Source organism: Malania oleifera, chromosome 9, assembly GCF_029873635.1.
Source record: "Malania oleifera isolate guangnan ecotype guangnan chromosome 9, ASM2987363v1, whole genome shotgun sequence".
Classification (NCBI taxonomy): domain Eukaryota; kingdom Viridiplantae; phylum Streptophyta; class Magnoliopsida; order Santalales; family Ximeniaceae; genus Malania; species Malania oleifera.
In genome coordinates this window covers 5581343-5653431 of record NC_080425.1, presented here as the reverse complement: position 1 = coordinate 5653431, position 72089 = coordinate 5581343, and the positions used below count along the sequence as shown (strand labels likewise).

Below are 72089 nucleotides of genomic sequence, written 5' to 3'. Positions count from 1 at the left end.
TGATTCATCCAGATTGAGATTGAAATTCTACCGAACAGAGGCAGCCAACCCCCCCTAAAATTCTTCTGCGAGCCTTAGCTCGCTCCGTCTCCATCTCTCTCTCTCTCAATTTCTCGGTAGATTTGCAGCGGTTCGGGAAACGGAAGATGTTGTTGGATTCCTGGTTCCGCTGCCGATATTTTTACTGGAGCAGATTTGTTGTGGGAACAACTTAGGCACTGCTCTTGGGAAAAGGTAACTTTTCTCCATTTTCTCAAATTTGCTTTAAATCTACTGTTAAATCGACGATTGGGTACCACCACGTGGTCCTAGTCGCGATTGTTGTCATTTTGGCTTAGGTAAACTTCCAATTGGGGTTTTCTAGGTCCCACTCCAAAGCGAGAGTGAGATTTGAGAAATTTGGTAAATTGGTTATACTTGCGGGTTTTGGAAATTATAGCCCTAGGAAATATTTAAATAACATTTTATTTAGGGTTAATTTAATGGAATTAGAAATTTAATTTCAGGGTCCGGGTGAGCGTCGCAGGCATCTTTTCGGGGTCCCTGTTGGCGTAGTGCAAGAAATCAGGTAAGGGAAAATTATATATTAAATCAGAATTTTTATGAATTAAATGAAAAATAAATTGTGTTATATGTATGTGTAAATTTTTAGGTATGGGTTTAAAATGGCAACCATTTAAATTATGTTTTTCTGAATTTATGACTGTTTATTAGATACGTATATGTGAAATTGAACTGATGAAAGTGAAATATTTTTCAGAATAATTATGCAAGAAATTAAAAGTATTTTTCTAGTATATGAATGTTACATGTGGGTTGACTTATTTTCAGTCAATGCATGAAGCTTACTGCTAAATTGTGTGGCATGAGTAAATAGGAATACTATGTGGAAATATGTTATATGTATGAGATGCATGATATACAGGGAATGAACTGAGTACGAAAATGTTAAATGAAATATGCTGCTTGTGTGTGTTAATGCAACCTTGTAAACAACTGAAATATGCTGGGTAAACAGCTGAAATATGCTGAGTAAAACAGTTGAAAGATGTTGGGTAAAACAGCTGAAATATGCTGGGTAAAACAGCTGAAAGATGCTGGGTAAATGTATGATAGCTGAAAAATGTTTGGTAAAACAGCTGAAAGATGTTGGGTACAAAATGAAATGAAATGAAAAAGGAAATGAATGAAATAAAAATGAAATGTGAAATGTGAACAATGTAAAATGGGAAAGAGTCACTTAAAGTGAAATAAAATGAAAAGTAAAAGATGAAAACATGAACAATTGAGAGATGCAGAATAATGGCAAACAAAATGATGTATTATGATATTAGAAGTAGTTATGTACGAAGAATGTGCTACGATTTTGGGCAGGGCGTACTCTTCACTTCAGGGCTTGTTGAGAAAGGCGAGTGCACTAGTAGCTTCAGATGTGGCAGTAGCTGCATAACGTATTAGGGCAGAGGTAGCTTACTTATATGGGCGGGTAAATTTCCCTATCCTTAGGGCCTTCGCCGGTGAGCTATTGTTGAACAGTGTGAGTACGAGATCAATCTAACACTTAAGGGCTTACTGAGTAAGGTGAGTGCCCTAATATGCTTTAGTAGTGACCTTAGGGTTACCTAAATATCAGAGCAGAGGGGTGCTACTTATATGGGCGGGTAATCACCCCTATCCTTAGGTAATCTCGTGGGTTAAATCTCTGCATGTGTTTGAATAGGACCAGAAAATGATTTCAGAAATTATGTTAAAGATTTGCAAATATTAAATATTATGTTGATTATAAACTCATGTTGGCCACACACTATTTTAATATATTGTTTCTTCCCTTACTGAGATGTGTCTCACTTGAATACAAATGTATTTTTTTTCAAGACCTCCTCAAGATTGAGCTTAGAGAGCTTGAAATTTTATAGAACTTTTGGAGGAAAAATGGTATAATTTTGATAATATTTTGGGATGTACATATTTTATGTATTATGGTTAAGTCTCTTGAGTGATGGATGGTTGTGAAACATACTGATATTTGGGGATTATGTTTTGAAGATATGTATTTATGTGAATACAGGTGGATGTACGATGTATGTTAGAATGTATATGGATGTAGAAAACTCTAGTATTGTATTTGTTGAAAGATTTTAGTTATGTTTTCCGCTGCATAAATGATATTAGAATGTGGATTATTAGGTAAATGAATAGATTAGTAGCACTTTGGGCCCACTTAGGGGGTCGGGGTGTTACAGCCTAGATGAACCGTGTATAATGATCTGTGAGCCTCCTCTAGGCTCGCCTTTCCGATATCCTTATTTGCAGGCACGCACAATCTGGTACAGAACCTCAAAGCTCTGTCATCAGAAATACTGAACTCCTCTCCCTGTCCGTCCCACACTTTAGTTATTAGCTTTGCCAATTCTATGTCATCCCTTTTAGTAGCTTTAATCCTTTCTTGTAGGGTAGGCTGCACCACCAGGTTGACAAAAAATGTCTGGTGATCACTTTCTACTAATTCCACACCAAGCCTCTCCAAGTCCATCTAGATCAGACATTAAATTTCTGCTACTGATAATGCTGCTATCATGGACTTCTAGCTCAGCGCATCAGCCACCACATTTGTTTTACCTAGATGGTAGCTGATAGTACAATCATAATCCTTGATGAGCTCTAACCACCTTCTCTATCGCATATTCAACTTCTTCTATGTAAAGAAGTACCTTAAACTTTTATAGTCTGAAAATATTTCACATTTCTCGTCGTACAGATAATGCCTTCAAATTTTCAGTGCATGAACCACTGCAGTCAATTCTAGATCATGAGTAGGATAATTCTTTTCATATTGTTTCAATTGTCAAGATGCATATGTTACTACTTTGCCCTACTGCATCAATACACATCCGAGTCCCCTCAAAGATGCGTCACAGTAGATCACGTATCCATCACCTCTTGATGGAATGGCCAATACTGGTGCAATGACGAACCTCTACTTCAATTCCTAGAAACTCTGCTCACAATCATCGTTCCATTTAAACCAGGCATTCTTTCTGGTTAGTTGTATTAGAGGCCCTGATAATGTTGAGAATCCTTCTACAAACCGACGGTAATATCTCACCAATTCCAAGAAACTCTGAATTTTTTGTACGTTCCTCAGCTTAGCCCAATTCACCATTGCCTCTATTTTGTTGGGATCTACTGAAATTCCATATTTTGATATAACATGTCCCAAAAACACAACTTTCTCTAACCAGAATTCATATTTGCTAAACTTGACATACAATTTCTTTTCCCTGAGCATCTGAAGTATTAGCCTTAGGTGCATCTCTTACTCCTCTAAACTCCTTGAGTATACCAAAATGTCATCAATGAAAACCACAACGAATTGGTCTAAATACTAGTGGAAAATTCTATTCCTCAAATCCATGAATACTACAGGAGCATTTGTCAGACCAAATGACATAACTAAAAATTCATAATTCTTATACCTGGTTCTAAAAGTTGTCTTTGAAATATCTTTAGTTTTAACTTTCACCTAATGATAACCTGACCTGAGGTCGATCTTGGAATAGGCTTGTGTGCCCTGAAGCTGATCTAATAAGTCGTCTATACGAGGTAGAAGATACTTGTTCTTAATTGTTACTTTGTTTATTTCTCTGTAATCTATGTACATCCTTATAGACCCGTCTTTATTTTTCAAAAATAACATTGGAGCTCCCCAGGGCAATACACTAGGTTTGATAAACCCTTTATTCAATAAATCCTGCAATTGATCATTTAATTCTCCCAATTCTGCTGGAGCCATTCGGTAAGGAGCTTTAGAGATCGGTAATGTCCCTAGAAGTAAGTTAATAGCAAAATCTACCTGGTGATCGGGAGGCAATCCAGGTAGATCTTCTAGAAAAATGTTTGGAAACTCCTTAACCACTAGTGTACTAAAAAGTTTCAATTCATTTTCTGTCACCTCCTTTACATAGGCCATAAACCTCTGATATCCATTCAGAAGTAGTCTTCTCGCCTGGATGTCTAACACTAACTGAGGTGGGGATTGCACCCACGATCCCACTAATCTAAATTCTAGCTTTCCTGGTGGTCTGAATATCACCTCTTTCAAATGACAGTCGACACTAGCATGGTTAGTAGCCAGCCAGTCTATACCCAGTATTACATCGAATCCATGCAAATCTAGCACAATAAGGTCAACTGGTAATACTCTCCTTTGAATTTTTACAGGGTAACCCCTGAGCACCCTACGACACCTCACCACTGACCCTGTCGGTGTTTCTATTGACAATTCAACATCTAATAACTGTGTTTCAACACCAAACAATTTAACATATCCCATAGACACAAAAGAATGGGTGACACCTGTATCAAATAAAATCATAGCTTGATATGATAAAGTAGTAAAGGTACCAATCACGACGTCATCTGCGGCCTCCGCATCTTCCGGTGTAAAAGCATAAATCCTTGCAGGGGCTACATTCCTCTGCTGGCCTCCACGAGGCACTTGATAACCTCCTCGGTGTAGTTTAGGAGTAGGTGCGATACCAGGTGGTGTAGGACAATCTCGTACTAAATGTCCCACTACACCGCAGCGAAAGCAAACGCCTCTCCCTGCTCGACACTCTCTCAAATGTCTCTTTCCACATGTCTGACAAATAAGGTAGGTCTGCCCTCCCTGAACCTCATGGCCCCCAGTCTCCTGCCTCTATACTCTGCCATAATTTCCTCTCCTCCACTGGCCTTGACTAGATCCCTGTTGAAAGCCTGAAGGCGTAGATATCTTCTTCTGTCTCTGCTACTTTGCACCCATCTGTTCATCGACTTCAGCCACAACTGCTCTGTTTACCAATTTAGCAAAGTCTGTACTTTCAACACTGCTGCCTGCTTATAAATTCTTGCCTGAGACCCCTTTCAAACTGTCTTGCCTTCTTTGCCTCTTCACGTATGATGTACAGGGCAAAACGAGACAACTCTATAAACCTCACCGTGTACTGCTGGACTGTTTGCTGTCCCTGCTTCAAATTCAGGAATTCCTTCACTTTGGCCTCCTTGATAGTGGCCAGAAAGTATCTGTCAAAGAACAAATCTTCACCGCAGTCCACCATCTTTCGGCCTCTCTTGTAAGCTTATAGGTGGCAAATATTACTTTCTTTATTTCCTACATCCAGTTTTCGGCGACTGCAGGATCAGCTCTTCCTGAAAATGCTGGAGGATTCATCTTGGTGAATTTCTCTATCGTGCACTCGTGGCCTGCAGATGGGCCTCTTTGCTTCCTAGAGCTCCATGCGATCTCAGCTATGACTGACTGAGCTACACTACATAGTACCGCATCTGAATCAGCCCCGCTTGCACCTGAGGGCCCTGCACCCTCGCTACCGCTCGCATGAGCACTGCCACCACTAGGGTCCATCCTAAAAAGATAATAATCATGACTTAGGGACCCTACCCTTATAATTTACGTATCTAACCAAAACTCTTAATATCCCTCTATGTAATGTCATGCTTATCTTAATATATAATAAAACACAATAAGTAAAATAGTCAACCCGAACCCGTGGGTTTCGGGACACACTTGTTATACAAAGCGGAAATCTAAGCAGTAGTAAAAATAAATCACATATTCATAACCATAAAATATAAATACCAGAGCCAACTACAATCCACAATGATACTGTATTCATATACAACCTTAAAATATCAAAAACACATCTAGGAATCCACAACAAAAATCTCCTGACCCTAGTACAAAACTTACCCTCCTAATGGGGTAGCACAAAAGACTCAACGGCGGCCTCGATCCGCCTGTCTTTCTGGGTTTTCTGATAATTATTTAATGTTCAGGGGTGAGACACTTCTCAGTAAGGGAAAATAAACTAAATACAGCTGTGTAACAACATGAATATTTAATGCAAATATAGATATACAATACATTTTGTTTACCAAAAAACATTGATCATTTAATAACCGTATAAACATATACTTTCATATTTCTAATAAAACATACTGTTCATGAACTGTCTGGTATAACTAATGATAATACTCAAAATTTACCCAGGATATATGGCTAGCTAATGTCATGTATTTCCCCCCATGACGAGTTGTGCAGCTCGAAGGTGGGACCTGACAAAGGCTGGTCGACCACTGTTGAGTCAAAAATGTCTATAAGTACGATGGGCCCGCCACACCCTGGTTCGGACTGTTAGGTGGATGTCTACAACTCTACACTGAAAGTTACATCGACTATCCATCTCCCACCCCCTCGTGCGGCGGTTAGCACAAATCTGAACATAGTAATCTGATCTGTATAGCAACGCTACTGTGTTCCTGTAACTGAACTAAATTATCATCTGGGCTCTGATAATATATAATACATGATAATATACAGTTTAGCATAAATAAATTGATAGCATTTTTTGTAATAATGTAAATACATACGGCCTTGCGCCGTTTACTTTCATATCTGTGGCCTTGCAGCAAAATCATACATGTACACGGCCTCGCGCCGGCTATCAATCACGGCCTTGCACCGAACATTTCATAACTTCTGAAAATCATACTTTATTCATAAAATTGCCATAATATAATACTTATCATGTAAAATAATATTCATGCCACACAATGCTGAGTAAAATTATACATTTCATCTTAAAATCATATTTCCTATATAACAGTAGTATTTTCCAAAATATGCATTTTTACCATAATATACCAATATAATACATATTTTCCTAAAAATTAATTTGTTAATAAATAATAATAATTTGCATGAAAAATAATTGTTTTAGTTTATTCCCTTACCTGATACTGAAAAGAAACCCCCTAAATGCACTAGTCCTGCACTCGCAGGGTTCCCCGTTCAACACCTTGAATCCAACAATTCCCATAACTAAACTTCAATATTTTTTCGTGAATAAAATTTCCTATAACTACAGTAAGATCAAATTTGACATAAAAAGTCTTACCTCAAACCAGGGATGAATTTCAACTTACTTCCACCTACGATCCGCTCTGGTAGATTTGGAGAGAACTTCCCCAAGAGGAAATGGTGGCCTCAGATCGTCGATCTGGCGAACAGCAGAAGTCTTGCACTTCAGAAACACAACCTGACAATAGTTTACTATGACTTTCCTAAAATCTTCAGTCCAAAAAAGACACAGAAACCACCATTGAAGTCCTGCCTCTAACTACAGAACTAAATCTCAAATCCTTTTTCTATACTCTGGTATTGTTTCTGCTAGACTCTAGAGTCTATAGAACCTAGCAACCTAGGCTTTGATACCAAACTGTAACGATTTGCCTATTTTTCCATATTTTATATATATATAACAACATACATAATAACCTTGTTAACCTGCTTATAAACTGGACTAATCAAGATCAACCCGGACCTGTGGGTACCGAGGAAATACTTGTCATACATTTTTGATACCTAAGCAGCGGAAAACATAAATTACATACATATCATCCAACCAATCACAATACCAGAGTTTTACTAATTCTATCATATAAGTACAAACATCTCAAAAGGACCAAAAAGTCAACCTAGGATCATAACCCAAAAATAATCTGACCCTAGTTCACCTACTTACTCTTCAAATAGGGTAGTTCAGTCAATCTTTACTGCTACGGAACTCGGTCCGCCTACCTATCTAGATTTCTTGAAATGTTTGTAATGCTGGGGTGTGACACCTCTCAATAAGGGAGATAAACTAATATCAATATGTGACAACATAAGTATTTTTTGTGATATACATATAAACAGTACATAATTTATATCTGGTATAAATAGTTGTGTCATATTTGAATAAAACATGATTGAACATAACATAGTTTAACGTACTAAATTCCTGTACTAAAAATCATCTTATATAACCATATCATACTTGAATTATTACCTAGGATAGATAGATAGTTAGCTATTGTCATGTTTTGCCCCCCACATGATAGGGTTGTGTGGCCCAAAGGCAGGACCTAGCAATTGCTGGCCAACCATGCTAAGTCAAACATAGGTGTGTAAGTATGATGGGCCTCTTCCACCTGTGTCGGACTACCAAAGGAATTACGACACTCCCATAAAGCCACATTGTCTGCCATCTCTCACACTTTACATAAGATGTGTGGTAGCACTAACGTAAACGTAAACGTGAACATATAGCTACAGTACCGTACTTCGTGAAACTAAACTAAGCTATCTGGGTTGTGATAACATATAATACATTTCATGATATTGAATATCGCAGTTTCATATTTCAGAGTAAAAGATGACATAATAATATTTTCTTGAAACTTGACATAACATGCATAATTACGGCATTTACGCCGTCATATCATAATGTAAAAATCATGACACTGGCGCCGACATAACATGACGTATTTGTACATGAAATTCTTGCACTTGTTAACATAATATTCTTAAAACCATAGTTTTTGTACTGTTTTTATGTTTTTCCTGAAAACTGCTATAACATGCTTGTCTTGAAAAAATCTTAATATTTCAATATAATACAATTTTCATGGAAATATTATACTAATACCACACAAATGTAAGTAGCCTCATAAACTCATAATTTGTTTTGAAAGTACATTTTCTTATAAAATGTGTTAAAATCATTTCCCTGTTCAACAACAGTATTCCCAAACATAATTCTATAGCATATATATTTTCTTGAAAATAAATGTTGTATAATAATAAATAATTCCATGAAAAATGCTGACTTAATCTATCTCCTTACCTGGCTTACTGAGAAGCCTACAAAATTAACCAAACCTACTTCTGTGGTGTTCCCATCTCAATACCCTGAAATTATATTTTCCCTAGTAAAACTTCAGTATTATTCTATCTAAAACATTTTCCTCAGTCTAGAAACACTAAATACCTTATAAAACTTAAAATAATCAACTTTCCAAGATTTTGGGATGATTCCCAAGTTGGCCTAACCAACGAAATACTCCAGTAGATTTGAAAAGAATCTTCCCAGGAGTAGTGTGGCGGCTTCCGATTGTCGAACCGGCGAAGAATGAAGTTGAAAATCTAGAGAGAAGGAGAGAGAGGTGATGTTTAGAGAGAGAGAAAGGGAGAGGGTTTTGCATGAAAAATTCACTCTGAAATCCCGAAGTTGGTACATTTATAAAATACGGATTCATCGAAAAGACACGTCATCTCGTCAACGAGTCCATGAAGGGAGTTTGTCGATGAACACTTACCTCTCGTCGATGGATTTCAAGCCCTAAAATCAGCCCTCTCGGTAATGTCTTGTTGACGAGACATGCGTCCACGTCGATGAGCCCAAGAAGCCTGTTCGTCGACGAGCACTCTACACTCATCGACGAGACCCTGCTGAATCCCCTTTTTGAAAAATCCTTTTCTTTCTTTTCTTTTATATACTAAATTACTATAATTCTTTGGGACTCTACAAAAAATATCTCTTTCTCTCTCTCTCTCTAAACCACACCCCACCCCTTCTCTCTCTACGATTTCTCATCATACGTTGCCCGAATCGACGATAGGAAGTTACCACGAGGATCTAGGGGCATTTCTCTGCTCGTCTAGCAGAGTGAAATTTTGAATTGGGTCTTTCCAGGCATCACCCCAAAGTTGAGGTAAGGGTAGAAATGAGCTATTTTTCTAGCATTTAACTATTTAAATGGGGGGTATAGGCCTGGGGGTGTTTAATGATTATTATTATGGGGTGGAGCGGTTTGAACTGAGGAAATGTGTTTTTAGGATTTTGGAGCCCATGTTGCCATGGGTGGGCTATAAGAGCATTGTAGGAACTCTCTCAGTTAACAGGTAAGGGGATTAAGTTAAGTCAGGAATTTTATTAAAGTTGAACCGATCAGAAATCCTCGTATGTATGTATATTTATGTTTTCAGTTGTTATTTCAAAAACCAACCGTTCAAAATGAACTTTTCAAACCTAGGATATATGATATGATATTTTGAATAATATGGGTAGTGAACGGTTGTTTATCAATTAAATATATTATGAGGTACTTGTTGATTATTTATGGACTACGTTTAAATACTGAAATTGTATGGTAGGTGAATATTATTTTGGGAGTTATGGTATTACCGAGCTTGTGAATGTTTACGAAATACTGGAACTATTTGTGAAAAATATAGGGATTTGATATGACAGTTGTAGGCCGAGTTTGATATGACGGCTAGGGGTCAGGATTTGTTTAGCGGCTGTGAGCCGAGTTTTATATGACGGTTGGGGGCAGGAATTTGTTTAGTGGTTGTGAGCCGAGTTTTATATGACAGTCGGGGATCGGGATTTTGTTTAGCAGCTGTGAGTTGAGTTGTATATGACGACGGGGGGCCGAGATTTATAAGATGACAGGTTTTATACAAAAATAAGTTTGAACTATAGTTTTTATTACTTAAATTGCATGATATACTTTAGGAACCCAAAGGACCAGTTGTATTATGAGCACGGTACCATTGTTAGAGATTCAGTAGTTGACCATGTGCGCCCACACTGTTCTAAATAGAAATGTAGGGTGGTTTCAGCCGATTAGCCTACGGAGAGGTGGTACCTTCCTTGAAAGTCCGGGCTAGGAAGTGGTAAGGCAATCGGACCCACAATTGGGTTGCAGATGCCTACAGGTGTATTAGCAGACGTATGATTTGACTTAGTTTAGGTTGATCCCCTAGTGCTAAGTCCATCCTTTAGGCCGCACAACTCGTACCATGGGGGAAGTAAATGGTTTTTAGTCCCAAGGAGTGCCTTTTATGCATATCTGTAGATTTATGTAAATGATGTTACTTATTTACTGAACTATTTATACTATGGAAACGAGACTAGTATTTTCAACTGTGTAAAATGAGTACAATGTAAAATAGCTATTTTCTGTTAAATGGAGGATAAATGTTTCTGTAAACACTAAATGCATGTTGACCACACACTGATGTTAACTTAATTTACCTTACTGAGAAGTGTCTCACCCCAATATACAAAATTATCTTTTTAGGACCATCTCGAGGTCGAGTTTAGTGAACTCTAGGGTGAGGTGATAGCCAACTAGTTTTTGTGAGTGTCTGTAGAGATCCGAACCAGGAAAATAAGGAAATTAAATAAGAAAAGGAAAAGGGGGATTTCAATAGGCTTCGTCGACAAAGTCCATGTTCTCGTCGACGAAGGCCCTTATATGGTTTGTCACCGAAATTCAGAGCATTGTCAATGAAGAGATCCATAACGACTGAAAATATCAGGTTTAGGGTTCGTTGATGAATCCTTTCTTTCGTCGATGAATGAATTTTTGTAGTTCATTGACGAAGGCGCCATTTTGTCGACTAATTTGACTAGGTCAAGGGGGCTATAAATAAGATTTTGTTTGCTTCATCACTAAGAAGAGTAAATATCTCTCTCTCCTTCTCTAGAACCTGTGCCCACACTCTCTCTCTCTTCGATCTTTTGCCTATCATTGCCCATTACGACGATCGGAAGTTATCACGAGGATCAGGGAGTGAATATCTACAAGTTTATCGAAGTGGATTCTTGATCTCGGGAAAAAGTTAGGGTTCGATTTTCGAGTGTCTTGGGTCATTTTTTAGGAAATAGGTAAGGGGATTATATTATGTCAGCTATGTTTATGAGTTCTAATGGAATGAAATGTTAAAATGGTTTTTAGATAAACAATTACGACTTTTCTAGGGTTTCTGGGCCTAGGGTTCGGTTAACCGACTGTTTAAATTTAAGTATGATATTTTTAAAGTATAGTATTGGACTTTATGAATGTTTTCACTGGTTGGGAAGTTGTTATTTCAAACCATAAACTTATTTTAAAACCAACCAAAGACAGTAGGGTTGATTATCTCCATTTTTTCCGTATTTAACTATATATTTATATTTAGTAAAATAACAACTTGGAGATATTCATACTCCAGTTTTAGCAGCACTATTTACGTGCTCAAGCAGATGATTTATTTATGAGTTACCAGATGAAAATTGTGTGGCATGAGCATAGTTTTTAATTGGCGTTAAATGAGCATGTTTTGTATAATACTGAAATGTAACAGCTATATGCCGAGATGTGAGATATGATGGCTATATGCCAAGAGATGAGATACGATGGCTAAATGCCGAGTTTATGAAATGCCAGTTTTTACCGAGCCAGTTTATGATAGATATGATATGCTGGTTTTTACAATAACAATATCGAGTAGATATTTTCATAGAATTATGTACATCTTTATGAAATGAATTATGTTTACAATTTTATACGATGTAAATTGCCATATATGATAGTAGAGCCCTGTTATGATGATCTCATGGTAAGAGCATGATACCGTAGCTATATGTATGTTGGGGTGCAACCACGCGTCTCAGATAGAGTGTGGATGGGAAAGACGATTGGTGACCTGGGTAAAGTACTCCCCGATGCAGAGATTCCAGGACCCCATCCGATGGAGTAATTTCGAATGACTAGCCTTCGGGCGGCCTTTGGGTACAGATTGAGTAGGCACTATTGTACTACTTTATGTTTGACTTAGCATTAGTCGGTTAGCCATTTGCTAGGTCCAACTGTAAGAACCCGAACTGTGATAATGGGTTAATATATATATATATATAGAGGGAAATTTTGGTAAAGGAGCAGGTTTGTTGACGAAGCTGGATTTTGTCGACGAGGCCTTTGTTATTTTCGTCGACGAAATTTAAAGCCTCGTCGAGGAGAAAAAGCCAAGGGGTTCATGAAAATTTATATATCAAGGTTCGTCGACAAAATCGTTGCCTCGTCGACGAAACCTTTGAAGACCTCGTCGACGAGAACACCAACTCGTCGATGAAATCCCTCGGGTCAAAGGTCTATAAAAGGATCTTTTGGATTACTTCTTGGCTAAGTTATGGATTATCTTTCTCTCTCTCTCTCTTCGATTCCTTCGCCGTTTGTCACCGGATTCGCAAATCCAAAGTTACTGCGAGGATCAGTGAAGGATTCTCTACGTTTTTACTGGATCAGAATCTTATTTCGAAGGATTTCGAGCTTCGGGCCAAAATCTAGGTAAGGCTCGGTTTTCATTTCTAATTCGGTATATGTATAATAGTACGGATTGTAAGTATGTTTTGTACTGTAGTTTGTAGATTTCGGAGTCTCGGTTCGTAGTTTTGAGGACCGTGAAGTTCGTAGTTGAAATTCGGGTTAAGGTAAAGGAATTCTGTTTATATTAGTCCATTTTTTGAAATCAAGATCGGTAAGCCTGTAGGCTACGATCGTATGTATGTTTTGACTACTTAATTGGGGAAATCTATTAGGTAAAAACACGGGATTTTCGAGTTACAGTTTTTTGAAAAATTTGGGGATTTCGGGTATCATCTCTATTTTGTTTGGAAAACCGTTTGTTTTGTTTAAACTGTATTATTGAGGTGACCAAAATTCATATTTTCATAAACTGTATACTTGAAAATGTAAATGATATGATTTGCCGTAAACCAAATAAGTGTGGTATGTATGGATGTATGTATTTGTTCCAGGTATTTGTAAAACGGCTATGTGGCGGCTAATTACCGTACGCTGAACTGCATAGGGACGTGAGTTCCAAAATGATTCCAGGTTTTGTGAAATTGGCTATGTGGCAACTAATTACCATATGCCAATAGTGGTCGGCTCTATATCCGGGGTGTGAAATATCACCAGTATGATTCGGCTGGTCACCGAAGGTGTGATCTACACCGTATGTAGCAATGGATTCACAATGGGCCTAGATCGTCGCAGCGTAGTTTAACACGTGACAATGTAATCGGGGTGAGACTAGGTGACCTTGTGTAGTTGCGTATGTAGCAATGGATTCACTATTGGGCTTGAGTCCTAGATCTTCATAGTTGCATGTGTAGAAATGTAACTGCTGTGAGACTAGGTGACCTTGTGTAGTTGCGTATGATGCAATGGATTCACCATTGGGCCTTGTTCGTCACAGCGTAGTTGCGTATATAGCAATGTAATCGCTATGAGACGAGGTGACCTGGTGTAGTTGCGAACTAGTATGACAACATTGACCGTATGTATGTATGTATGTATGTATGTTGGGTATGTATGTTGGGTATTGTATGAACTGGAATGGTTTTCTGAAAATACTGGAACTGTATGTATATGTATGAAACTGTACAAATTGTTTCAAACTGTATCGTATGTATAGTGTTATGAAGTATGTAAAATGACACTAGTATGCCACACACTGATATAAACTATTTTCTTCCTTACTGAGAGGTGTCTCACCCCGAATGTATGTACAATATTTTCAGGGCCTTCAGGTAGCAGTAAGTAGCATCCTAGCATTCGGAAGCAAGGGGTGTCGTAGTTATTGCTAGTACCTTCTAGGTACGAGTTTTGGTATCCGGGTAGTCGGGATGTTTTTGTAGACGCCTGGAGTATGTTTGTATTTTGGGAATGTATATCCTAGCTGGTATAGTATAGACTCTGGTATAGTATCGTTTATGTATAAAAGACCGTTTTTCTACTGCATATGTTGGATAAGTATGGATGTTTGTATGTATGTATGTGGGCATCCGTTCACCCCACGGGGTCGGACTCTATTTGGTATTGTATCATGTATGTTTTAATTGATACGGAGACAGGTTAAGTTACTTAAATTCACCTCCGGGTCCGATTTCCGAGTTCGGGGCGTGACACCAACCTCCGGGTTGTACAACTCGTCATGGGGGGAAGCATGTTGCATGTGTATGTGATGGCGTGACGACGCTAGTCCTATAGACCAGGTTGTATCTTCTAGGTATATATGGACATATTTACCATAAAAAGGGCTCTATTGAACCAGTAGTATGTATTTTCAGATTTACAGAGCAATATAGATTTTAAAATGCCAATCAAATGTATTTAAATGTTAGCAGTATATGTATACACGAAATCTCATGTTAACCACACACTGACAATAATATAATCCGTCTTACTGAGAGGTGTCTCACCCTAGCATACAAATATTTTTCAGGTCCTGCGAGGGATCGAGCCTAGCTTCCTGTCGGACTGAGTTGGGATAGTAGACGGTCCTTGTTAGAGCTGATGAGATATTAGACAATGTTTGTCTCTTTTTGGGATTGTAATATATAGCAGATTATGTTTTAGTTATGTATGGATGTATATAGGAAACAGTTAGAGACTCTGGTAAGTATTAGATGACATGTATTTCCGCTGTGTATGTTTATGCAGATAAGTATGGAACACCTATTTTTCCTTTGTTTGGGCGGGTTGTATATGTATGGTATTAGAGATATGATTGTTTAGTGGCACTCCGGACCCACCTAGAGGGTCAGGGTGTTACAGTGTCAGTAAGAACTCCATTGTATTTAAGTTGTGTTTGAAGTCCCTGAGTATGTAATTTGGGTGTACGAACGGAGTTAGTTTCTTTCTTTTGGTTGGAATGTAATATGGATATCAGGAGACTTTTGTGTATGTTAATAGTTTAGAACTCTAGTAATAAATTTTGGAGAATGTTTTATTTATTTCCGCTGCAATTATATAATGATATGGTATCAAGTACGCAGATGTCACTAAAGTAGCACCTCGAGCCCACGTGGCGGGTCGGGGCGTTACAATGTGGATTTTTTAGTTAGGTCCAATTATTGTCCTAATCAAAATAAAATTTTTTAAATGTAAATTTATCTAACTTTATTGAATTTAATATTTTTTTTAAAAAATTATTTGTATCACTTCTAAAAGATAATAATATTTATTCTGTAATGATCCCAAAGAAAAATAAAATAAAATAAAAATATATATACATAAATATATATATATATATATATATATATATATATATGTTGAGAAGGAGACTTGTGAAAGACACATGTCCTCTCATTAATGTGTGTCTTATCCCTTCACTAATGTGTCATATTCCCTTACCAATGTGCCTTATCCCCTCACTAATGTGTCTTATCCCCTTACTAACGTGTCTTATCCCTTCACAAATGTGTCATATTTCCTTACCAATGTGTCTTATCCCCTCACTAATGTGTCTTATCCACTCACTAATATGCCTCATCCCCTTACCAATATGTCTTATCCCCTCACTAATATGTCTTATCTATTCATTTATGTGCTTTAGCACATTTTTATATAAAGGAAGGAGGGGTGTCATATGTAGAAAATTGTAAGAGGTAGAGAAGGAGAAAGAGAAGGAGAGAAAGTAAGGAAGAAAAAAAGGAAAAGAAGGAGAAAGAGAGAGAAAATAAAAGAGTCTAAAATTTTCAGGATCAGGATTTTTGGGTCTTAATAAATTATAACGTGATGGGTTAAATCAAGGTATGTTTCTAAATTGAATTTTGGTGGTATACTTTGATTTTTAGTATGGTATAAGTATTATCTTAGTTGTTCAATTTCTGAATTTTGGAGGTATCCTAGTATGGTATTTAGAATTTTCAAAATTTATATTTTGAACCTTACCGAAATATTGAATGTTTGAAAGATGAAGATTTATATGGAGTCGAGGTTATGACAAAAAAATTTTGAACTTTGGTGGGCTGCTAGTTAATATATCAATATTCTTAAGGATTTAATTTCGGAATTTTCTGAACTCATTTGATATGGTTTTTGATTTATTGAAACTATAGTCGGTATGCTGTTAGTATGTTACTAAAGCTACAACCAGATTTATGTTCCGAATTTATTTTATAACTTTTAATTTGAATCTGACTACGAAATTTAGTAGGCTCATATATAACATGTATAGAAACATACGAATTTAAATTGATGATTTTTTAAGCTTGATTAGATGATTTTTTGATTTTTCAAAGTAAGTGCTAAATTCTAGGACGCCCAATTTAATTAACAGAACTGAAAGTCAATTTTGAAAACAAAGTTTGGTGACCAAACAATGTTGTATGGATATAAAATTTGTCTCTAAATTCTAAGCATAAAAGGAAAATCATTTCAAGATAAGCCTCATATATATTTTTTTGAATAATGGTTTATTAAATACAATCGAATTTAGGATTAGACACTTAAGGGGGTTCAAAGCAAAATTATAATTCATTTTCTAAATTATGGATTTGTGGTTATCTTGTGATAGGTTAAGGATTTACTTGGAAAATTTTTAATTTTAGAGGAGATGAAGGTAAGTGAGTTTTATTATGTCAACTTTTTTTATAAAATATACTCGAGTTTATTTAAAAAATATATTTTAATTCTCTCGGTTAGTTTACATTATCATGATGTTCTATTGAAAATAAATATTTTCAGCACGAAAATCATATGACATGAACTTATTTTTATTGAAATGTATTACATGTTTTATGAAATAATAAGCAATGATGATATTCTTATGATACTATTTTTATTGCATAAACTATATATTAGCATGTTTTCAAAACCCTCATGGCTCAGAAATTATGGTGTTACAGATGCTCGCTACTGTAGCTTACAGTTTATAGTTAGAGAAATCAGGCTGCACCCACACTGTTCTATGGAGTGGTTTTCAAAACAATGAATTCTCGAGTGCACACCTGGTTCCGGATCAGGATTTAATAAAGAAAATTTTACTTATATTATAGTTTGACTTAGTTTGGTTGGCTGCCAGTTAAGTCAAGTCTTTTGATCCCGCTTGATCGCACAACCTTAGCATGAGGGTAAACATGACCCACAATTTTGAAGCTATAGTATTATATATTAACTGTTATAAAATTATGGTATAATAAAGCTCATCATAACTACACACTGATATAATCTTTCTTACTTATTGAGTGTCGTCTCACCCACTTATTCTCATACCTTACAGATAGCTTTAAGGAACGTTTTGAAAATCAGACATAGTAAGCACGTGGGCGAGTTTAGGGAGAGCAGCTTAGAATAAATACTAGTATGAATAAGCTGAAAACACTTTTATGCTTTGGAATTTTTAAGAATGTTAATTTTGATGTTGAAGATACTCCTTTAATACGATTATTCAATGTTTCTACTTCTTAGTGCAACTATTATAAAAAGTCACAACTTAGATCCTACAGGTTTGGGGCGTGACATATTTTATTATAATATATTTACCATATTTTTTTTAGTAAATGAAGTGTATGTTTTAAGTTCAAACTTTAATATATCTAAAATATATTTTATAAATTTAATTTTATTTAATTTTGGTTCAATTTTTTTTTAAGAATGTTTCTACTACTTTCAAAATGCAAGATTTTTTTTACCACAAAATAAAATTTATTTATTCACACTTTTATAAAATTAAAATAAATAATTTTAGAAAGAAGATTGTGAAGATTACTATTTTTATTATAATTATTATTGTTCATGCTCCCTTTTCGGTTACGAAAATAGTAAATTGGAGCGTTTGGAGCGCGGGGATCGATCATCGATGGGCCCGACAGAGGGCGGAGAATAGGGAGGGCAATTTCGGAAATAAAGGTGATGTTGGAGGTTAGTTTGAGAAGAGAGTCCTCATCTCATCTACGTTTGCGGAGCAGACGTAGCTTGGACTCGTCGAGAGTAATTTAGACCTACAGTCTACCAAAGCAACCGCCCCCCAAACAAAATAAAAATAAAAATACAAAGCTATAAAAAAAGGAGAGAGAGAAAACTGAACTGACCATTTTGGACTCCAGAGGGTGACAACGATTGAGAGAGAGAGAGAGCGAATCGAAGCTTTCATTCTCAGCTGGATTGAGTGGAGGTTTGCTGTTTTTCTCTGGATTTCTCGTCTCTAACGGTGAGCTTCTTTCCTCTATCTCTTATCTCTTTTTCTAGCTATATCTATTATGGTGTTTTTTGTTTCGAGAATTTGAGATTGAGCCTCTTAAGTTGAAGGTTTGATTAGTAGTTGATGTTTTTGTTACTTTAGCATTGGTAAGTGAATTTTGAAAATGGCCGTCGAAATGACAGATCTCGGGATTGGTCTGCTGTTGTGTTTCTTCGGATTGTTCCGTAGAAGGTTGATTTTTTGGTATTTTGAGCAGTTCATGGTTGAATTTTTGGTGTCTTCATAGTTGAATATTTTGGTGCTTTGAGCAGTTCTTGAAGTTCGAGTTTGAGCTCTAATTGTGGAAATTGTGTGTGGGTTTTTTTTTTTTTTTTGTGTGTTTTTGTTTTAAACTTTTAATCAAAGCTGTTGCCGTGGAAGATTTGAGGTTTGATTCTTGTTTGTGATATGTGGGTGGAATCTTTTATTTTTTTTTGGGGGGGGGGGGTGTGTTTGAGAATAAAGACAACGGAAAGAAAGATGAACAAAGCTATAACGTTCAAGCTTAATAGTAACATATGGAAAAAAAGATAAATTAAAATAAAAAATATATTTAATTATTTGCTGTATATTAGATTTTGTCTTTTGAAAATTGATAGAATGAGTTAATTATCTTTTAAGAAGAAAAGGAGTCAATTATTACTATTGAAAAAAAAGGGAGAAGAAATATGTAATAAAAGAAACACTGATAAAGAAGAAGACCATGCACAAGTCCACAAATCTTGATGCCTGAACAAGTCACCAAGCTACAGGTCCCTAGAAACTGAATTAGGCTTCAGCTGCATCATCCAAGAAAGACCCAACATTGAAAGAGCTGCATCACATAAATCCCTTGACCCCTTACAGTGTAGGAGATGAAAATAAGCAGTTTCAACCTCATCCTCTTGTAGAAACATCCACTTTCACCAAAACTTCCCCCTCTGTTAATTTAAGATCAATATTTTCTCCCAAGCTGCTTCCTAAACAAAAAAGCGAGACCTTGGTTCTGCCTTTTCAAATTGCCTTCAGTGGGGTGTTAACTTGCATCTCATTCTTGTTTTCTTTGGCAAACTTCCATCGTCATTCCTGTATTCTTTTGTAAAATCCTTACAGTGTGAGTCCACTTTAAAGTATCCATCTTTCAACAGCTTTTATTTGACCTCACAAAATTCAGTCATCTTAAGGATGAATCTGGTTTAAACAAAAAAAAAGCTTTGAACTTTAGACCACTCCGGCATTTGTTAGATTTTTGACTTTAGACCCATCTATGTGTTTTCTTGATGCTTGAACAAGGTTATACACATGCATGAAGCTGACATTAGGTTATTGCACATGCATGAAATGGACATTGACTTTGAGTTACGGTTGACCTAAAAATTCTTGGTCGTTAATTCCTGGGCCAATCACTATTTAACATTTAAATATTAACTCTCTTGAAGCGATTTGTGTCAAAGATCAGTCTCTGTTTTTTGACATTCACCGTCAGTCCATTGCATTAGTGTTAAAAATATGCCCACAACTGCACTACTTTTACCTTCTCATATTTTGTAATTTATGTTTGAATCTCAACATTCAGCAGTGTGTATTTTGAAAGTTTTCTGACTATCACAAATCAGGCTCTTATTTTTCTTAGTGAGTTATATGCTGTCAATTTCTTATTTACTCTACTTATTCAAATGAGTCAAAGGGATTCATGCATAATGGTTGTCGTTGTTGTTGGAGCTAATGCTAATATGTGATTGCTTAAACACTGGTCATAGCTTGCGGAAATAATAACTTATTTTTGGGACTAGAAATTACCTTTATCTCTTTACTTTTTGTAACCTTTTTTCTCAGACATTTGACATAGCACCTGTCATTGTACATTGGTTTTACTCAATGCTTATCTAGTTTATTTCATTTGTTTATTTATTTTGTATTGGGGACCTTTTAATAAGTTGTGTTTCTTTCCCATTCAAGAATCTTAATTTTATTCCTTAGTTTGTCACCCGCATATCATAGTCTCCAATTTAGATTGTTGAATTATCTTCCCCCCCCCCCGGGGGAATTCTTTTCTCATGCACAAATTGATCTTTAAATTTATTATCTTAATGGCAGGGTGTATGCATGTCTGCTGAAGTTCAGTGCTGATGTGAAACAGCTTCTTTTTAACATCTGAAGGGTTACTTGAGTACTGAAGAAGGGTTTAAATTCTATTGATAATTGTTTGACTAGACTAGACCTTCTGAGTGTGAACTGTGACGTGAAATCTAATATGCATATGCAGTTTTAAATGCACGCAACAGAAATTAATAATATATTGGAATTAAAGTGGTGATGCATCCTGTGCTCATATGTAGATATCTTTGCTGCTGTATTCTGTCAGGATATCTTTATATGTATGTTTTATCTTATAGTTCAGAACATTATGGAGATGAGATTACTGAATCAGGAAGCCGATTGCATGAGCGCTCTAGATCATTTCTAAGAAATGGGTTTGAAAGCAGAGTCTCCACCTTTGTTGAAAGATGGAATGATTCGGTTTCTTGTGAGGACCTGGAAGGAGTTGGATCATTTGACACCACCTGTTTGTTGAATTCAAACTTGCATTTGAATTCTGATCTTCACATAATTGGAATGGGAAACTTAGAGATACTTCCTCATGTTTTGATTACGTGTCCCATAGAGGGCTGTTCAATAAGTTTCACTATTTCTGGCAATATCAAACTGGGTCAAGACGCATCCATTTTTGCTGGCTCTGTAGTTTTTTCTGCCGCCAATCTGACTATGGAAAACAATTCTGCCATAAACACATCATCCTTGGGTGGAACCCCACCTTCTCAAACAAGCGGTACACCAGTTGGCTATGATGGAGCAGGTGGAGGACATGGTGGCCGGGGTGCTTCTTGTTTGAAAAATAATAGGACTAATTTTTGGGGTGGTGATGTTTATGCTTGGTCCACTTTGTCTGAGCCTTGGAGTTATGGAAGTAAGGGTGGTGGCACTTCTGCTGAAAATCAGTTTGGAGGGAATGGTGGGGGACGAGTTATGCTTTTAGTGAAGGACATGCTATATACTAATGGATCTGTAACTGCAGAGGGAGGGGATGGAGGTGTTAAAGGGGGAGGGGGATCTGGTGGAAGTATTATCATACATGCTCCAAAGCTGTAAGTATGCACTTCATATTCAGCCCTGTCTGATGCTTGTACTTTATTTTTTGGTGTGGGTAATGTAGTGTAATATAATGTACTCATGTGTATGCCAAATTGCCAATGGCAAATCAAACACTAATTCAAACGGCGTTGATGGATGAGCTCATTGGCAGTTTCTGTGCTCAAAACACACACCCAAAAACACAAACACAAACACAAACACACGCATTCATTTGCACATATTTACTGGACTCATATAATTTTCATGGTAGAGATCAAATGTCTAAACATATTCCTGAGTGTCGAGGCTACCAAACCATTGGCAGCAAGCTATTGTTGAATAAAATTGCATATAGCAAAATACTTATGTTGCCTGAACTCAAATACGAGTTTTGGGTGTGGTTATTTGTCAGAGATCAAATGGTTAAACATAGTTCTGAAAGATGAGGCTACCAAACCACAGGCAGCAAGTTATTGCTGAATAAAATTGCGGTTGGCCAAATACTTATGTTGCCTGGACTCAAGTATGATTCTTGGGTGTGGCTGTGTGTCAGATAAGGGCATTTGTTATTTTCGGGAGGATTTCCCTACCACAGTGCCTATTTTCTTATCAACATGAGCTAGTGCCCGAACTGGGAGATGTAGTTGGCTTGCTTTTTTCCTTCGATCATGATCTTGCATTTCCTCCCTTTAGTAAGCACCCTTGGGCTTTTTCCTAGAACGTTGGAATTGCTTGCGTATCTGTACATATACATGCATATGTGCATATTTTCATGCATATATGTGTGTGTGTGTGTGTGTGTTTTTTCTTGTGAGCAATATTTGGCCTTTAGGTTGGTAATTGGAGGAAAGCTTTAACTTGCCCTTCTTTACATTAATTAGCACATATTGACCAATGAGTGGGGTATTTTAATTTACTTGCATCAACCAATGACTAGGACCCAGACCTTACCTGGCATTGACTTTGTGGTTTCATAGCAGTTTAGATACTTTGTAGTTTGCACGTACATAGGGAAATATTATGATTCTAAATGCTTTGAGCATTTTCTTGCAAGCATCTCATTGTTTTTGTACGATTTATCTATCTTTGTAGGGGTAGCTATGTCAAATCTTCTATGTGTAGTATCTAATTGTTGTCCAGGTTTTTAGGTCATGGGTTGAGGTAGTAGCTGTTTAGAGAGATTTTTTTTTTTAATTTACATGTAGCATCTAATTGTTGAGGTAGTATCTGTTGAGAGAGCACTATTTTTTTTTAATTGTTGTCCAGGTTTTTATTTAATTTTTTTTATTTAATTTGGTTTCAAAGGAAATTAAATGAAATGTTACTTGTATGAATGACATTTATAGGGCATGAGAAGAGGAGACCGAATCCTTTTGTCTTGCTCTATTGCATGAATAACTGAAAAAGATGGTGTGGAGAATGTATTGTTCAAAATTTGTCAAATTGATAAAGGTCTCTGGTTCTGTGGCTGAGTATCATCACACTTGCATAGAAGATCCAGTTTTGGGTCCTAGAAACCATAAGACTTTGTATATGGAGGGTGACATGGGATTGGAAGACTTTATGAGTAGAGTATGATTGTAAAAAAAAGAAAAAAAGAAAAAAAGAAAAAAGGACAGCCTGTGCACAAAGCTCCTGCATATGTGGGGTCCAGGGAAGGGGTGGACCATGATGGATAGAGTATGTTTGTGCTACAAGGGAAAAAATGATTACCTATCAACCATATTGTTTTTGGCTGAAAGGCTAATTGTCATTGAGATTAGAATTGCGTACTGCCAGTGAGTAATTATTTGAAAAATTATTTTCTAGAATGCAGTTGGAGAACTGTTGCATTAGGGTTAATGTGCTATGTTTTCAACAGTAACCAATTTCTTGCTAGTTGTTACTTATTACTGGTCACAGGAACCATTTTCTTCCATTTTGCTTGCTAAGTCATTTTTATTGAGAAAGGATTTTCTCATGTCTTCTTCATGAGGATGGTGCATATTATATTTGATCTTCCTTCAGCCCCTAAGTTATACATGCTATTGATTGACGTCTATTATCGGAAAAAAATACTTGTTTTATGTCTTTTTCTTTTTTATGGTATAGTAGTTTCTTGTTGCCAAAAGGTGTAATATATTCCATATGCATTCTTGGCGTATGCTTTATCTTTTTTTTTTTGGAACTTGATAGAACTGTTAAAATGACTGTTGAAATAATTTCATGCAGTCATTGCACTACATGCAGGTCTTGTTTCGGTTATAGGTGTTTGCATCAATGTTTGGAAGGCACAATTGAGGCTGCTTCAAGATGAGGCGTGCCTAAAATGCCCTGAAGCATAGTTTAAGAAACCGAACTCCTAAAATCTATAAGGCAAAGCATGGTACAACATGGCTTATGCATTTGCACAAAAAATGGGCCTTTTGTGATTTTCTTGTTGAGGCTTATGCAGTTTTGGTCTGAATTTTTTGTCAAATTTGGTTCTTGTAAACTAGGGATAGAAAAATTTATTTACATGTATGAAAGGATTAGGGATTAGAAAAATTTTGAGTGAATCTCTGAAAGTCTTAAACTTAGAATTTTCTGAAATAATTGCTGGTTGCATCACAAACACAATTTTAATTTTGTAATAGCATGGTTTACTTGAATGAAGTTAAATTTGTATACTTAGATTGACCAACAAGTAATTTACAGTTTCATATTTAAAATTTCAAAATTGTATTTGTAATTTTTCTAATTTTCCAATTTTTTATTTATATGTTTTTATATAAAAAATAATATTCTCAAGAGGTGACACCTTAATGCTTGAGGCTTATGCCTTGCCTCACTAGGATTAAAACACCTTGCATTAAGCCTTTGCATTTGAAAACAATTTCTTGGAATAATAGCAAGTTAATATGTATGGGTCATCTTTCCTTATTTATTTATTTTACCTTTTGACTGTTTGCATCACTGAATTGTGCAGGAAGGGATATGGTACAATAAGCGCAGCAGGTGGGAGGGGATATGGCGGAGGTGGAGGTGGAAGAATATCACTGGATTGTTACAGCCTACAAGAAGATGTTGAAGTCACCGTGCATGGTTTGTACCGATCACACCTGTATCTGGCAGTTTCTTGTAGAAGCAACGATTCCTTAGGCAACTGCTAAATATTTCGTTCTTACGTAAGAGTCTCTACTTGCTTTGTGGATTTAAATAATTACATTCGAAACTGTTACTAATAATGGGACAATATACTTCACTTAATATGGGGGTAGTACATCCTTTGCTGTCCGCAATTAGTTTATTTCTCTTTTCTTCCAACTTAGTTGAACATAGTTAGTACCTTCTTGAATTAAAATAAACTGGGTGAGGTCCTGTGTACCTATTTCAATTGTTCTGTTCCTACGTTAAAAAAATAGCTAATATGGTTTGCTACTGCCATTTAATCTGCAACCAGAGTTGCTAATGGTGCAAGATGCATTAATGCTCAAAGGGCTGGGGCCTAGGTGCAATACACGTGTATTCAAAAGGAAGATGGGGCACACATTTATTAAAAAATGTGGATAAAATGTGCATATATTAAATTTTAGTTTGTAGACAAGTCAATTGGTACATGTGAGCCTATAAGCTCTGCTGGACAGAGTCAATTAAATCAGTGCATAGTATAAGTATTTTACCTTTTGAATATAGCTATATATATATATATATATTTTGGCTTTCAATATATATATATATATTTTGGCTTACAATAACAATAACAAAACCAAACCTTAAGTCCCACTAGGTGGGGTCGGCTATATGAATCCTTTTCCGCCAATTTATGCGTTCATGGACCATTTCTTTTGACAGATTCAGGGATATTAAATCCTTACTCACTATCTCCTTCCAAGTTATTTTAGGTCCACCCCTTTTACTACCCCCCCCAGTAATTAACTCACTCTTCCTCACTGGTGCACTATGTGGCCTACATTGCAAGTGTCCATACCATCTGAGTCGTCCCTCCCTTATCTTATTCTCTATAGGAGGTACACCTAACTTACTGCGAATATGTTCATTCCTTAATTTATCTTTCAATGTTATACCACTCATCCATCTAAGGATTCTCATCTCGGCAACTTTTACTTTTTGGATAATATGTTTCTTCATCACTCAACATTCTGATCCATAAAGCATAGCTGGTCTTACAGCTATCCTATAAAACTTCCCTTTCAATTTTAAGGGTATTCTACGATCATAGAGCACACTTGAAGCACTTCTTCATTTTACCCAACCTGCTTTTACTTTATGCATTACATCATCTTCAATTTCTCCTTCAGCTTGCATAATAGATCCAAGGTATCGAAATCTACAAGTGTTATTTATATCTTCATCATCAAGTTTAACTTTGTTTCCAATATTCCTCCTATCATTACTAAAATTACAGTTCATGTATTCTGTCTTATTTCTACTTATCCTAAAGCCTCTAGATTCGCTTTCAATATATCTATATATATATATATATATATATATTCTTGATTTGGTTTAATTTCATAGTTTTTTGAAGTATTTAAAAAATTTTATTTATGTTACAGGTTTGACTAAGTTTAGAATTTGTCTTGAGTTTGAGAATCCTGTATATTTGGCCAAAAGTTTTTTACCAAGGCTTTAAGAAACTCTTTCAAGGATATATATATATATTTTTGCAAGAATTTTGGGTTCTGTAGACTAGTTTAATTTATCTAATGCCTTATTTTGCTGGGATGTCTTCTAACTTGAAATTCAGGGAAAAAAATAGTTGAGATTTTCCAGTTTTATTCTTGAAAGTGTGTGTTGACTTCTATTTTTATTTTTGAAGTATTTTTATTAAATTCAAATTGTGGTATTTCTTATTTACATGTAAAATCTTAATTTTCATATAAATAAGCTGCTCATTGTGCTGGAAATGGGTTATGCTACTGATTTTGTTGGAACATGGACAATATGCACCAAGCATGCTTTTCTGCACCTGGTGCCTGGTTCAGAGGTCCAGGTTCACCCTTATGCACATCACCTAGCTTGAGGCTACCTTAGATGGGCATTCCTTGGTGCTTGAGTGCACCTGATAATTGGTTGCTTAGTTGCTATTAAGAGTATGACTGTAGCTCTTATTAATTTAATAATTTGGAATGCTTCTGTATTTTTGATAGCTTGTTAGCATATTTACAAACTTAATTGCTACGAGTACAATTTGAAATATTTGGGAACTTGATGAGAGAGGTTTTTTTTACTTGAAAAAAAACTACATTAATTAGAAATGAATATACAATGATGAGATGAGAAAGCTTGTTAACAGATAAAAAAAAATACAAAATAATATGGTTGCATATTTTACCTAACAAATATGAGTAAGAAATAAAATATTTAGTTTTTGAAAAAAAAAAAAAAAAAATAGAACATTATGTCATATTATTAAATTTTTATAAGTTTCTTTTACAGCATTATGGACCTTTTTTCTCTATGTAATATATTCGTTCTTTTACTATCCAAAAAAAAAAGAGTATAGTTTACAGTCAAAAGGTGCTATAATAATACATATTATATTAAAAAATATTGCTTATCTTTTATTCATTGTCCTCAGTAGCCAAAGTCCTGGATCTGCCACTGTCTGTACTTGAGATGCTGTGATTTTAAATTTGCAAGATAATCCAGAATAGTCATCTTATATCATACTTATATGCATAAACATGTACCATGTGGCATGCAATGCATCAAAGATAGTGGAGCTTGCTCATGGACTCTATGCATCAACATCAACATTCACAATTATGGTTTTCTTTGTATCCAACTCCGCCTTTGTTTTGTTGCATCTTTCTTTACCTTTATGGCACATATCCTTATTTTGAAATTTGAAGTTTTCTGAATGTACTGAAGATGAAATATTTTGGCAATTTTAACTTCTAACTTGCACGGTCTAATTTTGTCGGGGCCAGGTGGTTTGAGTATTGGCTGTCCTGGGAATGCTGGTGCAGCGGGTACTTACTTCGATGCGAAACTGCTGAGTTTGAGAGTTGGCAATGATAATGTCATGACAGAAACAGAGACTCCTTTGCTAGATATTCCTACTAGCCCACTGTGGTCTAATATTTTTGTGGAGAATAATGCAAAAGTTTTGGTTCCTCTGCTTTGGACCAGAGTTCAGGTTGTCAAATCTTTGTCTCCTTTATATAATTGTTTCTTATAATTTACTGGATTAAATATTCATATTTTCTTTTTTCCCCTTTGAAACATTTGTAGAAGTGTTTTCCTTGTGTGTGTTTGCTGAAAAATATTTGTTTCTCTTGAAATACTGAAATAAGCAGCATGACAATCATATCTCCTCTACATGTTTATTACTATTATTCATTGATCATGCCGAGTTTGTTTAGAGGGTTGCAATTAGTATAATATTGAAACTAGCTGTTGTTATTAGTTACCATTCTTGCGGAAGGTGGCAGCTGTTTTCGTGTCTTTTCTATTTTTAATTGACTAATCTTTTGTTAATTTATTTTGTTACTTAGCTAACATAAGTGGCACCCAATAAAATGCCAATATGGAAACCCTGGGGGGAGCACCTAAAATAATGTTTAGGTTCGCAATTATGCTGCCATGAATTCCTATGTCCACCCTGTACCTTGTGCTAGAGAAATAAAATGCAGCTCCATTTAGTTTCTCACCACCACCAAATCCTTTAACCCATTAGTGAAGGTGAACCTTTTGAATCTGTCTGCCATTTGTTCAATGTAACGGTGCCTCCAAATCTGTTCACCAACTAATGTAGTTCAGACTAACATGAAAAAAAAAAGTGAAAGAAATCCAATAATCCACTGAATTAAGTTTTTAGTTTCTGAAGCTTCTTATTTATTAGTAAGGAAGTGCTAAAATATTTCTTGTTACTGGATGGGATTAAATTGCAGAACAGAGAAAAGATTTTGAGGGATGCAGTCCCTGATGGTGTGTTCTCAATCACTAGGGAGAGAGAATAAAATGTAGCCTTGAAAAGGGGAAAAGAAAGTAGTTCTCTGTTTTGCTTTATTCGTTTTATTGGACTGTAGGAATTTTTTGTAAGGACTTTGATTCCTTTATAGTTTTTGTGGAGAGTTTTTTTTGGTTTCTGACAATATGTAAGCAGTTTCTTTTCTTGTACTTTGTGACTCCTCCCTTGGAATTTTTTTAGCGAATAAAAGCTTTAAAAGAAAAATCTTTCCCATGATGGTTGAAGCTCAATCACAGCTCATAGTGTGGTGAAGTTCTAGAAAGAGGATCATTACTATTAGTAATAAAAATTGACTGTCTTTAATGCCAGTGTCGAAGAGATCACAATGCATAGTAGACTCAAATATCTGTAAAACAAATTTAGTGGAATGTGCTAGATAAGTTTTGTGGAACTGTGGAGATCTTCTTTGCATGCTTATGGTGCAGTCAAGTTATGTGGAAGCAGGGAAATGTTGTAAATGGGAAATGATCCCAATTCTGATGCAAAAATGAAAGTAGAAATATCCCTTGGCAGATAAAAATTGACTCAAAAGGATAAGATGCATCTCTGGGAATCCTCTGTGACACATAGTTGGTGGATTTCTATGGTACAAGGTGCATCTTCTGAAATGAAGGCCTAAAAACAGTGAAAAAGACCCAAGGGATTTGTTGATTCATTGAATATATATTTTTATTCTTCTTATTTTTTTATAGGATGGTTCTCATGTCTAGTAAAAACAAATGCCATGGATATTGGACGAAATAGAGTATAACGTAGAAGAGCTTAATAACAAGTAATGAAGAATATTGATCCTTACACTGAATTTTTTTCCTATTTTTTTAATACACATATTTAGAGAGATTATTTTGGAGGTCGAAAATAGATATCATAAAATCCTATGTGACTGATGAGATTGAGAACGAGAAATGTTTTACCTTGTCAATGGTGTCAACTTTTTGGTTGTCTAGGACTCTAGGTAAGATTTTGGGTGGTATTAGCATGTCATTTAACAAGGAACTTGTTTTCTCTTGAGCCAAGGTTGTTAGAATCAGGATCCTACATAGGATTGTTGGGAGGGTCCGCAGGATCTGATCATGGATCGTAAGATTCTACTTGTAATGTAAAATAAATTAAAATTTTTATATATTTGAAAATTTATGACAACTCTCAATAAAATAATCCTTAAAATTTGGTAGTAAGTTCAGGAAATTAAAACAAATTTCAGGAAATTTGCTAGCAAGCTAGCTAGCACCTAGTAGGTTTTTCCTTCAACAATTTTGAACCTACAAAAAAAATCTAAATAGCCTGAACTGCAAAGTGCTCTGCAAAGGGCAAACTGTTGCTAGCTTATTTATTTAATAATTCTAATAAAAAAGAAAATTAAAAAAATGAAGAGAAGAAGGAAGAAGAAATTGCTAGTCGTAATTCAATGAACTGATATAAATTTCTCAGTTTCTGTGGTTTTATCATCAGACCATAAGAAGGAGAAGAAGGAGAAGAAGGGACAAAAGGAGGAAGAGGAAGAACTTTTTGTTAGTGGCAAAGAAAAGAAGAGGAAAAAGAATGCTATATGCTCTCTGCTTTGGGAGAAAAGATAGGTCTCTGGTTTAACAATAATAAGAGAAAAAAAGAGAGGAAGAAAGTAAAAAGAACTACAAAGATAACGCATAACTGCTACAGGCATGCAACTTTAAGCTCTCAGCCTGAGTGTGAAACTACCCATTTGTTGAAGCTCTCTGCTGATCTCAAGGCTCTCAGTTGACTCCTATTGTTGCTGGAACAAAGAACAGTCCAAGCCTACCAATAGACAACCTAGGATCTGTCTGTCAAGAGCTCTAAGCTCTCAGAGAACTTTCAAATTTGAAGGAAGAGAGCTTTCAAGAGATGTTCAGCTGCTCTCTTGACTTGATTGAGCAAATCCTAGAACATGTGCTCGTCATGTTGCCCTAATTTTGATGCATTTGAGCCAACTAGACCAAATTTTGTGTCTATGCAAAAGTAAAGTGTTTGGGCCAATAAAAATATATATTGGGCCTTTTTCTTTAAAATCCTAAATAGGAAAAATCCATATTCCATTGCAAAAGTAGGATCGATATGGTCACAAGTAGGATTGAGATCCTAAGATCCTAATGATCTATTTAAGATCCTACTGGGATCCCACTTTATTAAGATTCTACTTAAGATCTGGATCGATTAGGCAAGTATGGGTCGTAGGATTGTAGAATCGCATGATCCGGATTGGGATTTTGATAACCATGTTTTGAGTTAGGTGGGGATAGCCCAATATTATGGTTTTTGTCTATTTTAGCATCAATCTTGGTGATTGAGTGGAAATGAAACTGAAGAATTAGTGGATTTTCGGGATACGCATTGGATATAATTTGTTTAGTGCTTCCAAGTGGTTCCATCTGCAGGCAATTTAGATGTTTGGATCGTTTTGCTTTGGTTTACCTAAAAGCTTAAGCTGGTAGGTTGTGGGCCAACAATGTATATCAGGCCTTAACACTTCCCCATGTGTAGCTCATAAATAAATGATAAATAACACCCATCACATGGAATACAATATTTTTTTAAACACCACACTATAAATGTGGGCAACAAGATTAGAACCCAAGACCTCCTGGTAATTGGCTCCAATACCATGTTAGATTACTACTTTACCTAAAAGCTTAAGCTGTTAGGTTGTGGGCATGTATATCAGGCCTTCACAGTAGTATTGGATGCTATTTATTTTCCTTAAAATGTACAATTAAATTAACTGTAGCATGCTTCCTCCAGAGCTCTGGGTTACATTAAAATGGAGTATCAGACTTGGATACTTTCTGTCATTTACGGACCTGCAAGATGGGGGACTTAGCTTGAGGCCAACTTCCTGACACTATGGGGCATCGTGAATCTGAAAACAGGGAAATTCATTGAGACTGTATTCTAGATTGATGTTGTCATTGTGATTTAATGCAGTAGAGAGACAGCCAGCTGTTGATGTATCATATAAGGATCTGGAGAAGATTTTTTTTTTTTTCTTTTTATTTCTTGTTTGTTTCCTTTCTTGGACACCAAAATCTTGGAGCTTGAGAGACAGTTTCTTTAGAATAATTTTTCTGGGTTTTTTTGGTTGAAATAGGGATTTATTTAATCTTCAAATTGGCAGCATTGGAATTGATTGTACACGTGGGTATGAAAAAGGAAGAAAGAACCAGAAGCTATTATGTAGACATTTATTTAGGGAATTCAATGGTTCTCATATCACCATTGCATAATAACCCAATTAAAAATTTTGAAATGAGAATGAAATTTCAGAAGTTCTTTTGAGAACAAATTTAATAGTTCAAGGAATGGACATATAACCATGGTAGTGTCGCCAAATTTTCTACATCATTAGCTTTTTCAATGTGCTTTATGTTTTTTCAAATATATTTCGTGATGAGATATAGTTCTATGGAACAGTAGTGTATTATTTTCAATCTGGATAAATTTTATTTTCCATATCATTCTATTTGATCTTTTCTGCATGATCATTTTTCATTTTGACAACTAGAAATGTTATAATCATGGAAACCAAATTATTAGGGTATTCAATTATTTCAGTGTTGCCATTGAAGAATAATTTGTCATATTTTTTTTGAACTCTTTGCAAAGGTGAGAGGCCAAATCAGTCTACTTTGTGGGGGTAGCATTATATTTGGATTGTCAGATTATCCAATCTCAGAATTTGAGCTTGTCGCTGAAGAACTTTTGATGAGTGATTCCATCATAAAGGTACTTACTCTCTCTTGTGAACTTCTTGATCCTTTGAACTTCTGGGTGGATTGCAGGTAATCTACTAGATCTTGTTCAGTATTTATCTGGTTTAAACAGCGCTTAATTGTTAAAAGGATTTTATGTATCCAACTCCCTAGTAGTTTCATAAGATATTTTTTGATTTTCGTTGAATATTTATTATAAAATGAAGTGCATATATTACACTGCCTGACCATCATGGAGACTTAGATTTAACATGCAATAAAAATCAAATAATAAAGTTTTTAGGGCTTGTGGTGAACTTGTGCGCGAGGAAGTTTTTGAACATGGGTGCTAGTGTGTTGGACACACATCCTGTTTCCATACCCATGCATGTGCCCAACATGGCCACTATATTTTGTAGCCCATGTGATGTTGTCCATCAATCTTGTTTTAATTATTGTACTATTTTTAGCAACCGCCTTATTGCATGACTCTGATTATTTGAAAGCTGATACTTTGAATTGACTGTGATTATTTGAAAGCTGATACTTTGAATTTAAGTGCACATCAATGTCACATAATGGCATATGGGGCATGATTCTGGTTTCTGACATTGTTCAATTGATTGCTTTTGTACAAGAATTCATTTTTTACACTTGTACTTTTGTTTAGCACAAGCACAACAATTTATGGGAAGTACTTCTGGCTGTCCTCTTTGTCTGTGTGTTGTTTTTTTTGGTGGTGTGGTCAATGAGGTACATAGCATATCAATAATGAAGGAAAAGATATTTGAAAATTTTAAAATATCACAATTGTTCTTTGTTTGCCGTAATTGGCAATTTTGCTCCAAAATGATGGAAGCGGTCATACTTCTTGTACACCCAATCAAGTTGTTATAATTCTTATAATGGTGTTGCCGCTATAAAAAAAAAAAAAAAAATGTAAAGAGTCAAAAGTATTTATTAACAGAAGGAGGGGTGGCAACTGATGTACACAAAAAACTCTACAAAGTCTTACAGTCTCCCTCTGAGTATGAATGGCAATCTGCCTGCTGAACCAAGACCTTAAAAGTCAGTAACCAGATCTTATTTAGAAACAAAACAAAGGAGCTTTCTCTCCCCAGAAGTACTATTTCTTTCCCTTCAAACCGTTGGAAAAATTATGCTTCTGTACAACTATGAACACCTCTCCAGGCCCATAGCTCTTCTTCCACTGTTCCTGAAGGAGCCCACAAAGCTCCCAGGAGGGGAGCAGGCTAGATTCCAAAATTGACTTATCTTCTCACAATGTAAAAAGATGCTGCACAGTTTCAGTTGCCTTCTTGCAAGAGTAAATATATTCACTCTAGTCTTTCTACAAGAAAATAACTAGTGCCCTCCTCTGCCTCTCAAGCAAAGAAAACAACAGGCAAAATACATGAACCTCTCCTGAGGTTTGTCAAAAATATATGACTGCCTCTACATTTTGAAAATGACACTGGCATCCACTGACGTTTGAATATAATAAAATTGCCTCTATTAGTTGACTTCCCATGATGGCATGATATATTTGTCTTAATAACAAATTTGGAAGACTTTCATACTATTCTTGTTAGGCTTTCAATGAGAATGCTGGCTCCTGCTAGTGCAATGTTAACCTTTCAAAAAATGCAACTGCAGAAATGAAGATTTATACCTGTGGAAACATGTATTGAGAATTTGCGATATGCATTCATTCTTCCAAATCCTTTTAACAATTCTTAGTTCCAAAGAAAGGCAACATGATGACCAACTTCCGTTATATTGGAGATGCTCAACTAACGGAGGAGGTTATAAGTGTCATCATGCTTAAATGTCAAGGGAGGCTCATCCCTTTTCTTCAGTGCTTGGGGAAGTCCACGTCTTCTTAACAAACCTCTGGGAAGATCAGTGTATTTTACCCCTCCAGAAAGGTCTTAGTAGGGGCAAATCTTCTAAATCTTGTGTATTCCCCACAAACACATCCTAAGCTACATTTTCATTTCATTGATCTGCATACGAAGTTTGGAACTAATTAAAGCATCTTTCTCCCTTGTAATCAAGAGCAAATTCGTGGAAGACCCCCTCAAGGATACCTTTTTTCTTGTAAGAATCTCTTCTGCACATTCTATAGTATCCTTATGAGCTGCCAGTGGGTAGGTGGATAGACATAAAATAGATGGGAAGATTTGATGATTGCTCTTGATAAATGTCAACTTTCCTTCTTTGGAAAGATAAAGAGTAGAGATCACTCCCTCACATTCTTTGGGTCAAATGGCGATCTAACAAGGTATGACCCATGCTTACCTCCGTTCTAAAATATATAGGTATATATTGGATAACTAAAGAAATATATCAAGAGAAGAAAGAAGAAATACAGAACATGAGAAGAACCAGAAGTCCTCACAGAAAGAGAGAAAAACCTTCTCTCATAATTAATGGAACACTTCAAATTTGTCACCTGCTTCTGACCTTATTTGCCGGATTCTTACCACCATCCATACGAACTACTTGAGCTACAGGGTCAGACAACCACAATCTGATCTGAGTCACCATTTTTGAACCTCAATCTCCTTACCACTTAACCTCCAGCACCAGCGAAACAGGTGTAGGCAAAAATCAATACCACTTCATTTTGGTCAATAACTTGCTGATCTTTACCCTTAATATCATCCATGAAAATAGGAATACCTTTCAAACTATCAAGCAGAGATGCTGGCCCACGAGAAATCTCACCAACCAAATGAGAGGAATCTGAAAAATACCCATATTGTTTCTGGATCTCATACAGTAGCAATCGCAACCAAAAATACTATGATCATCAGTCTCATTTTCAGATTCATTGCCCACTTTTTTTATTTTATCATTATTTTTTTATGTTAGATGTTCTTCACAATTTTTCTCACCTGCCTCAATCTACCGATCCGCTGGAGTTTCCACAATAGATACACAAATGCCCCTCAGAGTTTCCTTGCATGGATTTAGATGTTATTCCATCATATTACCATCAAAATTACCTTGCTTCTCTATAAAAAAACACTCATTTGTCCACCCATCTGCAGCACCATTTGACTAGAATAAACCTTGTTAACCTCAACCTTCTCAGATCCCTTCCCATCACTAATAATTTTCCCCCCAATTCCTCTGAATATCTGTTATACTTCACTCTTAGACTTGAATCTGGTTATCTTGGACCTTATTTAAATTGCCCCAACTCACCAGTGAATGCTTACTGGACTGCTCCATGACATAAATCCTCTCTGACTAATGACTCAGATCCACTAGCCAGAAACTCCCGTCCAAGACTTATCATCTCAGATTTGTGATCACTATTGAGCCTCACCTGCCACCTGCAAATAAGAAGCAGCTGATCACCCTGACACCTTTGAAGAATAAATTCGCTTCTCCAGCTATGAATCAGTCCTATTCAGGAAAGATGAACTCCCCCATGTTTTAGAGAACTGCTGGGTCTAGCTGCTGCAATTACCATCCTTTTTTTTTTTTTTTTTTTTTTTTTGTTTTTTGCAAATGAATGATTCCACCCTTTCAAAACCCTGGACTTTGGGCTGTACCATCACATAACCTTGATGGAATATTGGGCTCAAGTGCATATTTCAAAGGATGGACCTGACTAATAGGAATGGTTAATTGGCTCAGAGAACTAGCCATTTTTATTTTTTCTGGAGAAGCCTTCCTCTAACCATCTAAGTTTTAACATCCTGTTTTCATATTTCTGATTATCATTTCTTCATTTTCACAAAAGACTCTTTAAGTCATTTGAACAATTTGTAAAGTGGCTTCATCCTCGTCAAAGTCATGCCACGACCATGTCAATGATGTGTCCATGGCTCCATGCTGTGTTGGGCACCTGTCAAAGCCCATAATACATATTTTTTTTCCAATACATATGGGTGCATGTCCATTTCCAATACGTGTCAAGACACACCAGCATGCCACTCAAGAGAGTGTCATGCTTCATGGACCAAAAGCCCATCCTCTCCATCATGAGAGTGACATGCCGCTGCAAACATAATTCTGCCATATTGTGTTGATGACTGAAGTAACCTATTGCACTCTGTATTTAAGTTAAGTGCCTTCAAATCTCACCACCCTCCACCGCTTACCTATCTGAAAATGGTACGATCTTGCCGCCTTATCATCAATTAAAGTGGCATCCAAGATTTTTTTCCTATTAACAGAAGTGCACCACTTTGTTGATCACTTTCTTTGATCTCAAGATCAATACCCTGGAAATAAGCCTATATTTATTCCCGGCCAACTAACTGGCCTGAAGTCTCCAATATGTTTTGTACCTTGTTCTTATAAGTTATAGAAGGATATGTCTAAATATTCATCTGCTAACTTTGTAAATCTTTATATACTTTTTTTTTTCCTGTTAATGATCTAGTATCACTTTTTTTTTTCTTCCATTGAGTGAAGGTTTGTGGTGCACTCAGAGTGGCAGTCAAAATGTTACTTATGTGGAACTCCAAAATACAAATTGATGGTGGGGAAAAGACATTCGTTACTACTTCAGTCCTTGAAGTTAGGAATCTTGTTGTTCTAAGGGTATGGTTAACATTTACACTGCATCCTTAATATTTGACGGAAACACAGGATTTGTTTTCCTTGGTGGGTTTGAATATGATGTCCTGATCAACTATTGTTTGTCTTTGGCAGGAAAACTCCGTCATCAGTTCAAATACAAACTTGGGCGTGTATGGTCAAGGACTTCTAAAGTTGACAGGTCATGGAGATGCAATAAAAGGCCAACGACTTTCCTTGGCACTATTTTATAACATAACTGTAAGGCAGTGATTAGTTTATCATTTAATTTTGTTTATTTTGTTACTTTATTATTATTATTATTATTATTTTTATTTTGTTTGATTCTTAAGATTTGAACCCTGGATCTCCCTTACCCCACCCCAATCCTCTATTATTGGAGTAGGCCTGTGAGGCTTAGTCATGTAAGGTTTATAAAATATAAACTGATTGCATCCTAGGATCAACTAGGAGAATAGTACACTGTATGGAGGTTTTCGTTGAAAATAACCTCACTTGGCCTCTTTTTCAATATTAGAGAAGGTTTGGTTGAATAGGCCTGTGTTGCATTTGCATTGGGAACAGTGACACCAAACAGAATAGAGAGGCCTTATTAGATTTTGTACTTACTGATGAGCAATGGAGACCTGGGAAAATATATTGCTGACTGTAGTATGTCTGTTACCATGATTGTTCTGAGTTTGAATGCACATGCATGTACAATTCATGTACTGTATATGAGAAGTATCAATAAGGTGTCATCACTAATCTCCAATTAAAATTTTTAAAGGCAGTGACTCTTAATTGCAGAATTATCAATTCAAAGCTTATTCAGTCATGCTATGCTAGAGCATTGTAATTTGTCATCATCATCAACATCCCTATCATCTTATTCTTCTTATGCTCATTTTTTGTTGCTTGGTCCATTTTGTACTTGGTTGACATAAACTATGTTGGATTTTGGAAAATTGTCATCATCATCAACATCCTTATCATCTTATTTTTCTTATGCTCATTTTTTGTTGCTTGGTCCATTTTGAACTTAGTTGACATAAATTATGTTGGTATTTGGAAAATTTTCGTGCTGTTCCTCTTCCTGGACTTTTTGGTGCATCATTAAAATTATTTTCCATGCTGTTCCTCCTGGATTTATTAGTTGTGCTTTTACTTTTTATAGCATAGTTCCGGATCAGCGAGATATGTAGTTGGAAATATTCCCATTTTTATATCAAGAATACAAGCTCCTCGCATTAATAGTTTGCCCAGTAGTTCTGATATCATTTTATTTTGTTCCATTTTCCTTGCTATTTTAATGATGCACAAATGGTTTCATGTATAAATATTTGCAGAAATCCTTGAACTTCCTTGTCTCTAGCTCTTGCATTCCATTTAAGCTTTGGGGTTACTTTCCCCCCTTTTGGTCTGCTTTCAGGTTTAAAGTGTAATAAAGTTTTTAAATACTTTCTGTTGTTTCTTGATATTGTATATATATTTTTTTAAAGTCCTGCTGAGAGTTCCCTGTATATTTATTTATTTATTTTGAGTACAACTGTTATTCTTTCATAACGCCTTGTTTCATGTTTCTATAATTTTAATTCTCCCCTTTGTTTTGAAATTTAAGGGGTTGTTTGGTATTGTTTCTGTTTTCACTTTTCTGTTTTCATTGCTGTGCAATGAAGAAACCCATTATGAGAACATGTTTGTTTACGTTGCTAGTTTTGTGTTTTTGCTAGTTTTCATTTTTAGTTGTTTGGTAACTTGCACACTGCTTTACTATCTAGAATTAAATTTTGTAGACTAAGTCATTCATTTTATATGCAATTTAAGACTATATTTAAACGAAAATGACAGTGAGTATTTAGAAATAATTAAAATAAAATATCCATAATATTTCTAAAAATTTGAAAAAATAATGAAAGTCATTAAGAAATATATATATATATATATATACACTATTTGATTGTTTTGTAGCAGTAAAAAGTGTGTTGAAATATAATAATTATATATATATATATATACTGTTTGATTGTTTTTGTAGCAGTAAAAAGTGAGTTGAAATATAATAATTAAGTAAAAAATAGTAATATATATATTTTTCTATTTTTTATTACAATGTTTTTAAAATTGTATTCTTTTGATTTTTATAATTTTCATTATATTTTTTAATTGCTATTTGATTCAAGGACAATAAAGAGCATTTTTTCAATTAGGTCTTCAATTTGCTTCAATTTTGGAAATATTAACCAAGTTGTTAGCTTCTGTTTTAAAGTTTTTCTTTCTGGATTTTAGTGTTTCATTTCTGGTGTCTGTTTTCATAACTTTTGACAGTGATACCAAATGGCCCCTAGGTTCTTGGTCATCATGATTTTATCTTGCAGCTTCCCCTTTGAGCTTTTTCCCATTTGCTGATTGAATAGGTCACTATTTTATTTTTGGTAATGCCCTTTTCATATATGCTGTGTTATATATCTATGTTATACTTATCTAGGACTTCTGTTTGCGCATAAATGTTTCACAAGTTCTCACATTTGTCAGGTTGGGCCCGGTTCCATACTTCAGGCTCCACTGGATGATGATGCTAGTAAAAGCATGTGAGCTTAAATTCTGGTTCATTGTTTTTCCTTAACTGCTTGCTCATTAATCATAGAAATTAGATGAAGATTTCTGATGTTTATTTTTTTGGTAGGGTAACGAAGTCGCACTGTGAAAGTCAGTCATGCCCAATGGACTTAATAACTCCTCCAGATGATTGTCATGTTAATAGTACACTTTCATTTTCTCTTCAAGTAAGAGATGGATTTAGATTTGAGTTCTGTAGTGTCTTTGAGATTACATGCCATTTTTTGTTGGCATTATCTCTGTTAATTGCCAAGCACCTTATTAGCTCTGTTGCATCTAGGAGAGGTTTCTGACTATTTCCACTTAAGATAGTACTAAATTTATGTTATTTTGATTTCCTTACAGTTATTAACTTAATGTTGAATCAAAATGGAAATTTTGAGGGTAATTTGAAGGAAACTTTGATTTCAGTAGAAATTTCTATTTTAATTTAGAGAAACTCCAGAAACTCGTACTAAATTATGGAAATTATGAATGAAACTTTGGAAATTATTAAAATAGATGATTGTGAATAATTTAGAAAGAACCTCCAAATTTGCTCATTTTTTCAGTTTTTATTTTAAATTCCCTGAAGTGCAGTTGATATACCAGAAATTTTGGTCCAAATTTTGCAAAAAAGAAGGGGAAAAAAACACATTTTCTGTTTGAGTCCTCCCAAAATCTGAAATTTCAACTGAAATTACAGAAAAAAATAAAAAAGACTATGGTTGAATGTTATTTCAATCATATCGCTAATAGTACAAGAAATTGAAGCAGTTACAGAACCTCAGTCCAAAATGCAGGGTTTTACTTATGCATAAGGTGTGCGCTCTTTTTTTGTTTTTTGTTTTAATAAAGAAAACAATATAAATAATGTGAATTGGTTTTCTTCCTTCCTTTCCCTTTTCCATAGCAGGATTTTGAAATGGGAAAAATTTAAAAGTCATTGGAGAGAATTTTCACTATCCTTTTAACTGCTTTACAAAGGAGTGTAAGTAGGTGAACCGTATTTTGTGATAGTTCATAGTTGCCTATTAACCTAATTAAGTTCATAATTTATCCTTTTGCAGATTTGTCGAGTGGAGGACATTCTTGTAAATGGCCTTATCAAAGGAAGTATTATTCACATCCACAGGGCTAGGACTGTCATTGTTGATACAGATGGCATGATAAGTGCATCAGAATTAGGTAATGGACGGGTTTCCATGCATGTATTTTCTGTTCCATGCATGTACTTTCTGCATTTCAAAGAACCTGCATACATAAATTGGCTCCTCATGTCCTTGAAGTTGACCTCCACATTCTTGCTTCCAAAGAAAACTTCAATTTCTATGGAAATATTACTCCATGTACCAGTGTCTGACTTAGTGGGACCATTTTCAGGTTGCAGAAAAGGTATTGGTAGGGGAAACTATTCTAATGGAGCTGGTGGTGGTGCTGGGCATGGGGGAAGAGGGGGCTCAGGAGTTTTCAACGGAAGGGTGAGTGAAGGTGGTAATAAATATGGAAATGCTGATCTTCCTTGTGAGTTGGGGAGTGGAACTGGGGGCCCTAATGAGTCGTTTGGCCATGTGGCTGGAGGGGGGATCATTGGTAAGCCATTTTGATATCACTCAGGATTCATGAAAAGATATCTTTGTTTGTTTTTCGTAATTGACTTAATATATTATTTTGTGTTCTAATATTTCTGTACAAAAATCAATCTATGGAAATTTCAATGTTCATATTCTTTATGCTATAATTGTTGCTGTTAGATTAGCATGGTAGTCTATTTCTAGTTTTTTGGTGCTGTGTGTAGAATGGAATGATAGAATCCTTTAGAATAAGTTTAATCCTATTGCTTTGATTTGGGCCAAAGTTGTTTTTCAGCTTCTTCTTGGGCCTTTTCTTCAAATGTTTTTTGTAGTACTTTGAACGATTTGCAGTGGGATTAACCTCTTCGTGAAAAAGGGTTTTGGAGAGTGATGGCATAGGTGGATTAGGGTCTGCCAGTCTAATGTGTGGTTTTCAGTTATTTTTAAAGGTGAACCTAAATCTTGGTTGACTGCTTCGAGAGGCATTAGACTAGGAGATCCTTTATCCCCCTTTTTGTTTGTACTTGTAGCTGATGTTTTAAGTAAGATGGTGGATAGGGTGGTTGATAGAGGGTTGGTTAAAGGATTAGGTGTGGGGAATGAGGGCTCTCATCTTCAATTCTTGATAACCATAATCTTTTGTTTAGAAAAACTTTGGGTATTCTTAATGTTTTTGAGAGAGTTTCTGGGCTTAAGATTAATATGGGGAAAAGTGGTTTAGCAGCTGTAAATGTACTGGATGAGAGGACTAGAGTTTGGTCTGCAGATGCGGTGCGTGGTTTACTTTAATTGCGCCTTACTTAGGGGTTCCACTAGGTGGAGATCCTAGTGGGGCTGATTTTTGGAATCCAGTAGTGGAGGGGATTACGAAGAGACTAGACAGCTGGAAGGGTTCCCTTTTCTCTTTTGGCGATAGAATTATGCTTGTCCAAGATTATCTCTCTAGCATCACTTTGTATTTTTTTATCTGTTTTTATAATTCTAGTGGGAGTCGCTCGTCTGGGGGGTCGTAGGTTGTAGTGACCATTTAGTAAACTGGGCGCAGGTTAGTAAGTCTAAAAAGGAAAGGGGGGGGGGGGCGGGTTGGGTCTTGGTAAGTTGGTGTCTAGAAACATCGCTCTTTCAACTAAATGGTTGTGGTGCTTCCCCTTGGAAGATAATTCCCTATGGCATAGAGTTATTTACAGTAAGTCTGGCTGAGATGAGAATGGGTGGGATATCAATGCTAGCTTGAGATGTTCTTTGGGGAGTCCGTGAAGGTCTATTTCCCAGGTTTACTCTATTTTTAACCCTCACACTAAATTTGTGGTGGGAAGGGGACCGCAGATTCATTTTTGAAAAGACCTATGGCTCGAGAATGATTCTTTTTCCATTTTTTCCAAGTCTTTTTAGATTGTGCTCTAAGCCAAACAAAGTTATTTCTTTCTTTGTGGATAATGGGAGGGCCTTTCTAGTCTCTTGGAATTTTCATTCCAGGAGACCTCTGAATGATAAGGAGATGGTGGAGTTGTCTTCTTGGTTGTCCGTATTGAACAATTGCAAATTATCCTTGGGTGGGGATGTTCGTTCTTGGTGACTGGATCATTCAGGGATGTTTTATTGTAAATCATTCTTTGAGTTTTTGACCTATTTAAATTATCCCTTTCCTCTTTATTCAGTTATTTGGATAGTTAAAATTTCCCAAAAAATTATAGTGTTTACTTGGTTGGTTGTGCTTAACAAAATTAAACCAATAACTTGTGGCAGATTAGGAGACCTTTGAAGGCTCTCTCTCCAGATATTTGCGTGCTCTGTTATAGGAATTCCGAAACAGTCTCTCACCTCTTTTTGCTTTGTGATTTTGCAAGGAGGAGTTGGAATAAATTGTTAGGTTTTATGGAAGAGAGTTGGATCTTCCCCCATACAGTGGAAGATTTGTTATTCACTTCTTTTGCGGGCTTTGGAAGAAGGAAGGATAGGACAGCTCTATGGAAGTGTAGTAAATCAGCAGTTTTATGGGTCTTTGGTTGGGAAATAATGTGCAGTTTTTTTCCATGAGGAAGTTGAATTCGTATTTGGTGTGGGAAAAGATTCAGTTCTTGACCTCTTTATGGTGTATCAGGTTTGGAATTTTTAGAGAAGCTAGCTTTCAGGATTTAAACAGGGATTAGAAGAATTGGTTGGATTGATTTCTGTTTTTGGATGTTTCAGTTTTTCTCTGCTTCATTCCAGATTTTTCTGGGAGATGCCTTTTCTCCCCCTTGTAAATTCTCTTCCTATTAATGAATTTCTTTTGCTATAAAAAAAATCAGAGGGCTTTGCTTTTGTAAGTTATGCTGTTTTTGGAGGATGCCTCATCCTCCCTACTGTACCTTTTTTCTTTCTTAATAAATCTTCTTTTTTTCTCTTCCAAAAATTTGTATTATTGATGTCTTAATAGGTAATACGCATGTGTCCACACACACATATTTCCTGCTGCTTTACCCTTGTTTCATCATATATATTCTTTTCTATTTATTTTACTCCTTGCACCGAAGTAGATATGAACTTTTGAGAGAGAATTCTCCATTATCCCCAACATAAAAAAGAATATGTTTTGGAAAGTGTAGTTGAACAAAATAGTAGAACACTTTATACTTTAGAACTCCTTTTAATATAAAAAAATGACTGTAAACAATGATGACTGTTGAATAGCCCCAGACTTGGTGATACAACAATATCTAAACCAACAACTTGACACAGTTTCTCTACATACATATGCAACATTGTTAGATTTGAATTACAGGCTTATTTTGACAAGGTCAAATTTATGGTAATAATGTTATCTACTGGATTACTTCATATGCCTGAATTGATTATTTTTAATCCCAAGCATAATAAATTTAAATCTTCCTAACAATTGTAATAATTATTTGAGGTCTACATTTTCTAAATTAGTCGTGACCAAAGAAAAGTAAGAATTGTTGCAAATGTGAAAGGGTGATTCTATTAAGCAATTTCTCAGTAGGAAATAGAAAGAAGGGTGATATTATTGCAGCTGTAAATTTTCAGGCCATGCTTCAGAAAGACTTCAAAGTTAAATTTTAAGTGGTGTCTATCATGAAGAAAATGCCAAATTGAATTGAATTTTTTAGTTGTTTTGTCTTCCACTTTTCTTGCTTTTATACTTTACTGACATGGTATAAACTGTGTAGTTATATATGATAATATCATAGGATGTTTTTCTGAGATGGGGTTCTAACATGTAGATCTTGGTGATTGTCTGCTGATCTCAATAGGCTCATTGTACATCATCATCATGGTGATTATATTAAATTAAGTAAAACTACCTGCCTTCTCTTTTTGTTTTTTTTTTCTTTTTCTTGCACTTGGTGCATTATAGTAAGGATAGAGTTTTATCAATACAGTAAACCATCAAATCTGCTTACCCATGTGAACTGTGGAGTATGTTATATTTTGCTCATTTTAGTGGTCTTGTATGTGTTGTATTGGTCTTGTATGTGTTGAGATACATTTTGACGCATTCATTTTGAATTATGTAAAATTCCGTAACCATGTATTGGATGCTAAGAATTAACCAAAGTTCAGTAAATTGGTAGAGGTTTCCTGTGTCCTATTTTGGCACTTGTTCATTAATAGTAGATCATGGCTGACCTACTCTTGATCCGTGCTTGTCAGTGATGGGATCCATTCAATGGCCGCTTCTAAGGCTTGATACGTATGGATTTCTGAGGGCTGATGGTCAAAGTTATGGTAATGCAAGAAAAAACAGTAATGATACTTTGATTGGAGGCCTTGGGGGAGGTTCAGGTGGGACAATTCTTCTGTTTCTTCAGTCACTTACCCTTGCAGAGAGCTCATCCTTATCTGTTATTGGTGGCACTGGTGGACCTCATGGTGGCGGTGGCGGCGGTGGGAGAATTCATTTTCATTGGTCTGAAATAGATGTGAGTGATGAATATGTTCCGGTTGCAACTATAAATGGTACCATCAACAGTAGGTAAGCCTGTTTAAAATGATTAATAGCACAAAATCTTTTTCAGAGCATAAAAATTTGTGCACAAACCTTTGGTACATGCAGTAAATAGTTTTAAAATTTAATTTGAGTCCTTCAGGACTATTGGTTAGCTATTTTTTGCTAGTCTTTCCAAGTATCAGCACCCTTGGATTTTAAATTCTGTTATTTTTAATAATTACCTTAATTAGGATTTTGTCTTTATCTTTCCCCCATGCCATTAATATTATAGATTTATGGCTTCTGTACAAAAAAACTCATGTTTCATGATATCAGTTCATAGTAAGAGTTTGTTTCATGACAGAGTGGTACTTCATTTTGTTATTTAACAGTGGAGGTGCTGGGGATAATGGTGGTCTTTATGGAGAGGAGGGCACTGTTACAGGAAAGAAATGCCCGATGGGCCTCTATGGCACATTCTGCAATGTATGATACTTTGCCTTTCATTGTGTCGTCCTTGTTTCATGCTTGCATTGCATTGTTGAAGTTATATCTATAATATTATCGTTTTTTCTTGTAAGCTGTAGATTAGATGGTGCATCAGGCTCACGTTGCCATATGATAGGCACTTCTTGCAATCTTTGTCCAACTCTATAAATATCATTTCATGCAAAAAACTGGTACATCATTGGAATTTGGAATGACCATAGGAGGCAATGCTGAATTTAACTCTTGAGAAATGTGTTATTTTTTATGTTTTTAATCTAGAAGTGATTGTTTAGGTTGATTAAAATTTTATCCTACCTGTTGCAATGTGTCAAATGTTTTCCCTGGAACAATTTGTTAAGTGGGTTGCCACCAGAGTTTACAGTTAGTTTTCCATTGAATGATCACAAAATACAGTTCATCTCAGTCATGAAGCTGCTAAATGAATTCCATAATTCTAATCACATGACCAAAGATTGACACATGACACTATAAATTAGATGGTGCATCAGCCATCAGGTTCATATTGTCATATGATAGGCACTTTTTGCTATCTCTTTCCAACCCTATAAATATCATTTCATGCAAAACTGGGACGCCGTTGGGAATTTGGAATGATCATGTATGAGGCAATGCCGAATTTAACTCCTGAAAAATATGCCATCTTTTATGTATTTAATCTAGAAGTGATTGTTTAGGTTGATTAAAATTTTATCCTACCCATTTGAAATGTGTCAAATGTTTGCCCCTGCACAATTTGTTAAGTGGGTGGCGCTGTTGAATGGTCACAAAATACAGTCTGTCTCAGTTATGAAGCTGCTAAATGCATTTCATAATTCTAATCGTATGACCAAACATTCACACATGACCCTTTTATTCTTGAAGTCTTTTTTCCTTCTCAAGTCAAATACGTTTTTATGATTTTCATTTTTATCATATTATATGTATATATATATATATGGAATGATGATTAATATGGAGATGGAAGTACATTATAAAAATGTTTATTTAGATGCAAAGACCGAACAAATGATTTGCCAGAAGAGAATATGCATTTTGGTAATTAGGTTGTGTCAGTGGGGGTATTTTTGTTTTTAAGTTTTTTTTTTTTTTTTTTATCATTAATATATAAAATGGCAAACCTGGAACTGCACGAATGCTCCAGGAGAACTGCCTGCTCTTTTCTTTTTCTTCCCTCTCTCTCTTCTTTTCTTCTTTTCTTTTCATCTTCTCTCTTACATCGCTAACTTTACAGCATGGTGTCAGAGCTTTAATCTCCTCTAAATCTGATTTATCTGACTTGTTTCTTATATTTTTTTTTTTATTGTTTTTTTTTTCTCTCTTCTTCCCCTAATCTGTTCCTAAAGCTGATTTTCTGGTTTGTTTGAGAGTCATTTAGGTAAACATTTCATCTCAATTAGGCTTTGTAGCATCCTTGGTAAGATGCTGTTTTTGTTCATGGCGGTTTGCTGATGTCAGTTACTCTGCTTTGGTATACTGCTGCTGTTTGTTGGACGGTTCTGCCATGAAGATGCTGTTTTGATGCTGTGTATGTTCATGATTGATTGCTTGCAATCATGTTTCAATTGCTGGTGTTTTGATGACTCTTCTTACCTGCACTCGCTTCCACTTGCTGCTTGCCATAATGCCTGTAGCTGCTGCAAGGATGTTTATTAAGAGCCTGCAGTGCTTTTTTGTGGCTTGCCCTGTTCTTCATGGTTAAGTTATTACTCCTAGGATATTGTAACCTCAGTTCTGTGGTCATAGAATCCTGCCTCTTGAAGTTTTCTATCTTTGAAGTTCTGAAGTGCTGCTGTCTTGTGCTAGTATGTGTTGGCTGTCTTCTTCTAAAGCTTTGATAATTCAGCCATGGTTACTGCTTCTAATAGTGGTATGGGAAGATTTGGAGGATGAGAATGAGGTTTGGATTGCAGTTCTGGCAGTGGTAGTGTATTAGGACGAGAAGTTTGTTGGGGCAATTCTTACATTTGCACTCATTGTGGCAAAGACAATCATGCTGTTGACCGCTGTTGAGATCTCCTTGGGCTAATAAATCTCTTGCCTAATGGTGATTCCACTGTTGTCATTTCAAATGCACCCAGCCACTTCACTGTGGAGTTGAGTACATCATTTACCGTATCACAAGAGGAGTGTGACAATCTTGTATGCATGGTTCAAATACTCTAACCCAGTATTCTATATCTAAAGCTACTATGGCCCATTTATGTACAATTGGGCTTGTGTCCTTTTTCCTTCTCACCTTGGTTATTGAGTCTGGTGGTTCTTCCTATATGACAAGGTAGTCCTAATTTGTTTCAATCATTGACCCCACTACTTTACACTCTAAAGTTACTCTTGCTGATGGTTCTGTTACATTGGTTTGCTGATGGCTTGATTGCACTTGTTTTTGGTTATGGAAATATTCTTCCCTTCTATTCCCCTCTCCTCTGTGTTATATGTGCCAAAATTTCTCTTGAAATCAATTGACTAAATCTCATAAATGTGCTGTAGCATTCTTTCCTTCTCATTGTGTCATGAAGACGATTTGTGGTGGGCTTGAGAAGGATGGCTTGTATTATTTCGGTGATAGTCGTGGTGGATCCAGTTCTTATGATACGGCTTCCTCAAATTCTATTCATGTTGTTTCTCTGGATATATGGCATGCTTCATCCATTTGTTCAAAAACTAAAACAAGTTTTCCCATGTTCAAATCTGTTTCTCATTTGAGTGTTCTGCATGTCTGAAAGCATATTAGGACCTTTCTGTGACTCCGTCTAGATTCGAGTCCTGTAATAAATCACTTTTTCTCTTATTCATTCAGATATTTGGGGTCCATGTAGAGTCAAGAATTTGATTGTTTAATTTTTAAAATGTTTTTACTAAATTCTATCAGGAAATAAAAACTCTCTTTGGCATCAATTTAAAATTTTTTGATCTGATAATGCACTTGAATTTGCTAAAAACAAGCTTTAGTTGTTTTACTTGGTCAAATGGATTATTCATCAAACATGTCATATGCATAGCCCCCAGCATAATGGAGTGGCTGAATGAAGAAAATGGACATTTGCCTGACATAGCATGGTGTCTACTCCAAATACATGTTCCCAAAACATTTTGGACCTCTTTTTCACCTTCTTTTTTGCTCAGAACCCCTCTCGTTCTAGGGGGACAAATTCTGTTCTCTGTTGTGCCTCCTATCTTTGGGTGCATATGTCTTGTTCATGTTCTATATACTGGTTAGGACAAGTTCTCTCCTTGTGTTTTGAAACAGGCTTCTGTTGGATACTTGAGAACTCAGCAAGGATATAAATGATTCATCCTCACACTTGTAGGAAGTATGTTAGTGCTGCTATGATCTTTTTTGAGGGGACATCTTATTTCTCTAGTGATGGGTCCTTGGATGAATCTATTTTGAGTCCAATGATTTATGGCTCCCCCTTATGCGTTAATCTCCAATTCCTTCCATTATCCCTCTTGAGAATCTTTGCTCCTTTTCCAAACCCATCAGTTACTGACCAGGGAGCATTGAGGGTTTATGAATGATGGAAAGCAAGCACAGGCATCACTGCCACCATGCAGCTGCCTCTCTACCGAGACAAATATAATTTATGTCCATCAATGATTTATGGTCCTCTTCATGTGTTAATCCTCTAGTCCCTATCCTTATCTCTCTTGAGAAATCTTTTGATTTTTTTCCAAATCCATCAGTTACTGATCTAACGAGCATTGAGGATTTATAAACAATGGAAATCAAGCATAGATGTCACTGCCACCATGCAGCCGCCCCTCTGCCCATCACTATTTTGACTCCTGGTGTTCTAGAGATCCATTTGAGTTTGACTTGGTTTTGCCTATGCTCACTGGGAAGTTACTCGTTCATATACTCAACATTTGGTTGCGTTTATTTTTTTGTTTATTATGTTTCAATTCTTCACCTTCCGAGTCGTATGTGTTCTTTTGCTTTGTCTATTTCTTCTATGAATATCCCTTCCTCACATGTTGAAGCACTTGATATGCCTAGGTGGAAACATGTTATGGATGTAGAAATGGATGCCCCGAACATTTGAGGGACAAGGGACTTGGTGGATCTTCCTCCTGGTATAGAGTTCTTTAGGTGACCCTATCAGATTGATTGCCAAGGGATACACCCAAAACATATGGTATTGATTATTTTGAGACCACATTTCTTGTTGCTCGACTGATTCTATTTGTGTATTTATCTCGTTGGTAGTTGATTTTGATTGCTTCCTACACAAGTTAGATGTGAAGAATGCCTTCTTGTGTGGAGACTTGCACAAAAAGGTATGCATGGAGCAACCTCCTGGGTATGTTGCTCAAGGGGAGGATGATAAAGTATGGAGGTTGCATAAGGCCATTTATGGTCTTGAGTAGTCTCTTTGAGCCTAGTTTGACTATTTTGCATTATGGTATTTGCATTTGGTTTTACCTAGTTCTACTTTTCATAAAAAGGAGACCTTTGGGGCACTTCTAGTAGTTTATGTTGATGATTTAATCATCATTAGCAGTGGCTACAGTGGAATTTTAGATGCCAAGAAATGGCTTCAAGAAAAATTTCAAATTAAGGAATTTAGTCTTCATTACTTTCTTGGTATTGAGATTGTACAGTCTAGGAAAGGATTGAATCTATCTCAGAAGAATTATACGTTGGACTTGCTAAGTGAGATTGGGTTGTTGGGAGGTAAACCAGTTGATACTACTATGCCCGATGTGAAGTTGTCTAGGGATGTTGGACCGGACTTTGAAGACAAATGTCAATATAGGCAGTGTGGTTGGCAAGTTGATCTACTTGATTGTCACTAGACCTAACATATATTTTGTTATGGGGGTGGTGAGTCATGGAAAATCCCAAACAACCACACTCAGATGCTGTTTGTAAGATTTTGCAACATCTCAAAGGCTCTCCTAGTGGTTTGATATATAAATGTTATAGGAACTGTTAGATCATGGGATACTTTGACGTAGATTGGGCTGACTCTATTGATGATTGAAGATCTACTGCTGATATTGGACATTTGTGGGAGGTAATCTTGTTACCTAGCATGCAAGAGACAAACTATTGTAGTAAGATCTAGTGTTCAAGCAGAATACCGAGCTATATGAAGTTTGTTTTGTCAAAGATGGGACTCTTGGTAACAAAGCTAATATATATGTTTTGTGATAATTAAGTTGCCATTTATATTGCCTAACAATCTAGTGTTTCATGAGAGGACAAAGCACATTGAAGTTAATTGTCATTTTTTGAGGGATGCTGTGTTGGAGAGGGTCGTGTCGCGAGGGCTACCTTTGTGAAATATGTGGATCATTTTGGCCTTGGGTGATGTTTTCACGAAGCCTTATTTAAGCTCACCTTGTCTAATGGTTGAGACAAGATGGGGTTTGGCGATATTCATACAACTCTAGCTTGAGGGGAAGTGCTAGAAGATAATATATTATTTTAGTAATTAGGTTGTATGAATGGGGGTCTTGTTGCCCTTAAGTCTTTTCTTTCTTACTAATATATGAAAGGGCAGACTTAGAGCTGTACGTGCTCCAGGGAAATTTCCGCCTCTTTTTTCCTCCTCTCCTCCATCTCTAACTTTACAGCATGATTAATTGATCAATTTAGAAGCATATGTGCTGAATTGCATCCGTTGTACAATTACAAATTTAAATTATATTTTTTAGATTCTTTAAGATTATTAAATTGCATTTTTTTTTTTGATAGCAAAATAACTTCATTGATAGAATAGGAAGTAAGGCATCTCCTTTCAAAACCATCGGTTACCCCAGAAAAATTAAGAAGGGAAAACCAAAAAGAACGCTATAAACAACCCAAAATGATCAGCATGTCCTATCAATTGAACACAGAAAGCCAATCATGCTGAATATCTGAAAAGCGCATCCCCCTGAAGTTCCCATTACCCACACACCAAAGAGAAGCCAAATGGTGAATCTTCTCCTGTGCTAGAAAAAATGACAACTTCTTCCCTAAAATAATGCACACATTTCGTTCCATCCACAAACCCCAATATTCTGAAAATGGGGCACCATTCCATAACTCCTTACCCTCCTTTTCCCTGCCAAAACTGATAAAATGAGTTGCCAAAAACTCCAGTATTTGGACAAACCCATCATTCCCCAAAGTAATTAAATAGTTTGTTCCAAATCCTCAATGCGAAGTCACAATGTAAGAAAAGATGCAGAGTAGGTTCAGAGCAATTAAAACAAAGTACATATATGTCTGGAGAGGGAGCGAGAGCCTTTAACGGTCTTGTAATTTGTTACAAGTTATTGGTGTTGATCCTATTAAACATAACCAGCTAGAGAAAAGCTTTGATTTTAGGGATACACACCTTGGGTGTGTGTTGCTTTGATTCCCGAGAACCAAAAATCTTTTTGCATTCTAGGGGTGAAAATTTTAACAAAAAAGGGTGGTAACAGAGATCTAAAGAGCATGGAACTTGGAATTCACGGTTAATTATGCTTGGAAGGAGATGGAGAAGGGACCAATTTAAGTAAGGGTAAATTGGGATTTGTTTTTTTTCAGGCGAAGACTTTAAAAAGAGTACTTGTGACGTTAAGGACTGAAATGACATCAGGAAAACATCAGGAAACAGGCACTAACCCTTCATTTGGTTCAAATGTCTGTTCCTAGGAATAGGTTAGTCATAATGGGTTAGTTATAGTTAGTTATACCAAAAACTATGTTGATTCCTCAAATCAATAACAATGAGAAACTTTTTATGAGTCCATAATAAGGAATTAAAAAGGAATAAACATTCCGATATTTCAACATTGGAATGTCTGTTTCTTTCTTATTACATGTTGAATGAAATAATAAGAAACATACAAGGAATAACTATTAACTACATTCCCAACATATTCACTATATTCCTTCTTATTCCAAGGAATAGTTATTCTGCTAACAAATGAGCCATAAGTGTAACTGTGGAGAGTATATTTACTTGACTGAATCAGAAGTGAAATGTTTTGTTTTTATCCAAGGTATGGGTACGTTTTTACAAGAGATTTTCTTGGTGCATCAAGCGTGTGTTGAACTTATAAATAATTTACTGAACATGATTGATGCATGCCTATATAACCATTTACTCGTGCCTATATAACCATTTACTCGTAGCCTGTAGGGATATTACCTGCCTTAAGGATGTTGTATTTGTAATTGATCAAATTCAAGGATAATCCTTCTCATGTTAGATAAATTGGGCACATAATGTGTCAAGCTATTCTTTGTTATGCATTTTAAAATTGTTTCACTCTTTCTGAATGTTTCTTCCAGTTACTGGTTTTTCTCACCTGACAATCTTTACAAGTTGTTTTCTGCTCCTTGGGTGTGCTAATTTTTGTGTAATCTCCTTCAAAAAAAGTTAAAGTAAATTATGATGTTTAGTTTACTAGCTTCTTAGATCATAGCTGTACAATATTTCCTTATGTTCAATGTTGGACTTTATGGGTTTTATTCCTATTGCTTCAGAAGTGCACAATTAAAACACTGTTTTGTCAATATGTTGACAATCAATACATTTACAGGAATGCCCTATTGGTACTTACAAAGATATTGATGGCTCTGATGCAAGTCTTTGCATTCCTTGTCCTCTTGAGCTTCTCCCCAGTCGTGCAGATTTTATATATGTTCGAGGTATTTTTAACATTTTATTTGGCTTCTGCACTACAGTGTCTTGTCTTTTTCATTTATCCTTTTGTTATTGGTTTGTTTTTTGATCCATATTTACACATGAGAATGCGCACTTTTTGCAGGGGGAGTTAGCCAGCCATCTTGTCCTTACAAATGTATTTCCGACAAATATAAGATGCCAAATTGCTATACACCTCTTGAGGAACTTGTGTATACATTTGGAGGGCCTTTGCCTTTTGCATTTCTGTTGTCCTGCATTCTGGTGCTCCTAGCTCTATTATTGAGTACTTTTCGAATTAAATTGGTAGGATCAGGTGGTTCTTACCATAATGCAAATTCAATTGGACATCATAGTCATCACCATTTTCCATATCTTCTCTCACTATCAGAGGTACATTGTTGGTATTCAACATTCCTTTCTCTTGAGTTTATGCTGTGTTTAGTCATAGAGAGTCCAGATGCTGCATAGTTTGACACATTTTTTGTATATGTTTACTCAAATTGTAGGTGCGGGGAGCCAGGGTTGAAGAAACTCACAGCCATGTTTACAGAATGTACTTCATGGGCCCTAATACCTTCAGGGAACCATGGCATCTTCCTTACTCTCCTCCAAACGCAATTATTGAGATTGTGTACGGAAACAAATCAACTTGAAAAAGCTTCTTATAATGGCAAATCTGATGCTAACATAATTTTGTTTTGGGTTTATAATATTATACTCCAGCAACATGAGTTGGTATCAAATTACTGAAAACTTTGATGTTTACCCTAGAAAACCTCAAGCAGGTTATATTGATCATTAGGGTATAAACTTGTACAGCAACTCAGCTCTATAAATTTTACAGCCTGCAAGTTGAAATGGTTTGCATGCTTTGGAGCTAATAGTTTTAGGATCCACGGATTTGGACATGCTGTTATATGCTAGGATCGACTTGTTCCATCACACCTTTACTGTTACTAATAATTCCCTTACTCGTGATCTGCAGCTATGAAGATGCATTCAACAGATTCATTGATGAGATTAACTCCGTTGCTGCATATGATTGGTGGGAAGGATCAGTGCACAGCATTCTCTCAGTGCTTGCATATCCATGTGCCTGGTCCTGGAAGCAATGGCGTCGTAGGAATAAAATTCATCGCCTTCAGGAATATGTCAAGTCTGAATATGATCATTCATGCCTTCGCTCTTGCCGCTCACGAGCTCTATACAAAGGGATGAAGGTGTGGTTTGTTATGAATTTATTATTGTAGATCCTTTCTTCCTAGTTCCAAGTTTATGTCTTTAATCGCTTGTCACTGTTTTTCAAGCCAAATTATGTAAATCTTAGGTTAATGTTTGGCTCTGCTGGTGTTTCTGAGTGGCACTGACTGCCCTCGTCTTTCTTTTAGGGTCGAAGTGTTGGCATTTATCAGTAGCCTAGAGAGTGATAATTTCTGCATTGAAATTTTTTTTTTTTCAAGTTTTAAAGCTCATCAGAATGTCTTGTGTGGATTTCGTACCATAAAAAGAGGACATGGGCAAGCTTGTAGAGCTGTGAGACCTTGAAGCTACATGCTTTCTAACTAATATTCCCCACCTAGGAGAGTGTGTGGATGTACAGATGATTAAAAACATGAAACTGAATCTCCAAGTCTGCACGAGCTTTCTAGTTCTTCCTGTTCATATTTTTATTTTAATATTTATTTATTTTTTTGTTTTATGCCTAGGAGGTCTACTACAGAAGATATACATCATTTAAGAAGATTAATGGAAAAGTTTAGGGAAGAGAAAAGGGGCTTGCATATGATAGGATACCTAGGGAAGTTCTATGGTGGTTTTTAGAAAAAAGGGGTGTTTGTAGTTGGTATACTAGTGTCATTAAGGATATGTACAATGGAGTAATGATTAGCATTTGGACTGCAAGTGGAGCGACTTTGAGCCCATATCTTTTTGCTTTAGTGATGTAAATTGACTAGGAATATTCAAAATGAGGTTCCATGGTATATGTTGTTTCCAGATGATATTGTCTTGATTGATGAAACTAGCGGTGGGTAGAATCTAGGTTAGAATTATGGAGAGTAGCTTTAGAATCTAGAGGCTTTAGGATAAATAGAAATAAGACAGAATATATGACATGTAATTTTAGTCATAGTAGGAGAAATATTGGACACAAAATTAAACTTGATGACGAAAAAATAATAGCACTAGTAGATTTCGATACCTTGGATATATTATGCAAGATGGAGGAGAAATTGAAGAAGATGTAATGTATAGAGTTAAATCAAGTTGGGTAAAGGGAGGAAATGCTTTGAGTGTGCTGTGTGATCGTAGAATACCCTTAAAATTAAAAAGGAAGTTTTATAGGATGATTGTAAGACCAGCTATGCTATATGGACCAGAATGTTGGGTGACTAAGATGAGAATGCTAAGATGGATTACTAGTATAGCATTAAAAGATAATTTAAGGAATGAACATATTTGCAGTAAGTTAGGCGTAGCTCCTGTAGAAGAAAAGATAAGGATGAGACGACTCAGATGGTTTGAGCATTCGCAATATAGGCCACATAGTGCGCTAGTGAGGAAGAGTGAGTGAATTACTGTGAGGGGCAATAGAAGCGGTAGGGCCAGACCTAAAATAACTTGGAATGAGATAGTGAGTAGGGATTTAATAGCCCTAAATTTGTTGAAGGAAATTGTCTACGATCACATAAATTGGCAGAAAAATATTCATGTAGTCGACCTCACCTAGTGTGACTTAAGGCTTGGTTGTTGTTAATAATCTATATAGCTGAATTTAAAAAAAAAAACCAATCATATCTGAATAAATTACAGTAGGGACTAAATTTTTGCCCCATTCTCCTAGTGGGGAGTGGGGACTAATCTTTTTTGTTATCTTATTGGAGGGATTAAATTTCAAATATTTGAAATACTGGTATGACCATCACACAAGTAATGGAGACCTAATAAAAATCTGATGTGGATGATTGATCAAGAAGAAGCAGTTACATCAGCATGTATAAACTTTTACTCAATTCCTGTTATAAGGACTTTTTCTTTCTCTTAGTTCGGGTGATGCGAAAATCATTGGCAAAAAGTTAAATCCCTAAACGGTATAAAAGTTTACTCCCCACTGATATAATAACTTCTTGCTTGATGTGTCATCAACATTAGATTTTCAATAGGTCCCTGTAACCTGTTTTGCTGCTGTCTCTAAGAATGAAAAATTTTGAATTTTAATACCTCCTGTAGGAAAAATAAAAGGTCAGTCCTCTTAACATGTCAACATGAATGGGGTAAATGTTTAGTCCCCATTGGTTTAATTTACCCTTCTAATTCTCTCTATGTGGAACTCTTAATATAGATTTGTGGGCATGCTTGTTCTGATATTTCTGTGCAAGACGTATGCTCGTGCATCTGTGATTTAAAATTTGAGCATTTAAACTTGTAAATCTTGTTGGTAAATTTAAAAAGATTTGCTTGGTGAGCTTGGTAATTTGTCTAACCATGGGAAACTTGGTGGGACAGACTTTTGGGACCCACTTACCATAAATTCTTGTAAAAAAACTCGCTTTTAAAAACTTCCAAGAGAGATGTTGTTATACCATCCAATTTGTGCATAGTGCACAAACTTGTTTGTTGGTTTTCAGTGGGAAGGTCAGAGGACAAAGATTTTGATGAATTTAGTTGCCAGTATTCATCATATCCACATGGTTGTTCTCCTTAAATGAAACTGGTTATTAGGGAAGTTCACTGGGTAAATTATACTGTAAGATGTTTAAGACATCTTTCTCATTTGATCCATGATCCTAATGTTAGTCCTTTTGCCCTTTATTCTTTAATTTGGAAAGCTAAAATTTCCTTTAAGGATAAGGCTTTTACTTGGAGTGTGATTGCCAATCCTTCAGAAAATCAATACTGATGACTTGCTTTAGGAGTGAAGACCTAACAAGACCATGTTGCCTGATGATTGTATCCTTAGTTTATGAGTTGGGAGAATTGCTCACTCTTGTTTTTACATGTCCTTTCACATGGATTCTTTGGAATAACTTGTTTATTATTTTTGGCAAAAATTGGGTGTGCCCCTCTTCTTCATAGAAGTTCTGTACTATTATGTTAGTGGGTTTGGCAAGAGCAAAGAGAGGAAAGCTTTGAGGTGTTGCTCTGTTTTGGCTATTGGTGTATTTAGTAGGAAATAAATGCTAGAATTTTGAAAGGGATGGCCGCTTCTGTTATCATACTTTGGTGCAGAGTGTTGTTCCTTACATCCCTTTGGTGTTCAGAAAATGGATTCTTTCATCATGTATAACTCGAAGAACTAGTGTGGGATTGGTTGGTGTTATTTTACTAGAATTATCTTGCAGTTATTTCCTTTATTGCTTAGCTGTTTTCCTCTAGTAATGGGTGGATATCTTGTTTTCCCTGTTTTTTTTTTTTCCTTTGTTGTACTCTTTTCTTTCTCTAGTATAATTCTTTGTTTATCAAAAAACAATATAAAGTACTGTAAGATGTTTAGGATGTGACACTAGTATCATTTCAAGACTGTTTTTTAGTACTTGCATCAAAAGAATTATATTTCATTGTTGAAATGAATGGCACTTAATGTAGGTTGGAGCAACGCCAGATTTGATGGTTGCTTACATTGATTTCTTCCTTGGTGGAGATGAAAAACGTTTAGACATGGCATCCATTATCCAGAAGAGATTTCCCATGTGTATAATTTTTGGTGGGGATGGAAGCTATATGTCACCTTACAATCTTCACAGTGACACATTGTTGACAAGTCTTCTTGGCCAGGTATTTTTGCTGTTGCTGGTTGTTTAATGAATTTTATTATCATTTATTTCACGTTTGTTTTCAAGAATAAATATTCATTTTTGTATTCATTTCGGACATTAAAGTTTGTCATTTATCTAGCATGTACCCCCAACTGTCTGGAATCGTTTTGTGGCTGGTTTAAATGCTCAATTACGAACAGTGAGGCATGGGTCTATCCGTTCTGCACTCATCCCCATTATTGATTGGCTTGGTAGTCATGGTAATCCCCAGCTGGAGTTCCATGGGGTGAAAATTGAGCTTGGATGGTTCCAGGCCACGGCTTCTGGTTACTATCAACTTGGTATCTTGGTAGCTGTTGGTGATTATTTTCTTCCAAATGTGCACCAGCCTGAATTGCTGGATAGAAGAGATGATGAATGTGCAAGGTAAATTTAATTAATTTGTCAATGTCATTTATTAAACTAAGGTAATGTAAATCATGCAGCAACTTTTTGTGTATTCTAAGAGGCATGTAATTGGCATACATTGTCATTGTTTTGATCCGGTGTATGATGCTTGCAGTGTACAGTAGACTTAGCTTTTCACATCTGTCATATGATTTTGATGAAGATATGAAAATTTTCCTTTTGCTATGGCATCATAGCATAATCTAGCATACTTTTTGTTAAAGCTTGATATACATTGTTGACTCATAACCTAATAGCTTAAGCTTTTAGGTGAAGTGGTAATCTTAAGATGGTATCGGAGCTATTGTTGCCAGGATGTCCTGGGTTCTAGCCGTGTTGCCTGTGTTTATTGTTTGTTTGTTAAAATGCTCTCATTCCCTGTAATGGAAGTTGTTTATTGTTTGTTTATCTCTTCACGTGCAACTGGCTGCATGTGCAGGGGATTAAGGCTTGATATATGTTGTTGACCAACAACCTAATAGCTTAAGATTGAGGTCAAAGTGGTTGCTTTACTGTTAACACATTTTGAGCCTCTACTTTCAGAATTTCTGGTGAGAAAAACCGTTGGATTATTTCTTCCATTGTATGACCATAGTGAAGAAGTGAATTTGCAGTTTGGAGAATAACTTTACTAATAACATGTTTATCCATAAATTATTCTAAAAATTATCTTTTATCCATTGGGAGATTAAATTTGCAGTGACCTTACATGTACCAATGCTGAAATTGTAGCACACATTTTTCTAATTCTATAGACATAAAGACAACTTGGTGGGACAGTTCAGAATTAACATTACGATGATGCTGACTAGTTTTAAAACCCAGACTAATGTCCAACTCAAAAAGACAATGGATCTGTTGGTTTGATCGGACCATGGGTTCAAATAGGTGGCTGAGTATGTGATGCCAGCATGATTATATATTTATGAAAATAATAATATGACGCTATTCTGAGGTTTCAATCTGGCCAAGTGAACAGGCCAAAGCTCAAAATGTCTTAAAGTTGCAAGCAGGCCAAATTTCTAAACGCCTCAGGTTATCATCAGGCCCAAGCTCATGAACAATGGATTTTGAATTAAAGACAGGATCCTTTTGACCCATTTTGTGGCAGGCCCCAGAATAAGTCTGAAGGGAGGATCGGCCTGGAAGATAATAAAGTGAAGGCCCTTTTTTGGGCTTTAAAGGAAGGAGCCAGAAATTGCTGGGCACCCTAATGAGGCCCAATACTCTAGTTTTTTAAAGAAGAGTGCTGGCCATGTGAGTAGGGTTACTAAGGAGAACAAGGATACAGCGCAGGGGTCAGGGACAATTTCTGTAGGCATCCAATCAAGGAAGTAGAATATGAGCACTTCATCTTTGCAATTATGATTAGTGACAGGGTTAATGGTGAGTTGGAAGGCTGGCTGAAGTCTCTCTGTATTTATGGGTGGCAGATGCTGCCATTATGAGACCCAGAAAAAGCCACTGCAGATTGATGCTTTTGGGGGAGGGGGAGTTGGTTGGCTAATAATCTTGAAGAATGGGAGGAGGATCTTCAGAGTAGACGAGATGATTGGGAAGGGAAGGATGTGTAAAAATGTTAGTGGTAATAAGTTTTATATCCATATTCCATAGGCAAGCTGGCTGCTGTGGGTATGGGAAAAGGTTCTGATTCCAAGCTAGTGGAATAGGAAAATGAAAAAAATCATAAGTAGAAATGCTAAACGAGGTTTGTGTATTATGGAATCTTTGAGTGGTAAGAAGGGGGATTGATGCAGGGGCAGCATCAAGGTTCTGCAGCCATGAAAGAGATTAGAAGAAATAGAAGAGAGGAAGGCAAGGGAAGGGAGGAGAGAGAAGATACCAGGGGGAACTCGTGTCCGATTAACAATTCACATTGATCAATAATTGCCTACAAATGGCTTTCACACACTATTTATAAGAAGACCTCTAAATATATGAAATTACTCACATACCCCTAAAACTACATTACATTCCAAACATACCCCTTAAATACACAATTACTACAAACAAGCCTCCAACATAAATAATCCTAATACAAGCAACTACACAGTACACACATACTTAAACAACTGAATAACTAAGCACATTTGGGTTTTGGTTCCAATAAACCGTTCACCCTATTCTTTGACATAGACCTCCCAATTGGGTCGAAATGATACATCCAAATAGCCACTTCTCATCCTACATCAGGTATATAGATGGGAATGGGAGGAGCTGGTAAAGGAAAGGAGAAGAAAAAATGGGGTGATGTATCAGAGAGCGATAGTGTAGTTCAGTCATGATAATTTCCTAATCCTGGACAAATTTTGGGAACAGGCTATGGTTCTGATTCGTCTGATTTACTTGCTGATTTATCATATGTACCTCCTTAACCAATGGTAGGTCTGGGCGTATCCCTATCTGGGTGTATGGATGGGATTTTGTATACTCTAGGGGAGGAGATTAATGGGAAGGACCTAGAAACCGAGCAACTGCTAGATAAGATGGGCCTGTGGATGTCTGATCCTGGAGGTAATGTAGTTCAGTTGGATTTTGGGGGGGTTGGGTTTAAAAGGAAGGTGAGAAAAGGCTAATGGAATCTATGATGGAAAAGGGCTAAAGAAAGCTTTCACAATTAGTTTCCTCTTTTAGTTTGTATGTCTTTCTCCTTTATTAATATAATTCTTTTTCTCATTAAAAAAAAATCACACTAATCTGAGTTACAAAGATGCTGGCGATAATCACCTATTAGCCAATGAGCCAAAAATGATTACCGACACATTTTAGATAAAACTAGTGCTTCTTTAAAAATTTTCTTAAATCTATTATTGTTATTATTATTAGGAGTCAAAGATAAAGATAAAATGTGTGATTAAATTAATAAATAAGCTACCAAATTTGGGGCAGTCTGTGCTTGCGCCAGTGTGCTTGTGTATATATTTAGGTTATTAACTATTGGTATATATACTGTTTACTTGTACATGAACAACCAAGTCAATTTGGTATTGTGGTGTCTCACAAGTAGAATTTATTTTGAAATCCCAGGTTCGATTCAGCCCTGCATCATCCACACCTTTTTATCCATTTCTGACCCTGGTTTAGTCCTGTTCTAACCAAGTCTGCTGTCTATGCCAGTTTGTGTTGTTTCTGGATTTGGGGCCTTGACTGGACTGTCCTGGTGATGATTGGTCCAGTAGAACCCAGTTGGACCTGCCAGTCCGGTCCAGATTTTAAAGCCATGATGATGACAATAATGAATTACAAAATTTTAACTACATTGTTGTTTTTGGAAGTAGCATATATTACCTTTTATTTTATTTTTATTTATCTACACTGAAATGCGTGTCCATAATTACTTCCATGGATTAAATAATTAATGAGTTCTTTATACATGGGTTGCCCTAGGCCAATATATTGTTTACTAGTGAAGAATAATAAATATTGTTATTGTTGATCCATATTTCAGGAGAAATGCTGCAGTTACACATAAAAGCGTTGGGCAACAACACCAGAGTCAGCTGAGTGTGAGTCATGCATTATCTCGTAAAAGGATAACTGGAGGAATTAATGGAGGTCTTATAAATGATGCTACCTTGAAGTCTCTGGATTTTAGAAGGGACTTTCTCTTTCCACTATCTCTCCTACTACACAATACAAGGCCCGTTGGCCGTCAGGTATTTGGAATGTATTATATATAGGATATAGCACCTCTATAATGGTTTTATTGTTGGTTTATCATTCATTCTTGTGCATTTGGATGTTCTGTGTTTCTCAGGATACCCTGCTGTTGCTGATTTCTGTCATACTTTTGGCAGATCTTTCTGTCACCCTCCTTACATTCCTTCAGTTCTATTGGATTTCTCTTGGGGCTTTTCTTGCTGTCTTGCTTATCCTTCCTCTATCCTTGCTTTCTCCCTTCCCAGCAGGCTTGAATGCTTTATTCAGCAAAGGACCTAGAAGAGCATCACTTGCTCGTATATATGCACTGTGGAATGCTACTTCCCTGTCAAACATTGTGAGTTATGACAAGAGGGTGGTGTCTTTCACTTAGATTACTGCCTTACTGGAATACTTTTGTACTTAAATTGACAGGGTGCTTTGCTTAGCTAAATTTTCTATTGACATATCTCTGCACTTGTCAAGACAAAGTATTTGCCCATAAAAAGAAAACTTGAATGCTGGGAGCTTTAAATTCTTTCTGATTCCCTCTAGTAGCATATGTTTTGTATGCAGCTGGGAAGCTACAAATGAGAATCTTCCAACATTAATTGAGATATAAATAAAAATAAAATCGTATGGTCTCAAAATCATTAACAGTCACAAATGTCACTTTTGACTGAACTCCACATGCCATTGTTAAGCCACCACTTTACCTAAAAGCTTGGGATGTAAGGTTCTGGGCCGACAATGCATATCAAGCTTGAACACCATCCCCTCTTATGGTCTAACCTGCTTTTATCTGCTTTGTGTGGCTGCTTACAATTTATCAAGGATGACAAAGGATTGCTCAAAGCGTTTGAATGGGTAGTGTGCAGAATTTGATGTCGATTCATTTAGTAAAGGTGGAAGTTTCTGAAGCTAGGGGGGATATTTTCGGTGTTCATCCCAACTGGCTCAAAAAAGTGATGGCTCTTGCTTTGTGAATGGTTTTGTGAGTTGGCTAGGGATCTCTGTCCTGATTCTAGTGGCAAAGGTGAAGGAAGTAAGCTAGTTCACCAATAGTAGGATCAGGTGGCAGCAGCAGAGAATAATGCAAGGGTGAAGGATGAACTTTAAGTGATCAGTCATGGAACCAGGGCATGATGGCAGGGAAAGGTCTGATCTTTTGAACAGGTATGTAATATCAACATTGCTGACAGAGCCATAGAGGCAGGTGCTAGTCCATGAAGCTAGCTGCTTCTAATAAGGGTCAAGGGGGTTCTATTTCTGGTGTTTCAAGTAGCACTATAGCAGAGAGGCCCTGTTAAAGCTTGATATGAAATTGTTGGTCTGCAACCTAATTGCTCTAGCTTTTAGGTGAAGTTGTAATCTAACATGGTATCAGAGTTATGGTTGCCAAGAGGTCCCGGGTTCTAGTCTCGTCGGTTCCATTTATCTTGTGTTGGTGAAAAATTGATCTTATTTCCTGTAACGGGTGTTTTCTATTGTTTTCTTATCATCTCTCCATGTGCAATTGGGCTGCACGTGCAGAGGAGTGTACTGCATCAATGTACACAGTCTAATTTCCTTCCATATTCTCTGGCTATTATAAACCAACCTATTGTTTTCATTTCAAGATTGAACATTGTACTTCCACAAAGTGCTGCCCTTAGGACTCCCTGCCTGGTACATAGATTAGATTACCTACATGTGGTCATTTGATACCTCATGACCTTACTTCTTACATGTTAAAAAAATTTGGAGTATTTGGAGTTGTTTTAGACTAAGGTCATTGAGACTAATGGTTTTTAAATTCTTAAAATCCTGTTGTGTCAAATATCTTTGCTTGCTTAAAGAGCAATTTTTGGATTTTGCAGGCTGTTGCTTACATCTGTGGCATGTTAAAATATGGATTGACCTACTTCCAACCTCTTCAGAAGGAAAATATGTGGAACACTAGAAGGTGAGTCTTTATTTTTCTCAAAAAACTCTTCCTAGAGATCAAATAATGGAACTCTTGGAAAGTAGGCCTTTTGCTACAGTAAGATACTGTACACAAACTTTCCACATGTGCAGTGTGAAAAACATTTGATATATACCATGTTAAGAGCTTTACTGATTTTCTGCCATGGGAGGTCACTAAGCTTTCTGTAACTTTTTTATGCTTCTAAACCTACAGGGAGGACTATGGATTGGGTGTATTTGACTTATTTGCACCTTGTTTAAAATTAAGTCACCTCATTTTTAGATCCATATCAACCCTTTTCCTGAACTTTGAGATTTTTAGTGTTTGAAAGTACACGAATGCATGCTCACCTCTGATACTCATAGCCAAAAGCTTTAACTAATGTAATATCTACTCAGTTAATAACTCAATTCTTTGAGACATGAAAATAAATATCTAGCAGTAGCAATTCAGGAGAAAATATGATTATATGGAATTCTCAATATTGGATAAGAATAAGATTCATGAACTGTTAGTTACGTGTGGCTAAAAAACGAATTGGTTGGTGATATGCATTTATGATGAAAACAACCAAAAAAAATGAAAAAAAAAAAAATCATTTTGTGAGATTATAGAACCCAATAATAATACTCATCGCCAAAGCACAAACCATGTAACCTAAGGAAAATGAGCCTTAGGGATTTCACCCATAGGTGAGTTAACACTTGATCATGCTCAATGGTCACCATCTTAGGTACTCGAGATATTGTGTTTGGAGAGGTGGATGGATAGGACTACTAGTTGCTCGATCAGGACCCTAGCTTTACAAACCCCATCTCTTGTTCCCTCCCGCCTCAACAGCGGAGCTAGATGCATCGAAAGGCCCGTTCTTGAAGCCCCTCTCAATCTTAGGGAAGGGGGAAGGAGTCTAACACGGGGAGTTGTATGCTGCGTTTGAGAAGGATGAATCGCTTGCGAACAGGGAAAGACCCAGCTGACCTGCCCAGGGCTCGAGGGCGAGCTTTAGGGAAGAAAAAGGGGGAAAAAGTAAAGTCTAAGCACATATGGCACGAAAAGGAATATCTACTCAGTTTTAACTCAATTCTTTGAAACGTGAAAATTTATATCAAGCAGTGACAATCAGGTGAAAATGTGATTTTATGGAATTCTCAATATTGAACTAGATAAGATTCATGAACAAGTTACATGTGGTTGAAAAACTAATTGGTTGGCAATATATATTTACGATGAAAAACAACCAAAAATTGAAAAACATATCATTTTATGAAATTATAGAACCCTCCAAAGCAGCTCACATCCCCTTCATGTGGGCTTCTTCCATTAGCATTTTTCAGGCAAGATCACAAACCCCATCTCCTTCACCCGCCCTTCCTCTATTCCCCCCTCGTGACTGGGAAGTTCAGTGAGCCTGCTTCCATATCTCCTTGCACAGCCACATCTTTTCCACCAAGTGAAGCAGTAGATCAACTCCTCCACCCCACTCCTTTTTTTCTTTTTAAAATCCTTATCTTTTTCCACCAGAATCAGTTTACAATGTCCAAATGCTTCAAGATTCTGTGTGCATGAAAAGTCTCCCCATGGATTCAGCTTCTTACTCTTTCAATTCAATTTCCTTTGCTTGTGCATTTGCATGGATGATGGTGGAGACAACAACACTGAGATTTGAGGGGGCAATTTTTGATGGATGGCTGCAACTAACAAAGTGAATTTTTTTGGCTTCCAAGGGTTGAATGAGTTCTGTCTGATGTTAGCACTTGTTTTTGGGTTGCTGGACCCAAAGACTTAAAAATTTAGATTTTAACTAAAGTTTAAACTTAAAATTGCTTATTAATGTAAACAAACAAATGGTTTAGTTCATTTGCAAGTGTAGATGTACTATTTTATTTGTGTTCTATCATCTTATGTTATAAAAAATTTTTAAAGACAAATGAAAATATTTAATTAGTGATAACTGGAAAGAAAATATTTTTAAAATATATGTATAAAATAGTGTACTCAGGGCATGGTTAGGGCTTTGATGGGAATCATATGAGGGGATTTTCTTTCTCTGTTTTTGTTTTTGTATTATGTCCTGAGTTGATTAGTAGAGAGGGCTGTGGCAAGAGGTTTTTAAGAGGGATTGGGGTGGGGAATTAGGGGGTGCTGGTGTCATGTCTTCAGTTTTTAGACGAGTCTTTTTGAATGTGTTTAATATTTTGCAATTTTTTTTTTAGAGGATTTTGGGTTTAAAAATAGGTTTCCCAAGAGTGGGATTGCAGGTATTAATTATAATTTTAATAGATCTTTGGAGATGGCTTCTTTAGCAGCTTGTGGTATTTTAGAGTTGCCTTTAATGTATTTAGGGGGTTCCTTTGGATGGTAATCCTAGGATTGTGAGGTTTTGGAATCGGGTGGTGTTGTCTAGGCATCTAGATGGATGTAAGGGTTCTTAACTTTCTCTAAATGGGTTTATCGCACTTGTCAGACTTGTCTTTTTTATCCCTTGTTATTATTTGTATATTTTTGGAATTCTTGGACAAGTAGCTAGAAAGATTTGGAGAATCTTGAGAAATTTCCTTTGGTCTGGGTCAAGGAATAGAGTGATCATTTAATTAGTTGGGAGGTCATTTGGACACACATTAATGCCCAAAGAAAGAAAAGAAATAAAAGGTAAGAGGGAAAAGAAGGGAATGAATTTATGTTTTTTCCTTTATTGTCCAAGTCTACATGAGTAAAATGCCTACATATCCTCCAGTGAGGAATCAAGCCATCTGCAGTTCATCAAAACATTTCCAAATTTGGTTTTAGCAAATATTTTGATGCAATTCTTGAAATCACTTGAAAAATTTTGACATTTTGATTGAAAAATCTTCATTTTTGTTTTAAAAATTTGACTTTGAATGAATCCTCTGCAAATCAAAATTTAATCAAGTTTAAGTTTGAAAATACATCATTTTTCCACCCTCAAGTTACGTCATAGGTGATTATTTTGAAAAATGGTGTTTTACTTAAACTTTAAAAAGTGTGGATTTTTTGTGGGAGAACCACAACCTCGCTTTGAAAATTTGAAAATCTGGCGAATGCTTGAATGCCACATCGTGAACGTTCACTCCAATTTTTTGGTTTGAAAAACTTGAAAAACACTTGAAACTTTTTGAAAATCCTATTTTAAAATGAAATCTTGGTTTTTAATGGAAAAACCATGAAAACACATTAAGATATCAACATTTAAACTTGACCATACATTCTAGGGAGTGTTTAGACTCATAAAATTCACAAAAACTAGAGGAAGTATGGAGAAAATGGCAAAAAATATGGCCTTGGGATAGGCTGGTCGACCGCCTACATGTCCCTCCTTTGAAAAATGCCACTTTATGCAATTTCTTCACAAATGTAAACTACAACTTCATCCCAAATGGATCCTAGATGACATTTTCATCACAAAATGCATGATTTTATGCTAGAATAACAGCATAACAACCTACATTACATGTATGGATTCATGCACAAACTCGAAATAACTCTTGAAGACAACAAGGATAAAGTAATAGGGTGGACCTTGTATCAAATTCTTAATTGTTGATCAAGTGGGGATAGTCTTTCAAATGTGCACACCCCTAGATAACCCTCAAACAAGAAGAGAAAAAGATGTTATTCTCTTCTCAATTCTTAAAACATAATCATCTCTCAAACCCCTTCAAAGGATGTTCAAACTCTTCAATTTCTCTCTCCTTTTCCCCCACTTGGAACTGCCCAAAAGGCCTCCCAAATGGTCTATTTATAGACCACTGAAATATGGTGGGAAAACACTCGAATTTGAATTTCAAAGAGTCAAACTCAAACTAACGACCACCAACCAGTAACTACCAATTGCCCTAATCATTGCTTGACATGTAACAACTTATAGGACACTTGGCATGTTTGGATCCACTAGCCAATCAAATGAAAACAACTAAACAATTTGAATTTCACTTAGTTGGTTGACCGCTATCGGATGGCGCCCCAAACCAAAGAAGGGAAAAGGGCTAGTCGACCGCCAATAAGTGGCCAGTCAACTGTCCTATGTTGCAGTCTTTTTTCTTTGATTTGTATCTTAATTTTATATATATATATAGCCATTTTATATATATATATAGCTAGGTCTTGTTATTTTGTTGGTTAAAAAATGGCAATTGATAGTCTCCCATGAATGAGATCTCCCTTTGGTACTATTAAAACTTACTGTGCATTGTTGGTCCACAACTTAATAGCTTAAGTTTTTTGTAAAGTGTAATCTCAGATGGATCAGAGCTGGTTACCAGGAGGTTTTGGGTTCTAGTCTTGTTGCGTGTGTTTATTGTGTGGTGTTTAAAAAATAATACATATTTATCATTTGTTTGTCTCTCCATGAGCTGTTGGGAGTGTTAAAACTTGATATTCAATGTTGGCCCACAACCTAATAGCTTAAAAACTTTTAGGTAAAGTGGAAATCTAACAACAGGGTATAAAGCTACTAAAAGTAAGTTTTTCATGGAGATAAATGAGTTGGATGCTAATTTGGGAAAATGATGTTCTTCAGAGAGTCCTTGAAGATATATTTTACAGATCTATTCATCGTTATTTCTTGCGGCTTACACCAAAGTTGTTGTGTTTAAGGGTTTTCGCATTTGTTCTTGGGAAGATAATTGGTTGGGTTATTTTTCATTTCTCATTTCTTTTCCTCATTTGTATCGTCTTTCCTTGATGCATAATGGTGTTCTTTTTTTTTATATTTATTTTTATCTCGAATGGATGAATTATCTCTTAAGATTTCCATTTTTGAACGTGTCTTCATAATGTGGAGGTGGAGGAGCTCTGTTCTCTGCTGTTGGTGTAGGGTTATCATCCTACTGATATGGGGATCTTGAGTCTTGGGCTTAAGATATTTCTCTGGAGCATTTGATTCATATTGGCTTGTTCTTTCCGCTTCATTGTACTATTTGGAGGGCTAAAGCCCCATCTAGATTGGAGACTTTTATTGATTGGTTGTCCTTAATGAAGTTATCACTAGCAATCTATTGCAAAGTAGGAGGCCTCTAAAGGCTTTATCTCTGGATTTGTCCTTCATGTTTTGACTGTTGAGAATCCACCCCTCATATTTTTCTGCGTTTTTCTTTCTATTGGAGGGTTTGGAATGAGTTGTTTTATTGTTTGGAGAGGACTAGGTTTTTGTCTGGAATTAATTGAGGATTTGTGGGCTGTTTCTTTGATGGGTTTTGGCATGAATGGAGATTGCTCAGCCTTATGGACATGTGGGACTTTTGTAGTTTTGTGGGGTATTTGGTTTGAATGGAATGCACATGTATTTACGGGGATGAAAATGATGTCTTCTTTGCTCTGAGACAGGATACATTACTTGGCTTTGCTTTGGTCTTTTGCAGCCAGTTGTCATTAAACGGTGTCCTCAGATCTACAATGAAAATGGCAAGCTGTGTTATTTTTATTGTTGTTTTATATATTTTGTATTCGGTTCTTTTCAGATCTTCAGTGAGATTGGAAGGCAGGCAGTTTATTTTTATTGCAATCTCATCCTTTAAAGTTTCTTTTTTAAATGGGAGGATGTTTTATTCTATTCTTTGTACATGCTTTCCTCTTTAATGAAATCTCTTCTTTTTTTTCCATAAAAAAAAAAAAAAAAATTTTATATTCTTTCTACTTGGGAAGATTTGTTATTCTCCATTTTGTACATTATTTTTTCTTTAATGAAATATATTTTTATTTTATAAAAAAAAAATATTACTTAATGATAATATTACTTTCAGTTTTATTGCTCTCTCTTTATTTAATATTTTTTTATTATAATAGTGTATGTTATTATTTTAATAACATTATATTATGAGGGCATTGATGTCCAACTGTCCCCAGGGAAAATTTTAGTTCAAAAAATTGGATGCCCATGGGAATGAGATTCTTATGTTTTTGTTCCTTCATTCTTAGGGACTGAGATTGCATCATGTTACTTTCTAAGCATGAAACAAACTTGGGAATAAGATGCCGTGGCCTTTGCATTCCCAAGAATTCTTTAGAATCCTTCAAATCAAATGGAACCTAAGAGGACTACCTCCAAGTAGTCTGGTTTGGAGCTTCTTCACACCTTGCTTCAAGGGTCATGAAAGGGACAACCGCCCCTTGTTGCTCAGGGGTTTAGGAGTCGAGCCTCCGCAGATATCTTTAGCCAATCCAGCTTTGGGTCTGACTTGTCAGGTGCTTGGACTTTTAGTAGTCCCCTTGCACTTCCCCATTAGAACTTCTCACACGATCTATTTTCCCTCTTGCTTCTGCGACTCAGTTTGTTTTATCAGTGTCCTGTGCTCATCTTTTTATTGTCGTGTGAGCTTCAAATTTGGTTGTTTGACCTCATCCCCTTTTTATTCGTTCTTCTCTTGAGGCCAATATCTTCTTCACATGTAGCATACAGCCTAGCAGCAATGCACCATTGCAACTGGCTTTTGCTTAACGGCTTCCTCATTAGTTTCAAAATTGACCAAACTGCAGTTTTGTGTTTCTTTTAGCCCTCTTCTTTTGGCATGAACATATCATTGATCTTCCTGTACCTCTTGAAGATGTTTCCATGCCATCTGTGATTGACTTTCAGTGACATTGTTGAAAGAAATAGTCACTGGTTCTACCTTCTCTGATTAAGCCATGGACTGGGGATTCCTTGGATTTCTTGTTCAGAACAAAATGCAAAATAATTTCTATTTGGCTCTTATCTGAGATGTTTAGAAATTCTGCCAAATTTTGACAATTTTTGTTTGTTTTCAAAAAGCAAAATGGAATGGTAAACATCACTCAGGTCAAATCTATTTTGATGGACTGGTTTTCAATTCATCCATATAAATATGAGGCGAAAAAATGTCATACAACCCATAGATAGGTTATACCAGATAAATACTAATTTTTTTTTTTTTTCCATTTTCTTAACTTTGAATAGTGCAAAAACAGTTTCGGCTGTCTCTGTTGCCTCTTTTTTTTGTTTGAACTTGAACATTCCTTGATTAACTATTTCTAGTAACTTCTCAATTGTTTCTGCTCACAGGGAGGATGATAAGTGGTGGCTGTTGCCAACCATTCTTCTTCTATTCAAGTCAATACAAGCTCGTTTTGTCGATTGGCACATAGCAAATTTGGAAGTTCAGGATTTTTCCCTATTCTCTTCGGATCCGGATACTTTCTGGGCTTATGAGCCTAGCACATGACAGAATAATCAGGGGCTTTTAAAGGAATCGACAAATCATGGCTTCTTTATGCTGCCAAAAGGATGATGGAAGGGGGCAGAGCTTCTGTTAGAATGCGGAAGCAGCTCCTTTTCCCTGTAAATATGTTCAAATTTGTATAAAAGCATTTATATGGTTGTGCAGTTTTCTTTCTTGGGATTGAGAGAGTTTATTTGAAAAAGACAAGACGGGAAGTGCAGAAATTTATTGCAGATTGTTGTTGAAGTAACTCCTGCCAAAAAGATGTACTGTTTTTGTTAGGGTTCAAGAAGAATGGGCGTGATAGGATTTTTGAAAATGTAATGTACTCAAATTACCCAAATAGTGGCATTATAAGTCAATTTATTGTCCTTGATATTTTCTTCCAATGACCCATTTGTGTTATTTGCAGAAATGAAATATGCATGATAGACCCTAAAAGGTGCGACTCAAAGTAGGTCTGGACAAAATAAAGTGCGTAAAGATGACTTATGTAGGTTGTGTAGACTACTTCCATTTACGATAATTGAAAAGCTAAAAATTTACTTATATTTGAGGGGGAGCCTGTCAATGCTAATATGATTGCAAATCAAGTGGCTTTTTTATGTTAAAGGAAGGTGTTTAGGACTTAGAGGTTTTGATTTTCTCCTACATTTTGATACAAAGGTAAAGGTAAGAGTAAACAAAAGAGACAAGTTAAAATGGTAAAGCTTTTATCTAAAATTGATAAGAAAAGGGCCTATATATAGGATTTACATCAGAACACTTCATTCTAGCACTAACCACAAACTTCTATAAAATAGGATCACATGCTACCACTAACCACAATTCCTATAAGATAAGATCACATGGTACCACTAACCACAATTC

The 72089-nt window shown here is 36.1% G+C and overlaps 1 protein-coding gene across 2 annotated transcripts; it reads left to right on the top strand.

Moving 5' to 3' along the window:
• Window positions 1–18402: 18402 nt before the first annotated feature.
• LOC131164447 (uncharacterized) lies at window positions 18403–71608 on the top strand. 2 transcript variants are annotated; one of them, XM_058121631.1, is made up of 23 exons: window positions 18404–18652; window positions 20759–21807; window positions 24741–24856; window positions 27706–27914; window positions 32367–32486; window positions 36887–37015; window positions 37127–37252; window positions 39527–39582; window positions 39678–39777; window positions 40660–40777; window positions 40973–41182; window positions 44821–45142; window positions 45490–45583; window positions 53132–53240; window positions 53360–53628; window positions 53745–53869; window positions 54224–54458; window positions 57823–58011; window positions 58132–58418; window positions 61888–62095; window positions 62197–62436; window positions 63938–64023; window positions 71063–71608. In XM_058121631.1, the coding sequence occupies exons 2-23, from the start codon at window positions 20978–20980 to the stop codon at window positions 71220–71222; spliced, it is 4338 nt and encodes a 1445-aa protein (XP_057977614.1). In that variant the 5' UTR covers window positions 18404–18652; window positions 20759–20977; the 3' UTR covers window positions 71223–71608. The 2 variants fall into 2 exon arrangements, with proteins under 2 accessions (XP_057977615.1, XP_057977614.1); XM_058121632.1 differs by lacking the exon at window positions 62197–62436 and having other exon boundaries at window positions 18403–18652.
• Window positions 71609–72089: the final 481 nt, after the last annotated feature.

What these genes read in the sequence shown, in the direction of transcription:
- LOC131164447 (XM_058121631.1), top strand. Translation starts at nt 20,978, where the DNA reads ATGCATCCTGTGCTCATATGTAGATATCTTTGCTGCTGTATTCTGTCA. An exon ending in GATGATGCTAGTAAAAGCAT is followed by an intron (nt 39,583 to 39,677) that starts GTGAGCTTAAAT and finishes TTTTTTTGGTAG; the next exon opens with GGTAACGAAGTCGCACTGTG. An exon ending in AATGGTACCATCAACAGTAG is followed by an intron (nt 45,143 to 45,489) that starts GTAAGCCTGTTT and finishes GTTATTTAACAG; the next exon opens with TGGAGGTGCTGGGGATAATG.